Genomic DNA, 72,089 nt, shown 5'->3' with positions numbered 1-72,089 from the left:
GCCTCCCAACGTGGAAGTGGTGCCCATCGCACCATGACCCCCCCTGATTTACCAGATCCTGGCGGTGGCCTATCGGAGTTGGATGGGCGCTTGAGGGCATCACACCAGCCACAAGGGGGTGAGTACACTCTCATTCAGCTGACTCAACACGCATTACGAGGTGTCTGGGTGGGGGAGGTCAGCAGTGGGTTCCCCTAGGCCATGGCGAACTTGGTAGGCAAGGTCCCTTGTGAGGCAGGTTCTGTGGCACCCCAACCCCACTAGTGGTAATAGTCATCTACACCTAATCAGGCTCCTGTGACTTCCAGGTGTGCAGCAATTGGGCTTAGGCCTTGTATCCCATGGGCATGTGAATTTGCTAGGAACTGTTAGTACATGGCATAGTGCAGAGGGCTGCTCCCTGTGTGTTGTGTCCGCCAATGGTAGTGGTGTTGCATGCACTGAACATGTTTTTCTTCTGTCTCCCCCCCCTTTTCTGTTTTGTCTCCCTGTTCTTGTGTGCAATAGCATCATCTGGCAGAGGAGCTTTGGCACCGGAGCAGGAGGGAGCTGCAACCCACTTGGCCCTTGAGGGTGGAGCAACAGAGTCTGAAGCCACCAGTACGATGGAGGGCGAGGGGAGCTCCACAACGGGGACAGGAGCATACACCAGTGACAGCGTCTCCTCCTCTGATGGGAGCTCCCTTGCGGTGGCGGGCACCTCTGTGCCCACCGCATCACCAGGTACAGCCGCCACCCCCCCTACCAGCACCAACCTCCCATCAGCCCCTCAGCGTGTATCCCGTGCCCGCTCACCCAGGAGGGTGGGCATCTCCTTCACCCCAGGCACCTCAGGCCCTGCCCCAGTCAGCCCTGCTGCCTTCAGTGACCTCCTGAGATCCCTCACTGTTGGGCAATCTACCATTTTGAATGCCATCCAGGGTGTTGAGAGGCATTTGCAACAAACAAATGCATAGCTGGAGGGCATTCATTCTGGGCAGGTGGCCCAACAGAGAGCATTTCAGGCTCTTGCCTCAGCACTGATGGCAGCCATTGTCCCTATGTCCAGCCTCCCCTCTTCAACTTCCTCCACCCTGACCCAATCCCCTGTACCTCAGCCTATCCCAAGCACACAATCAGACCAGCATGCATACTCATCAACACACAAGAGTGAACATGGCAAACATAAGCACCACACATCCCACAAGCACTCACACAAGCACCATCCCCATGCAGACACAGCAACATCCACTGCCTCCACTGTGTCCCCCTCCTTCACGTCCTCCTCCTCCCTCCCTGTCTCGTCTCCATTCACACCTGCATGCACTACATCCTCAGCCACTACCTCCATCACCAGCACGCCCATCACAACATACCCCTCACATGCAATCACCACCCCCACTACCATGCACACATCCCCAGTGTCCTCTCCCAGTGTGTCTGTGAGCCCTCCTCCCAAAGTACACAAACGCAGGCACACAACCACCCAACAGCCATCCACTTCACAACAGCCTCCGGCCCATCACCCATATTCAGCAAACGTACACCTCCTACAACCACTACCTCTTCCTCCACTCCCAAACCCACTCCATCTTCCCATCCCAGTGTGTCTAAAAAACTTTTCCTGGCAAACCTTGACCTCTTCCCTTCACCTCCCCCCACCGTCCTTCCCCTAGGGCCAGATCCCAGGTCCCAGCCCAGAACCTCAGCCACCAAATCCCCAGGCACAGTGGTGCCAGCAACTGCGGGGTCATCGAGTGCGCCACCCATCAGGGCTGCCAGTGTGCCACGAAGCGAGGGCAAGGACATTCCGCCACCTGCCAAGGTGAATAAGGTGCCCACATCCTGGACGGAGAAGCTGCATCTACCAGCCACCAAGGGCTCTGCCAAAACAAAAGGGGATAGTGGCAAGACACCTGCAGCACCATCAAGGTGGGGAAGGGACAAAAGCAGAAGAGCAGGTCAGGACAGGGCACGGTGGCACCGACTGAGGGACTAGTGTCACCCCTTCTTTCCACGACTACACCAACCTATACGGCGGCGAACACCGCAAGCTGCCCCGCCACCAGCACCGCCACCTGCACCGCTACCAGCACCGCCACCTGCACCGCCACCGGCACGTCTGCAGCCTCAGCGACAGTCCCCAGCATCTTCCCCAGTGGGCAGCCATCCGAGGCTGCAGGAGACATCCTGCTGTGTCCCTCAACAGGTGCTCACCAATGCACCACCGCCAGAACCGCCGCCACAGACACTGCCGCAAGCACCGCTACCAGCTCCGCGACGTGCATAACCGCTGACATGCCTACCATCCCAAGTGGTCAGTCATCCGAGGATGGAGGAGACTTCCTGGACCCTGCCCAGCTTCCATGAGGCATGACTTCCATCACTGTTTGCACCTGCAAGTGGAAGGCGAAGCCGCAGCAGTGTGGGGTATGTCTCTGCCTCCATGGCGTATCATGCTACCTGTTCCTAGGCAATCGCGTGGCACACACACCCAGGTGAGGGAATGGGACTGGCCACACTGCATGTGGAGCACTCTGGGAACAATGCCCCCTCCAGAACCAGTGGAGAAAGGCATCCACTACCTCAGTCCTTGGCAGGATGAAGCACTCTGGGCACCAGGCCCCCTCCAGAACCAGTGGAAAATCACATCCACTACCTCAGTCCTTGGCAGGATGAAGCACTCTGGGCACAATGCCCCCCCAGAACCAGTGGAGAATCACATCCACTACCTCAGTCCTTGGCAGGATGAAGCACTCTGGGCTCCAGGCCCCCTCCAGAGCCAGTGGAGAATCACATCCATTACCTCAGTCCTTGGCAGGATGAAGCACTCTGGGCACCAGGCCCCCTCCAGAACCAGTGGAGAATCACATCCACTACCTCAGTCCGTGGCAGGATGAAGCACTCTGGGCACCAGGCCCCCTCCAGAACCAGTGGATACTGTTATCCACTTGAGAGACTGTGGCTTTGCACTCCCCAGGATAAAGCAGTGGGCAAACCACCCACTGGAGAGACTTGAGAGACTGTGGCTTTGCACTCCCCAGGATAAAGCAGTGGGCAAACCACCCACTGGAGAGACTTGAATGTCTGTGGCTTTGCACTCCCCAGGATAAAGCAGTGGGCAAACCACCCACTGTAAAGACTTGAGAGACTGAGGCTTTGCACTCCCCAGGATAACGCAGTGGGCAAACCACCCACTGTAAAGACTTGAGAGACTGTGGCTTTGCACTCCCCAGGATAAAGCAGTGGGCAAACCACCCACTGGAACGACTTGAGAGACTGTGGCTTTGCACTCCCCAGGATAAAGCAGTGGGCATAGAGCCCCCTCGTGCAGCAGTGGCGTTGTGCGTTCATCCGGCTGAGGTGCCCCCCCCCCTTCCATTCCCCCTGAGGTGCCTGTTTATTTTCGATCTGATGCCCCTGCAGTGTTCTTTCTGTTTCAAGTCAGGTATCTTGTGTGGGCTTCGCCCATGCATTTTGGGACCACTGGTCCATGGACAATGATTGGTACACTATCCGGACTTGTGTAGTTGGTGTACATATTTGTATACCCTGAATTTTGAACTTTCACAATCTGATTTTTCATTATTACAATCATTTAATTTTGTCCCTGCGTTTTTCCAGGGGGTGGGGGGTGCATATGTAATTTTGCTGCATGTATTTGTGTGTATGTTGTTGTGGGTGAGGGTGGGGGTGTTGCGTGTTGCGCGTTTGTGTCACTCTCTTTTCCCTCCCCTGTGTTGTAGGTGCAGTACTCACCGTGTTCGTCGACGGCGTCTGTCCTGCTCCTGATAGAGCAGGAGGAAGACCAGCATAGGCAGTACGTGTAGTTCGGGCTCCATGGTGTCCTGGTTCCTCGTTGGGTGTCGAGAGGTGAGTGGCGGTGTGGCGGTCGGAGTGTTAAAGAGGCTGTATATGTTGCCGGTTTCCGCCATGATCGTGATTCAATTTTTTTCCGCCGGCCTGTTGGCGGTATTACCGTCGCTTTAACACCGACCGCCAGGGTTGTAATGCGGGCCTTTGTCTCTTGCAATGGGGGGGCCTGTATTTGGAATTGGACTGCACTCTCCCTTTTACAAGTGTAAAGTATTTAGGGTCCTTTTTACATGCTGCATTGTCTGGTGACTTGATAACTACCTGGTGTGCATCTTTGAAGCTACCTGGTGTGCATCTTTGAAGGCTTCATTTTGCACCCTGTAACTGAGTTTACAATGGCTGTTGGCACTCAGATCATTCTAAAAAGAATCAGCTTGAAAACCTTCTTGAGGGGATCATTTTGGCTGCGACCAATTTTTCTGGGATATGCAGCATTTTTGAAGGACATAGGCTCCATATTAGTGGGTCAATATCTCAGCATATGAAGGCATTAGAATAATGAGGTGTAGCTGGTAGACTGAACTGCAGTTCAAGATATAGCCCAATTCTGTTCTTAATGCTTCGGGGTACTTAAGTCTGGATCACTGTATTGAGGCCCAAGATGAGTGAGATTTTTAAATTAAGTATGTTATGAGCAGTATTTCCTGCTAACAGGAGGTTGTCAGCATATGTTTGATGGGACCAGATAAGGTGTTAACCCACAGTCAAGAGTAAAAGAGTGGCTAACCTGCTGACTGGAACAATCTGTGAGTGTTACAAAAGTTAGCATGCTGTCTGCACTATGGATAGTACTGGAGCACACTCATTTATATTAGTGTTTTATAATAATAATATTAGTTGCATGCCTCACTCATGATGCTGTTTAGAATGTGACTATTTTGTCTATTTATATTTTAAAAGCCTTTGTGTGCATACCTCACTCGTGCATATCAGAATCACAGTGAGGATCATCTGCTACCTTAAAGGTGTGGCTCATGAACACAGAGTGAAGTAGGAGTGCATGCATCCAGTGAGGACCAACCCAGGCCTGCAGTATTAAGCAAATGAGTTTGAAAGGAAGTCACCAAGTACATTCTAAGATTCACACAATTTCTGTTGGAGATTCATTGGTCTCCTTCTGGTGCCATGGCAGGGTACCAAATTTAACTTTTGGAAAAAGGCAAGATTGTTCTGATGAGTGTAATAAAAGTGTATTCCTGAACGTTCCATATGGTGCAAGTAGATGTCAAGGATGGGTTAACCTCTCTTTTTTACTTTTACAATAGTCCACATAACAAGGCAAAAAATTGAGGGCCCCATGAGTTTGGCAGATGGAAATCTCTGTCCACCAAACTCCCGACAGGGTGGCGGCTGCCTATGCGTCAACCTCCCCACTGGAGCTATTATGGGTTTTCTGCTAGGTCAGCAGGTGGAAATCTAAGTTTCCGCCTGCCGACCTAGCAAGAAACAGGCTACAGCATTGTCTCTGGCCCGTAATCGAGTCGGCAGCAATGCTGTAGCCCACAGGGTGTACCAGAACCCACACAATGTTCACTGTCTGAAAGCAGACATTGAATACTGCGAGGGTGCTGGCCAGGGGGGCCTGCACTGACCATGCCAAGTGCATGGGCAGTGCAGGGGCCCCCATGTGGCCTCCTGCTCCTGTTCTCTGCCAGCCTTTTCATGGCAGTGCTACCGCCATGAAACCGCTAAAGGAGAATGAGACACCATCACTGCCAAACCACTGGGATCCAAGATACTGGCAGAGCTGGCAGTTCTCTGGCAGTCCGACCACCAGGGTTGTAATGTGGCGACCTATAGACCGCCACACTTGTAATAAGGCCCTACGTCTGCATTACCCACCGTGCAAACCCTGTGAAGGTGGTTACTGGTGAGCAGGTTTGAGGTTTAGTTAATTTTTTTAACTCTTTGTGTCCAGTGGGCTCAGTAAGCTATCCTTTCCCTGTACTGTCCATTCTGGAATATGGAGCAGGTTTTAATTTCACTTCTACTTCATCATATGGGCCTTGATCTGGTTAACCTGGGGGATGAACTGCAAAATATATGGTTCCAGGGGTATTCTTTTGGTAGTCTGAAAATGAGATAGACAATTTAATTAGGACTACATTATCAGTCACTTGCTGGGCTGACATTGGGGATGACAGTCAATGCCAGGAAGGGGATTAGGTGCTATCAATCAATCAATCAATCAATCAGGAATTTGTAAAGCGCACTACTCACCCGTGAGGGTCTCAATGCGCTGAGGATGGGAGGGGGAGAAGGAAGGGAGAGGTGCTGCTACTGCTTGAACAGCCAGGTCTTGAGAAGTTTCCTGAAGGTAAGGAGGTCTTTGGTCTGGCGCAGGTGGGTGGGAAGAGTATTCCTCATTTTTGCAGCGAGGTGAGAGAATGATCTATCGCCGGTTGTAGTTCTGCAGATGCTTGGGACGGTTGCGAGGGCGAGGTCAGCGGAGCAGAGATGCCGGGTCGGGGTGTAGAAGGAGAGTCGTCTGTAGAGGTATTCTAGTCCGGTGTTGTGCAGTACTTTGTGAGCGTAGGTGAGGAGTTTGAAGATGATTCTCTTGCTGACTGGGAGCCAGTGCAGGTTTTTCAGGTGGTCTGTGATGGGGCAGTGGCGGGGATGTCCAGGATGAGGCATGTAGAGGTGTTCTGGATGCGTTGCAGCCTCTTCTGGAGTTTGGCCGTGGTTCCTGCATAGAGGGCATTGCCGCAGTCCAGCTTTCAGCTTACAAGGGCTTGGTTGACTGTTCTTCTGGTTTCAGTGGGTATCCATTTGTAGATCTTTTGGAGCATGCAGAGGGTGTTGAAGCAGGAGATGGCGTTGACTTGCTGGGTCATTGATAGTGAGGGGTCCAAGATGAATCCTAGGTTGCGTGCATGGTCGGTGGGAGTAGGAATGGTTCAGAGAGTGACAGGCCATCTGGAGTCATCCCATGCGGAGGGGGTAGAGCAGAAGATGAGGACTTCCGTCTTGTCGGTATTGAATTTGAGGCAGCTGCTTATCATCCATTCGGCAATGGCTTCATTCCTTCGTGGAGGTAGGTCTTGGCGGAGTCCATGGTGAGGGAGAGGATCAGCCGGGTATCGTTGGCGTATGAGATGATGTTGAGGTTCTGGGATTTGGCGATGTTAGTGAGCAGGGCCATGTAGACGTTGAAGGGGGTCGGACTGAGGGACGAACCCTGGGGTATACCGCAGATGATTTCGGTGGCCTCCGAACGGAATGGGGGAGGCGGACTCTCTGGGTTCTGCCGGTGAGAAAGGAGGTGACCCAGTCCAGGGCTCTGTTGTGGATTCTAGCACTGCTGAAGCGCGAGCGTAGGGTGTGGTGGCAGGCAGTGTCGAACGTGGCCGAGAGGTCCAGAAGGATAAGGGCTGCAGTTTTGCCGCTGTCCACAATGTTTCTGATGTCGTCGGTGGCAGCGATGAGGGCGGTTTCGGTGCTGTGGTTGCTGCCGAATCCAGATTGGGAAGGGTCCAGGGTGCGATTCTCCTTGAGGAAGCAGGTTAGTTGTCTGTTGACAGCCTTCTCGATTACTTTTGCCGGGAAGGGGAGCAGGGAGATAGGCCGGAGGTTCTTGAGGTCCTTGGGGTCCGCCTTGAGTTTTTTGAGGAGGGTGTTAATCTCGGCGTGTTTCCAGCTCTCCAGGAAGGTGGCGGACTCGAAGGAGCTGTTGATGATCTTCCGTAGCTGGGGTGTGATGATGGAGCTTGCTTTGTTGAGGATGTGGTGAGAGCAGGGGTCAGATGGAGAGCCGGAGGCCGGAGTGGGTGGTGTTCATGATTTCGATGGTGTCGTTGTCGTTGACGGGGGTCCAGGAGAGCTGGAGGTTGGTCGGAGGTGAATCTGTGGTGTTGGTGGTAGCCGGGGGGTCTGGGTGCTGAAGCTTTCGTGGATGTCTGCAATCTTGCAATGGAAGTAGGAGGCTAGGGATTCGCAGAGGTCTTGGGATGGCAGGATGTCATTGGTGTTGGAGCTGGGGTTGGAGAGTTCCTTCACGACATTGAAGAGCTCCTTGTGGCTGTGTGTGTTGTTGTTGATTCGGTCATTGACGGCAGTTCCCTGGTGGCTCGGATGAGTTGGTGGTGTCTGCGGATGGTGTTTTTGAAGGCTGTGAGGTTGTCCAGAGTCAGATCTTGGAGCCACTTTCTTTCGAGTCTTCGCCAGCTTTGCTTAGATTCGTGGAGGTTGGCGGTAAACCAGAATGCCTTTCTGTTGGTGCATCTGGTGGAGGGATTCTTGATTGGTGCGAGAGTATTGGCACAGGTGTTGACCCATTGCCTCAAGTTGCGAGCAGCTGCATCAGTGTCAGTGGTGTCGGTGGGTGGGTTCTGGGAGAGGGTTGTGATAAGTTGGTCTTCGGTGACCTTGTTCCAACTGCGGTGGGGGATCCGTTGTGGGTAGTGGTGTGTTGTAGGTTTCTTGAAGGAGAAGTGGATGCAGCAGTGGTCTGTCCAGTGGAGTTCGGTGGTGTGGCTGAAAGAGACGTGATGGCTAGCGGAGAAAATAGGGTCGAGTGTGTGTCCTGCAGAGTGGGTTGGTATCGTGACGAGCTGTTTGAGGCCGAGGTTGGAGAGGTTGTCGAGCAGGGTTGAGGTGTTGTTGTCATTGGTGTTCTTGAGGTGGAAGTTTAAGTCTCCGAGGAGTATGTAGTCAGTGGATGCGAGAGCGTGCGTGCTGATGATGTCAGTAATGGAGTCGCTGAACTGCTGTCGTGGGCCAAGGGGCCTGTAGAAGACAGTCCCTCAGAGGGTGGTGTTTGGGTAAGTGTGTATTTGGAAGTGCAGGTGTTCGGCGATGCTGAGGGTGTCTTCGGTGTTGGTTGTAATCCTGAGGGTGTTCTTGTGAATGATGGCGATGCCTCCTCCTGGTTTGTTGGAGCGGTCCCTGCGGGTGATATTGTAGCCGTCCAGGATGGCTATGGCGATGTCAGGTGTTGAGGAGGGGCTCATCCAGTTCTCGGTCAGGAAGGTGACGTCTAGGGAGGCTGAGTCGAGTAGATTCAATAGCTCTACTGCGTGCTTGTGGATGGAGCGCATGTTGAGGAGGATACATCTGAGATGGTTGCGTCCTGCCTTGGTGGGTGAGTTGTTGGCGTGGAGCCTGGTGAAGGTGCAGTTCCGGCAGGAGAAGGGTCCGCGGGTGGTCTGCGGGGAGACTTGAAGATAGGCGGGGGAGCGGTGGTGTTTAGGCTGTAGAGGGTGGTGGCATCATAGTAAAGATCAGTGTGGAGGCGGTGGGAGGGACGGGTGCCAGGGGTTCTTGCGCTGGGCGCGGTCCAGGTGCAGACAGGTACAGCCGGGCTTGGCTTTGGCGTGCCTTCAGCGCAGCAGCTGCCATTAAGTAGGGAGGTGGGGGAAGGAAAGGACAGCTGGGAGGCAGGAGGGGGATGAAAAATGGCGAAAAAAAGGGGGCGGGCGGAAAAAAGGGGGCGGGCTGCGGGGGCAGCAGCGGCAAGGGAGAGAGAGAGGGGAGAGTGAAAGTGAGAAAGAGAGAGCGGAGTGAGAGAGAAACGAGGAAAAGGAGCACTAAGGGACAGTAGTGAAGCAGAGCAGAGAGCAAAGCAAAAGGAGGAGAGAGGCAGAAGGTAGCCTAGTAGGAGAGCAGAGCTCTCCCACTAGACAGCAGAGTGGATGAGGCGCAGGCAGAAGCCTGTGGGCGGAGGAGGGCCTGGAACTCCTGACAGGGGTCAGGAGTTCAGAGGAGCCAGGGAAAGGGCTCTACTTACAGGGTGGAGCCACAGGAGGCAGAGCAATGCACTAACCAGGTCAGTGGTATTGCTCAGCCTACCACACAGTGGCTGCCATTAAGTGGGGAGGTGGGGGGGGGAGGAGAGGACAGCTGGGAGGTGGGACGGGGTGAAAAAAGTCACGAAAAAGGGGGCAGAGACTAAAAAGGGGGGCGGGCCGCAGGTGAATCAGCGGCGGGGGAGAGCGAAAGTGAGAGAGAGAGAGAGTGGAGTGAGGGAGAAACAAGGAAAAGGAGCACTAAGGGACAGTAGTGAAGCAGAGCAGAGAGAAAAGGAAAACAAAAGGAGGAGAGAGGCAGAAGGTAGCCTAGTAGGAGAGCATAGCTCTACCACTAGACACCAGGGATGAGGTGCAGGCAGAAGCCTGCGGGTGGAGAAGGGCCTTGAACTCATGACAGGGGAAGGGCTTACAGGGTGGAGCCATGGGAGGCAGAGCAATGCACTGACCAGGTGCTATGCTGAGCATGTGCAGTTTTTTTACTTGTTTTTATGTGGTCAATTCTGTTGCACAGTTTGGTGATCTGTTGTGCCAGGGCATATTATGTTTAACATGTGTTGGTGTGTATATGAGTGCATGCCCATTTGATTTTCCTGTGGTCTGTGCCTGTGAGTGAGGAGATGCCATGTAGCCAAGTGGATAGATTTGCTTGAACTTTGTGGGGTGGACCATTTAGAAGAGATGTAAATTTAAGATGCTGTTTCACACCTACAACGCCTTTCACAATTAAGGACCAGCATACATTAGCCACTATCTGAACTTCTACCAACCCTCCAGATGCCTGTGCTCTGCTTACCACTCCCTCGCACACACCCCCATCATCCGCCAAAGCAGCAGTGGAGGATGCTTCTTCTTCCATCTTCCAGCGAAATCCAGTACCAACGTCCCCTTCCACCTACAAACCGCATCTTCTCTCAGGACTCAAGACCTGGCTGTTCAACTGAATCTCTTAGCAGCTACATTCTCAGTGCCTGGATACTCATGCAGGTGATTAGCTGCACTGTATAAATATCATTGGCCCACTGGACCCGGTACAGCACAGTGTATGTGGCATTGCTTCAGAGGACACTGAGCTGTAGCGTATAGGGCAATTGGGTCAGCACACCTTCTGTATCATGGTTTTGTGTTTATGGACATTTGTAACCTGAGTTATGTAGTAACATGGAACTGGGTCAGTGGACTCCAGGGTGCATGATGTGTCTATCACTGGGTGAAAGGATGTTAGCATGCTTGATGTCACGGTATTAGATCAGTAGACCAAACATTCTCCTGTACACATCTGGGCAAGACCAGAGGTTGTGTATGATGCAAACACTATTGAGGATTTCTGCATCCTTCGTTCTGTGCATGCATTAGGGATATGATGTGGATGTTCCCACCTCCTGTTACCATGACTACATGGCCTTAAATGCAGAATGTGCTTGGTGCCATATCTTTCCACTTGTTGTCTAAGTGGTGTCTGTTGTTGTATTGTTGACAGATATGTGTGTGGTGTTATCTTGTGTGTGTGTGTGTGGCCATGTGGCTGTATGAGAGAGAGTTGTGTAATGTGTTCTGTTTCTGTGTTTGTCTGTCTGTGTACATACACATGTGAGTGTGGAGGACTATGACACTGTGAAAGTGTAGATGTAAAGGATGGGTGCTTCTTTGAATTGTTTGGTTTTGTTGTGTTCAGTAGTGGGTGTGGTGATGGATGGAAACTGCCGGTGCATAGGTAACGAGGTCAACAGCACTGGCAAAGCCATGCTGCTCAAAAGTGCATTTTACATAGAGGGGCATATTAGAACAGATGCAATGGATGCCTAGAAAAGTTATTTGTGTACTTGAAGTGCGGGTGCTTGTTGTGACAAATAGTGATCGAAGATATGCAGGCACAGAGAAAACACCGATGAGTGGGATATGAAGAAGTGATTCTTTGTTGTGTGTATGAGTGTGCTTGTTGTTGAGGATTGAATTGAGTCTGTATGTTACGCCTAAAGATATGTCTAACTATAAACAAGTGAAGCGCAGCCAGAAATAACTTTCCGGCAAGTGACTTTTTAACTAGTCTGTATGACGAGTTTATTACACTTATTGTGAATGGTTTAGGCACTTGCATCGTGACCTGATCCAAGGAGGGTGTCGAGAGGTAGCTAGAGTTGCAGGCAGGTTTCAAAATGCCATTATCTTTTAAGGTAAAGCATGTAAAAATACTATTTTAATTGGGATTTTATCGGTGTACAACGGCTTACCAGGTTTAATAGGTATAAGGGCTGTCCTTGTCCATACCTTTAAGCTGTGGCACTGCCACAGCTGATTCAGCATTTTTCCTGCTTATCCAAGTATTCGGTGACATGCATGGACATCTGCTTTCAGTTGTCCAGCCTCAGTAATTATTTTGCTTTAAGGCAGCGATTTAGAATTTGCATAAAATTGGATGACTGCCTAATGGCAGAGAAAAGACTGGAAACAAAGACCTTATGGAAGTTATTACCGTACTTTTTCATCCTCCTTATCAAGTATGTGCTCAAGCAAATGTAGGTCCAAAACTGGAAATAGTTTCATCTTGATAGAGGAGCTTTCAGGACAGCAATTTGCACGCAAACGAAAAATGCAAAGTACTCTGGGCATCAAAAACGGCTATTAGTTGGGATCAACAACTCACCATGTTTCAAAGAAACACAGCCATGTCGGGAGCGCAGACAACACGCACGGAAAATAACTAGCAATCTTTTGAAATACATAAATAGGATTTGGAGACAAACATGGACGTCAATTAGGGGTCGCAACTGCGACCTCTAACTTGCCCTTTGTGACCCCTAGCACTGCCTTTGCGATCCCTGGCCCCAGAGGTGGCACAATCAGTGCTAGGGACACCGCAGACATCTGTTGGAGTTCCACTCTCTTTGTTTTCAGACATTTTTCTTATTACACTGATAGTGAAACATACTAGATTATTCCGTATTAGTATAATAAACACGGAGTACAATTAGCTGGAATATGACCTTCTCTGGCAGCTCAGGTAAGTAAAAAAATGCTTCTTAATGTATGCTGTGTGCATGCTTGCGGATAATACTGTTTATGTTAGCGAGAGTGTCGGTATGTGTAAAAAAGCGTGTAGAGTGTAAGCGTGTGTGTGACTGAAAGTGAAGTTGACAGCGTGTGATGTCACTTCCGCTACCCCTGGCATTTTGGCGAATTGACGTTCATAGGGAAAACACCTGTTAGTGGGTAAAAAACATGAAGGCTTGGCCTTACAGTGAGCTAATTCAGACATTTACGTATTATCCAGGTGAGTGATAGGACTGCTCTGGTAGTTAATGACCCTGTTATTTAATAGTTATTTTTCATTGCTCCGAGTTCAGGTCTTCCTCGTCACTGTCCTTACACCTCGAGTCTTGTCTTGAACCATGGACAATCAACAGATACCCGCGTGAATCCGTAAAGGCTAAAAGTAGTTTATAGAACCCCTAAGTTTAGTACTATCCTTTGCTACTCCCACTCAAAAGACGAAGGAACACTAACATTGTTGTTTGGTCTACAAACATTGCTTGTTGACTGCAGACATCTGGGGATTACATTTCTGGTTGATTCGCTATGTTTGCTTTATTTGGGCCCAGCTTCAGTTGTCCTGTAAGAAATATGTTTCTCAGTACTCAGCGATGTTAAGAGTGTGTATATCTGCTCACACAACGGTCTGGAACAGGCTAGGTTCTAGGCCTGGAGTCGAGCTGGGGTTAGATACCAGTATGGCACTATTTTGCATGTTGTTTTGACGCTGGCCACATTGCGGGAAGAGTGTTGGGTTGTATAATAAAAGTCCTCACACTCTTTGTGGGACAATTCCCTACAAAGCTCAGCCTCCCATGTGGACTGGCCTGCTGTTCGGACAGGCAGGACTCCCCTTCCTAGCAAGGCATGTAGCTCAGTGGTGCGGCGTTTGTCATCTTTTTTAAGGAGCACACATTTCTCAAATGGCGTGAGTGGTCGTTCTGTGGTCTAATGGTTGCATCACCCAGTGGCGGACCTGCAGGTATTGCAGGCGGTCAGCTTCAGACAACCTGTAATCTGCTTTCAGTTATTCAAATGAGTTAATCCCTTGAAGACCAAATAAGCAACCCACCTGTTTGCACACACCCCACCCCCCTCCTCCCAGTGGCAAAACTGGTCCTGCTGCATTACTGGGGTGAAATCTGGGTTAAAGAAGATAGGAGTGAGGGTAAGCCTGCTTTGGTCGCTCCTGCATCCCAAACCTGGAAAACCGTGCTAGTGACTGGGGAGGAGTAGAGCCCCCAGGCCCAATACTTGTGGGTGAGCCAAGGTTCTTTCCAAATGTGGGAGCCAGCCACCACATGGTCCATGAAGCACCAGTGTGTCTTGGAGTGCGGGCGGTTCCTGTCCACTAAAAAGCAAAGCTGGAAAACCTGGAAATACTGCAGTAGACAAGGTACTGCCAGCCCTCCCTCCCTTGTTGGGTGATGGAGCAGGCTTTTCGAGAGACGTGGTTACTTCCCATGCCAAATGAATTTATTGAGTGCAGTCTGTAGGGTTTGCAAGTTTATTTCAGAGGGGTCAGCAGAAGGGACTGAAAAAGGTGCAGGATGCAAGTTAATATGGTCATTTTAATGGTCTCCATCCTGTCCAACCAGGAAAGGTGGAGTCAGCGGCAAGTATCCAGATCAGCCAGTGTTGGGGAGGTAAGGGCTGTGTAGTTCACAAAGATGGTATGAGGTATAGATCGTGCAAGCTTGACCGCGATGTAATATATAGATTCTGGGGCCATTTGAAAGGGAATAAAGAACAGAGGTGCTCTTCATGGTGCAAGTTCACCAAGATGTTAAAGATCTGGGACTTTTGCATGTTCACTTTAAGACCCTATAGATTTCTGAAGGCCTGGGGTTCTGTAATGAGGGCCGGTAGAGATGTAATTTGGGCAGAAATAGCTAGGATCATGTCCTCTGCATAGAGACTAAAGAGGTTCCTGATTTTAAAAGCCAAAATCGGCCTGATATTAGCTTTCTCCCATCTAAAATTGCATGTTTCAATGTTAGTCAATAGGTAAAATACATTCCCCCAATTTTTTTTTCATAATCTCCCTCTTTCTTATTTCGAAATGTTGGTGTGTGTGAGCCTCCTCTGATGGAGATGACTTGGAGGCAGACCAGGATATTGGAGGGGACTATATTCTTGGTGCTGTCCTCCAGGATGTGCTACTGCACCTTAGAGTGAATTTAGCCTTCCGAAACCCTAGCATAGGTTAAGGACATGATGATTTTTTCCAATAGCGTTAGAGGAAAGAACTGGAATCCTTACATTTGGACAAAGCTGTTCGGAAACATCTTCTGAGGGGCTAGAATGGGCTTGAAAAAACATAATTCACAAGGTTCCTATCAGAGGTATTCTCTTCAGAGCTTCTATGAACATTTCCACCTGTGGGGAAGGTGGATTCCCATTTAGACATATTCCAGCAATTGGTAAGTGAAATGCTTAGTGAGATGAGTGGATGCTTGGTGCTATAAGACAATATCTGGGTATTTTGGTGGGGATTATGCTGAATATGCTGAGAAGATTTAGTCATTGTTGGGGGTATTTAAGTATAAAGGCCTTAGACTCAGGCAAGTGTGTCTCATGTGTGAGGGAAATTGAGTATTGAAGACCTGTGATTACTGGACAGAGAACAGAAACTGGACCCTAGTATTATCAAAAGAGGCATTGAGGATGTTCAGGCGATAAAGAGCATATGTTATCCTTTCTGGGTATGTGCAAAATGTATAGAAAGTTTATAAAAAAATTGCCACTGTCGGCAAACATCTACACAAACTGGTAAAGAAAGGAATTAAATGTGTTCGGGGTAATGAACAAGAGAAGGCTTTCAAAACTATCAGGGAAAGACTATTGTTAACTTCATTATTTATTTCACTTGCACTGAGGCGTAAAACCAACGTTCCTATAGATGTAAGCAAGTAGATACTGGGAGTTGTGTTGTCCCAGAGGTGAAGTGGACCACAGTACCCAGTTGCACTTGCTGGTGTGGAATATTTCGCAATTCGGGGCCTGATTCACAAAGGTAAATTACACTTCTGAATAACTTTACACTTTGAAGTAAATGTACTACTTTTGCTATTTCCAAGTGTTATTTTTTACAAAAGTGTAAGTTACATATCTCCTCCTCCACAGTAATGCAATTAACTTCCTCTTGTGTGGGTGGGTGGCATTACTCCATAAACCCCTCCCTGGCCACCCTAACCCCTCTTAACTTTCCTTTATCTAATCTCCATTAGCAGTATGTCTGCCACCTTTTCCCACCCACTCCACTGTGTCTCTCCCACAATTACTACTAAAATCGATACCTACATGTGCAGAGATTTTGCAGTCGAGGTGGGGAACTCCACACATATAAGCATAGACAAAAGTTACATTTTGTAGTATGTTTTGTACTATGTTTTCTAGAACAATAAAGCGTATTACAAAGTGCAGATTGAGAAGCAGGTCCTCGTAATTCTGTGAACCCTTATTATTATAGAAGATAAGAAAATCCAATATTTGAACTGTGTTTAAAATACTTAAGTTTTTAAAGTTGACATGAGAGGATCTAGATGAGCTTCAATTACACTTTCAAATGTGTGTGATGTGCAAAGTGGACTATCATGTTTTCTCTTTTTCTGCTTGTGCACCAATGAGCCTCAAGTGGGACCTTCAGTATGTCATTAATTGTACAAAATTGAGTTAGCTTTACAGTCCTGCTTGTACTGTATCAATAAAAGGTTATCTAAGTCGTGTGTAATGTTTCTGAAGGAAGGAAATTACAATTGTATTCATTTAGAGGGGTTGTTTATATTTGAATGTGCTTTTGTTTTCTGTTGTAGGGCATAATGCATGATTATTCAATAGATGTAGAGCAAAAGCCAATAAACCAAGTGATGTGTTTTCTATTTTTTTATTGAATAGCTCAAAATAAATTTTACATCGTGCCACGCTGACTGTAAGATTTCTCTGTCTACAAATATATTAAAACTCTCCATTTGGGAGAGAAGCCAGAATTTTCCTCTGCTCTCCGCAGTCAAGCCTTTTATTGGTCTGCACTTAAAATATTTTTCAAGTTTCTACTCATCTGCTAAACTGAGCAGCCACGATGACAGAATGCTTTTTGACTTAGTATCTGCTTTGTGCTTACCAGTGTTTGGTCTGCCTAGTGACTAAATTAGGACTCAGCTTCCAATGCCAATGCTGGTTTACATTTATTTGCATTTTGAAACATGTTAAATTAATTGACTAACCATTATCTTTTTTACTTCTGCAATGGTTCTTAAATTTTAAATAAACCTTTATGATTTGTATTTTGAAGCTTGTCTTGTGTGGATTTACATAAAAAATTGTATTTGTGCTTGGGGCTCTTGTCTTTAAAGACTCACACATAGCCCCCATTCATCAATCAACTCTTTTAATGCAAAAGCACCAACACCAGTTGCACACCAACATCACAAGAACATCAATACTCTGTGATAGAGAGAGGGATGTTGGCATGCACATTGGCAGTCATAACATTTTAAAGATATATTTTCAGACAGTGTGTAATCTAAACTGATCACAATCCGCTTGAGTTAGTTAGTTAGGGTCGTGGATTCAGCATGGTGCCTGAGTGTCTCTGGCTCAAGCAGGACAAGACAAGGGAGTGGATACATGCATTAACTGCGGCTGCTTGAAAGGATGCCTTTGACATGTTAAATCAATGTTCTCTGACTCTCTTCCTAGAACATAAATATTCTCCTTTTGTTTATTTTCACGATCAGTTAATTGGAGGGACACACACACCACATCAAATTATCTTCATATTAACATTGTAATATAGAGTGCGAGGGCAGGAGGAACTACTAATCCTTAGTGACCCACATAGCTCTTTTTGGAGGATAGAGAGCACAACACAAATGCATAGCAAAACTCCTTGTATATTTATGTTTTTAATTGGGGTGAAGCAGCGACTGCGCATGTCTAGTTTGTAGTCTTACTGAATGCAGCAGCGTACTTCCAATATACTCCTGAGTCCTAACTCCTAATTCAATGAACTGCCTTTATAATTACACATCCAAATGTACTCATTTTACTGATCTTGCAAGGATGAAGTTGAAGTTTGTTTTACCAGGATCCAAAGTTGTGACCTGCACGGCATACACAGATCTTAGCAACATAATATACTGAACTATTTTTACTGTGATTTGAACTTGTGGTCACACACCTATCATCCACTCACCTCTGAGCCCAAAACTGTACTAGATTGATTGCTGTGTGTCACATGCAAAGTAAAGCAGATCATGCAGTCATAATAAACATGTTAACATCTATGAGCTGTTTTGCTGTGATGCTAACATATGACTTGCAGTAATGTAGGAAATTGTTTCTATTTGTGTGAAATCCCCCAATATTTTGGCCCTATTTATTTTGCTGGCTTTAGAACTCTGTGCACTGTACCCTAACCAGTAGAAAAGAGCCCGGACTTTCCCTTAAAACATAGATGAATTGGCATCCTTCTAATTGATATATTCTACATAAACCTTGGATGGGTTGGAACCTGTGACATATATATTTCTTACACATACACTTGCATCCCACTTCTCTCGCTACATCAGGTGCATTACCCTCGAATTTTAATTAATCATATTAGAGTCCAGACTTGCAGGTTCCACAGGGATGTATGATGTAAATGAATAACTTCCGATTTCTGCCCGAAACACATGGAAACCATATCTACTTAAATTTGTCCAACAGGACCTTTTTAGCATGCTCGATACAATATACTCTTCCATCCTTTCATAAGTAATCTGTATGTGCCTGACACCAGCTGTAAATAGCAAGTTTCCTTCCCTCTTCCATTTCTGCAAAATCGCCTCTTGCATTTCTCTATCTTTCTTATTCCTTAAAGATTGTATCTGGAATTCCCAATGCTGGCCTAAGAAAGGGACAGGCCTCACAGTAATGAAAAATGACTTTAGGGTTTTTTTATTAATAGGACATGAAAAACTTAAAGGTACATGCCCTACCTTTTGCTTACATGGCACCCTGCCCTATGGGCTACCTAGAGCCTGCATTAGGGGTGACTTGTATGCAAGGAAAAAGGGAGTTCTGGGCTTGGCAAGAGGTTTTAGATGTTAAGTCGGGGTGTCAGTGAGACTGCACACACAGGCCCTGCAGTGGCAGGCCTGATACATGTTTACAGGACTACTACGTAAGTGGGTGGCACAATCAGTGCTGCAGGCCCACTAGTAGCATTTAAATTACAGGCCAGGGGTATCTGGTATACCACTGTACAAGGGACTTACGGGTAAATTAAATATGCCAATTGTGGATACACCAATGTTACCATGTTTTAGGGGGGAAGCATATGCACTTTAGGACTGATTAGCAGTGGTATAGTGCTCAGAGCCCTATAGTCAACAAAAAGATACAGCAACGAAACAGGAGGTAGAGGCAAAAGGTCTGGGGTAAGACCACACTAAGGATGCCAGGTCTAACATGTGTCCCCCCAACTGAAAGTGGGGAGAGCTACCCAACCTTCACTGAGTTCTCATCACTAAGGCAGAAGAACCTGGATAGACCGTCAGCATTGGCGTGGTGTACCCCAGGTCTGTGTTCCACCCTGAAGACCAAACCCTGTAGGGAAATGGACCACCTCAGCATATTTGCATTAGCCACCTATGGGGCCTGTGATCAGTCTGAATCAGCGAGTGAGTGCCAAACAGGTATGGCCTCAGCTTTTTCAGGGCCCAAACCACGGCAGAGCTTCTCTTTCTATAGCACTCCACCATTGTTCCTGGGGGAGCAACCTCCTAGAGATGAAGACTACAGATTGATTCAGGCCTTCTTCATTGAGCTGTGGCAATACTGCCCCTACGCCATGCTCTGAGGCATCAGTTTGTACAAGGAATTATTTGGAGAAGTCAGAGGCTTGAGCACATGAGCTGTGCACATGGCTTGCTTCAAGAAGTCAAATGTTTTTTGGCATTCCTCTCTCCAAATCACATTCCTGGGCTGCTTCTTAGAAGCCAGATCAGTCAAGCTGGCAACAATGCTGCCATATCCCTTGACAAACTTCCCATAGTACCCAGTGAGGCCCAAGAAGGCTCTGACCCCAGTATGAGTTTTGGAGGGGTTCCAGGCAATGATAGTCTCAACCTTGGCCTGCAGGGGCTGCACCATACCACCACGTGTCCAAAGTACACCACTGACCCTTGCCCTATCTGGCACTTACTTGCCTTGATAGTCTGGCCTGTCTGTTGCAGGGCCTCAAGCAGTTCCCTGAGGTCATAGAGGTGGTCTCTCCAGCTGCTACTGAAGACAGCTATGCCATCCAGGTAGGCAGAAGAGAAGGCCTCCAACCCCCGAGTACCTAGTTTACCAGCCGCTGGAAGGTGGCAGGAGTGTTTTTCAGGCCAAAGGGCATCACCCTGAACTGGTAGTGGTCCTCAGGGGCGGGGAAGGCTGACCTCTCTGTGGGTCTGTCATTTAGGGTGATCTGCCAATACTCAGAGGTGAGATCAGAAGTGCTCAAGTACACAGCAGCTCCTAATCAGTCAATCAGCTCATCAGCCACAGGGATGGGATGAGCATCAGTTTTGGTCACAGAGCTTAGCCCTCTGTAATCCACAGAGAACATTACTTCAGGTGTGATGCCCGATGGGGCTGCTTTTGGAACCAGCACCCCAAGGCTGGACCAGGGGCTTCTGGAGGGTTCTATCTCCCCCAAATCTAGCATCTTAAATACCTCGCTCTTGATGCTGGTCCTCACCTTATCTGACAGCCTCTAGGCTTTGAGCTTGATAGGGAGGTTGTCTCATGTGTCCACATCTTGGGTAATCCCAAGAATGAGGAGGAAAAGGGAGGAGAACTGTTCCAATACTTGGCAGCAGTTCCTCCGCTGTTCAGGAGTCAGAGTGGGGAAAAGGATCACTCCTTCTACAGACCTATCCTTCTCCTGGGAGGCTAAGAGGTCAGGTAGAGGTTCACTCTCCTCCTCATCATCTCTATCAGTCCCCAGCCACACAGTGACCTCCAACCTCTCAAAGTGGGTTTTGAGGTGACTGACATGCAGCACCCTATGGGGTTGCCTAGGAGTCTTAAGGCCCACCACATATGTGACCTTACCCTTTTTCTCAACCACCTCGTAGGGCCCGGTCCACCTAGAGGGCTTCAGGATCCAAGGGTTCCATCACCCACACTTTATATCCGGCTGGAATTCCAAGGTCGTAGAGTTTTGGTCTTAGCACTCCTTCATTACAGCCTGGCTGGCTTCCAAGTTGTCAGAAGCTTGCTTCCACATATTAGCCATTTGGATACGAAAGGCCAGCATGTAGTTCACTACATCCTAGGGAACTTTCTTGGGAGCTTGCTCCCAGTCCTCCTTTACCAAGCTAATAGGACCTCTGACAGGGTGCCCATACAGAACCTCGAAGGGGCTGAAGCCCACTCCATTCTGTGGTACCTCCCTGTAAGCAAATAACAAACAGGGTAAGAGGATATCCCACTTTCTCCTCAGGCATGCTTCTGATCATGTCTTGGAGGGTTTTTTGAATCTTTCAACAAGCCTGTTGGTTTATAGGTAGTAAGGGTTGAATAACTTGTAGGTTACCCCACACTCCTTCCACATGGTAAGCAGACATGAAGTTGGTGCCCTTGTCAGGCACCACTTTGTCGCATAGGTTCTCATTAGCCTAGTGAGGTTACTGGATTTGGGTGGCAGAATCGCATAGATTGTGGGATACTAAGTACAATTTCACACCATGTGACGCCTGTTGTCCTAATCCGGGTTTTCCAGCTAACTAGCAGTGCCTCTTCTCCACCCAAGAGCAGGGATGACTGTGGCAACTGAGCGCATGACAAGAAAAACTCATCAGGGGAATCGTGGTTGATCAGATCTCGTCCCTTTCTCTCGGTTACACTAATCTCACACAGGCAAAGACAACAGAGGCAGAATATAGTTCAATAAGGGTTTATTGAAGTAACTGCATCTTAGATAAAATGGCATGTATTGCAATAACTAGGATGATAGAACAATGTAGGAAGTTGGCTCTGTATATACCATTTCAAAGTAAGAAATAGTGTGCACAGAGTCCAAGGGTTACCCTTAGAGGTAAGATAGTGGCAAAAAGAGATAATTCTAATGCTCTATTTTGTGGTAGTGTGGTCGAGCAGTAGGCTTATCAGAGGGTAGTGTTAAGCATTTGTTGTACACACACAGGCAATAAATGAGGAACACACACTCAAAGACAAATTCCAGGCCAAAAGGTTTTTATATAGAAAAATATATTTTCTTAGTTTATTTTAAAAACCACAGGTTCAAGATTTACAAACAATACTTTAAATGAAAGGTATTTCACTCAGGTATTCTAGGAACTTTGAATAATCACAATAGCATGTACAGTTTTGTCAAAAATGGCAATAAGCTATTTTAAAAGTGGACACTGTGCAAAAATCAACAGTTCCTGGGGGAGGTAAGTAAATGTTAAGTTCACAGGTAAGTAAAACACTTACAGGGTTCAAAGTTGGGTCCAAGGTAGCCCACCGTTGGCGGTTCAAGGCAACCCCAAAGTTACCACACCAGCAGCTTAAGGCCGGTCAGGTGCAGAGGTCAAAGTGGTGCCCAAAACACATAGGCTTCAATGGAAATAGGGGTGCCCCGGTTCCAGTCTGCCAGCAGGTAAGTACCCGCGTCTTCGGAGGGCAGACCAGGGGGGTTTTGTAGGGCACCGGGGGGGACAAAAGCAGGCACAGAAAGTACACCCTCAGCGGCACAGGGGCGGCCGGGTGCAGAGTGCAAACAGGCGTCGGGTTTCTAATAGGAATCAATGGGGAGACCCGGGGGTCTCTTCAACGATGCAGGCAGGCACGGGGGCTCCTCGGGGTAGCCACCACCTGGGCTAGGCAGAGGGTCACCTGGGGGTTGCTCCTGCACTGGAGTTCGGCTCCTTCAGGTCCTGGGGGCTGCGGGTGCAGTGTGGTTTCCAGGTGTCGGGTTCCTTGAAGCAGGCAGTTGCGGTCAGGGGGAGCCTCTGGATTTCCTCTGCATGCGTCGCTGTGGGGGCTGAGGGGGGTCAACTCTGGCTACTCACGGACTCGCAATCACTGGGGAGTCCTCCCTATAGTGTTAGTTTTCCGCAGGTCGAGCCGGGGGATTCGGGTGCAGAGTGGAAAGTCTCACGCTTCCGTGGGAAACGTGTGGTCTTTAAAAGTTGCTTCTTTGTTGCAAAGTGTTGCAGTTTCTTGAACAGGGCCGCTGTCCTCTGGAGCTTCTTGGTCCTTTGGATGCAGGGTAGTCCTCTGAGGCTTCAGAGGTAGCTGGTCCCTGTTGGATGCGTCGCTGGTGCTGTTTTCGTCAAAGTAGGGAGACATGCGGGGGGGCTGGGGCCAAATCAGTTGTCGTCTCCGTCTTCACTGCAGGGCTTCAGGTCAGCAGTCCTCCCTCTTCTTTAGGTTGCAGAAATCTGATTTCCTGGGATCTGGGGAGCCCCTAAATACTGAATGTAGGGGTGTGTTTAGGTATGGGAGGGCAGAAGCCAATGGCTACTGTCCTTGAGGGTGGCTACACCCTCCTTGTGCCTCCTCCCTGTGGGGGGGGGTGGGGCACATCCCTAATCCTATTGGGGGAATCCTCCAAAATCAAGATGGAGGATTTCTAAAGGCAGGGGTTACCTCAGCTCAGGACACCTTAGGGGCTGTCCTGACTGGTGGGTGACTCCTCCTTATTTTTCTCATTATCTCCCCTGGACTTGCTGCCAAAAGTGGGGGCTGCGTGCAGGAGGCGGGCATCTCCGCTAGCTGGAGTGCCCTGCGGCATTGTAACACAAAGCTTGAGCCTTTGAGGCTCACTGCTAGGTGTTACAGATCCTGCAGGGGGGAGGTGTGAAGCATCTCCACCCAGTGTAGGCTTTGTTTCTGACCTCAGAGAGCACAAAGGCTCTCACCCCAGGGGGTCAGAAACTCGTCTCTCAGCAGCAGGCTGGCACAGACCAGTCAGTCCTGCACTGAAGGATTGGGTAAAATACAGGGGGTGTCTCTAAGATGCTCTCTGTGTGTATTTTTTAATAAATCCAACACTGGCATCAGTGTGGGTTTATTATTCTGAGAAGTTTGGTACCAAACTTCCCAGTATTCATTGTAGCCATTATGGAGCTGTGGAGTTCGTTTTTGACAAACTCCCAGACCATATACTTAATACGGCCACACTGTACTTACAATGTCTAAGAATAGACTTAGACACTGTAGGGGCATATTGCTCATGCAGCTATGCCCTCACCCGTGGTATAATGCACACTGCCTTAGGGCTGTAAGGCCTGCTAGAGGGGTGTCTTACCTATGCCACAGGCAGCATTTTGTGTGCATGGCATCCCAAGGGGGTGCCATGTCGACTTTAGCCTTTTTCTCCCCACCAACACACACACAATCTGCAATGGCAGTGGGCATGTGTTAGGTGAGGGGTCCTTTAGGGTGGCACAACATATGCTGCAGCCCTTATAGACCTTCCCTGGTCACAGGGCCCTTGGTACCAATGGTACCTTTTACAAGGGACTTATCTGTGTGCCAGGGGTGTGCCAATTGTGGAAACAATGGTACATTTTAGGTGAAAGAACACTGGTGCTGGGGCCTGGTTAGCAGGGTCCCAGCACACTTCTCAGGCAAGTCAGCATCAGTATCAGGCAAAAAGTGGGGGGTAACTGCAACCGGGAGCGATTTCCTTACAAACAATAAAAGCAGGAGTGTGACCAGGAGAGTGAAACACCAAAAACAGTCCCACCGTACTGTCACTAGGAGTGATATATAGTTCTCCTACCTACGCTATGTTCAAGCACAGCATAATAAGACTAATCCGCCCTTCAGGTTTCCCCCCGGGAAAACATCATCCCTCATACCTGAGTAAGGAATCCTATAGTCTAGAAAGACACCATCCCCATGTAGGCCAGGGGTTCAGCAGTCTAAGCAAACAGCTGTAGCGAGGCAATCAGCAATCGGACTGCAGTAGTGGTCATCTGGCTGGAATCGCCCTTTAACGTGTATGGGGCAAAGGAGTGTTTTTATAATAAAACAGCTGACATTCTAAGAAATGGTCCCCACGTATGAGTATGTATGTTTCTGTGAATGTTGGAGACACGGCGTACCACTTTGCCGGCAACCCTATCTGACTGCAGCCTTGAAGAAAGCACAAAGTGAAATGAATGTCCTACTAAAAACGTAATGCTTTCCTAGGCGAAAGAACAATTAGATAGAGAGAAATAAAACAACACCGCAAATGTGGCGATTGTTAGAAACATAAAGTGATGCTGAATAAAATATAAGTGGGCTAAAGTGCACAACAGCAGGCCTCGTTTGCTTAAAAAAATGTGTCTATAATATGACTAAAATAGCAGTACAACAACTTCCTTGGGGAAACTCACCCGGGTGAAAATCCCCATCAAGGCTCTAGTCACTACAGGTGCATTGGTGGTCCTCAGAGGTATGGCCTCTGGGTACCGGGTGGCATGGTCCACCAGAACTAGGATGAACCTGTGACCAGAAGTGGTATGGGGATCCATAGGCCCAAGAATGTTGATGCCCTCCCTTTCAAATGGGGGGCAGCTAATGACTGGCAGTGGTTCCAAGGGAGCCTTCAGCTTCTGCCCTGTCCTACTACTGGCCTGGCACATCATGCAGAGCCTACAAAACATGTCTGAGGAGGTCCTCATCTTGGGCCAATAAAAGGGATAAGCCTTGCAAAGGTCTTGTCTTGGCCCAAGTGTCCTGCCACAGGTATCTTGTGAGCCTTCTCCAGTAGGAAGGCCCTGTAGCATGGGGGGACCATCAATGCCCTTATTGTCCCATGCACAGGAGCCTTAGGCTCACTATACAGGAGGTCATCCTCACAGTAAATGTGATAGCTCCCAGAGACATCACCTGCCGGTTGGAGTTCGGCCTCATGCCCTCATGAGTCTTACACTCCTTGACCTGCAAGAAAGTCTGCTGGATTAAAGGCTGTTGTGCTAGAAGGACTACCACTTTCCTTTGCCTGACGGTTCCTAGGACTGCTGCCCAGATTCATGAGCCACCTTGCTTACACCTGGCCTCTACCCTGCACAAGGAACTCTCTGCCTTATTCCAGAGTGACTCAATGGCTTCATTGCTTACCCCTGCCGCATCTGGGGTCTCAGAACCACTGCCAAACTCAGCACCAGGAGACCTGTCTCTCTGCCAGCACCTACAACGCCGAGGACTGAGCGCCTTGAAAGCATGGTAGCAGGGATCCCTGGGGCTGCAGCCCGAACTTTGGATATGCCACAACAGTGCTTGGGGACTTCATGCAGCTGCTCAAAGGGCATGGGGTCTACTGCGCACTTCAGGAGGTGAACTGTGCCGGCCTAAACTCTGCAGACCAAGGCTCGGCGCAAATTTCACTTCCCCAGCCCCTCCTGCCACTGTGTAGCATGGCTGCACTGTCTGTACTGAGGACCCCGTGGGAGAAGCCACTGATGTCCCATAGACAGGTAATACCGCCCTGTTGGCAGCCGGTCGCCCTCCTTCTGGCTGCAGAAGGGGTGCGACAGACTTGTGTGGTCCCCACTGTTCATCTGATGCTCCTCGCTGGAGAGGAAGCATTGCCACATTCTGTCTAAGACGCCCACCCTGCGAGGCCTGATCTGAACACCAGCCACAGCTTCGCTTGTACAACCATTGATCTCAGTACGTCTGCTGACATTACTGTAAAGGCCCTAATAGCCCTAATAGAAGCCCCGCAGACTTGAAAATGCTGGGTCACTTGTCTTGGTTCATTGGTCTTTTAACCCTTGCATAGACTGCTCATGGCTCATAATCCTGGCCTGGGCCCGATACTGTTCCAACCAAATCTATCATATAATATAATCCCTACACTATTTATTGAATTCTTGTCATTTTGGTATTACAATTGCCATATAAAGAATCATTATATTTTCTTTAACTGTGTGTGGAATCTTTTTGGGTGATGTTCTACTGTGTTACTGTGAGTTAGTTGCACAAATACTTTACACATTGCCTCTTAAGTCAAGCCTGACTGCTCTGCACAAAGCATCCAGAGGGTGAGCACAGGTTAATTTAGGGTGTGTATTTGACTTACCCTGACTAGAAGGGTGGGTTCTTCCTCGCTTAGGTGTATACCCTAGCCAACCAGAAACCACACTTCCAACAGTCCCTATTAGCGAATCAGATAGCTAAAAAAGTGACCAATGTTTGCAAACTACGGACATTTTGAACTAGTAAAGACACGCTGTATAAGTGTTTCACAAAGGTATGTGAGACTGTGTGGAGTTGAGCTTTCTGCAGGCCAAGTTTGTTTTGCTATCATGGAAATCAAAAGTAAAAACTGGCCCAGCAGACCATAAAGCAGGCCCAAACACTGACCTTTCAAACTAGCCTGTCAGGCATGCACCGCCTGATTGCCCTACAGGCCAGTCTGACCCTCCACTAGTCGTCTCTATATGCAGAATGGATTTCTCTACAAGCAGTGTGCAGTGTGGGGTTTGATAGGAATTAAACCTCAAATTGGGGCATTCAGCAAGTTGAGGGGGCTGGAGGGCAATTCTGCGATTCCTGGACGCCCTGTCAGGAAAACCTACAGACAACTTGCAAGGTGAAATAGAGAAACTACTAGCAACTGTAAGTAAAGACAATTATTGCCTACTAATGAAGCAGGAAAGAGTTGAAAATTAAGAGGACGACAAGGGCTGTGAGGAAACAGCCCATTAGTTGTGTGGCCTGCACAAGTAATGGGTCTACACTCACCTTCTACTGGGAACCAAACACCCCATTGTAGTGCTGGACTTTCTCAGGGTAGCTGAGAAGAGAAGTCCAAAGCCTATTCAAGCGAGGTGGTGTGGGCTAGTAATCACTATTCGCTTGCATGCAGTAATAACACCCAATAAATAATTGCCCAGTCTGTGCTTTCTCTTTAGAAAAGTAAAGGTACATTTATTGCACTCAAGCTACTCAACATGGCGCAGTAAGTTACAAAGATACATAAGGCTGGTGGAAATACCTGTGGCAACATTACATTAGCATTGCAGTTGGGTACTAACATCATCACTAATAAACCATGGCAGTCTTTAAAGGAATATAAATTACTGTCAGCATTAACAACCCTTTATGTAAAGCAATGTTGACATCTTTGAATAAAGCATTGCATAAGGCCATGGAAAATACTTTTACATAAAGCATTTTCAATACACCATGTCTCTGTGTCCTTCTTAACAACCTTTAGGCCACAGAACCCGCAGCCATAAAGTAGCCTCTAAAGGGTGCTGCACTCTCAGCTATCACGCTCTAGTTCTAGCCTGTGGAGTGTTTAGAAAAGCTTAGGCCAGGCTTGGGGTGGTTCTCCTTTTGAAGACCCTCCAGACTTAGGTCAGCACCTTTTAAAGATGCCTTTATGCTTCCTTAGGGGGAGTTGCGACTCTCCAGCGACTCCCCCACACCCAGTAGCAGCTCACGGGCCACAAAAGAGGCAACGTGGTGTGGGGAGGCACGGGAGAAGGGGGGGGAGGGAATAAACATTCATTTTAATTTTTTTAAAACCACTTACCTCCTGCGCCGTACCACTGTCCCTCGACGCTCCTCGCTGCAGGCACAGGCTCCCAGCCTGCCCTGCGCCAATCCTGACGCTGCTCAGAGCAACGTCAGGATTGGCTGGGAGTGCCCAGCCAGAGTGCTCCCAGGCAGACTGGGAGCTTGTGTAGGCTCTCTCCAACCCAGAAACTATGTTGCACATGTGTGTTTGGCTTCCCCTCAGTGCACATCACCCACTGTGGCACCGCCCTTTTCAAAGAAAACCATAATAAATATAGTTTATTATCATTTTCTTTAAAAGGTTTTGCAGCTCCCGCTGATAGCAGGGGGTGACGCTCCTCCGCCCAAAGGGAGGAGCCGCCACTGCCCACACCCCTTTTCTTTTCTTGGTGGTTGTCCCTCCATCCTGGGGCCACCGTAAGCATGGAAAACGTGTTCTGTCCATTCCTGCCCTGCAGGGCATTATGAGGCACTCCCTTCAAGAATGGGAACACTAATGAGCAGCTTCTGCCACTTGTTTGTTGAGCCATGTGGATTTTCTTTTTCTTTCTTTTTCATTTCTGGGAGTGCCACCAAGGCACCCTGCATGATGCCAATGGTAGGGGCAGTCAAAGAAGCCCACATCTGGCTGCCCTGCTGGCTTCTCGTGCTGGCAGCACTTCCCCGTGTTGCTATGGGAGCCAGTATTTCTTCTCTCCTGCCTTCTCCTGCAGGCAGTGGGGGCCGCCTGGTCACTCCAGACATGGACAAGGAAAGCAGGGGAGGCCAAACATAGATGGGGAGAGTGCAGCAGCACTTCCATGTCTTCCTTGGCTGCCGGGGACTAGGGGTTTGGATCCTGGCCTCTCCTCTCTCCATCTCCATCGGGGAATGCAATGGCACTCCCCTGTCCTTTCTGAGCATCAGGGACTCAGAGTTGGGGTCCCAGGCACCCTAATTCAGGAACTGGCCTGAAAGTTGAGATCCCCAAGCCTGCTTAACTCTGGGGAGGAGGCCCCCTCTGCGCATCCCCTCCCAGCATAAAAAAATTAGAATTACTCCTTGGTGCAACCCCCACCCTGGGGAGGTTTGAGCAGCCGGGCAGCAGAACACCACCCCCTCCATGACCGTGCAGGGGGAGATAGGAGGCAAAGGTCAAATCCTTCTCATCTCTCTGGACCTATTGGGCTGTTCTGCTCCATCCTGGGCCCATTTCCTCCTGGTTGCAAGCCCTAGCCACCTGGAGTGAATTCCTTAGGCCTTTAAGGTGGCTAACTTTGCAGGGAGCTGGTTCCACTGGCTCCCTGCCAGCCTTTCTACTTTTTTTCTCCTCTGGAGCTTCTGTCCTCCTATGGTGCAGATGTCCAGTTCTTCCCCCAACTAGTCTTTAAAGGGCATAAGGGGGGCAGATATTCTGGCCCTGGGGAGATCCTCACTGGTCCTGAGGACAACTGTAGTCAGAGTCCTTAATCTAGAAAGATATCAGGGGATTCCTCCTTCCAGTTGTCCATGCCTACCATGTCCAATCTCTGGGTCCAGCAGAAAACACAACCAACAGAAAGCTCTTCATCCTTGCCCAAGACCTTTTAAGAGGGTGTGGAAGGTTCTAGAAGCGAAGCCCCTCTGGCCTATCCTGGGGTGCCACATCACCTCTCTGCCCCTGTCCCAACCCTCCAGTGAAGCATGCTAGGACAATTCAAAATGGTGTCATTCAGGGATCACTAATCACATCTCCTCTGGGGGCCTCAGCTCCACCCCTTGCTGACATCACTGTTAAGGCCTTTACCACCAAATCTTCAAAGGGGAGTCCCCTCCTGTGTTGAACCCAGAGGTCTAGGCTCCAGCCTTTGTTCAGTGGGCTTGAGCTGGTCCATTCCTGGTACACTGTGACAACTGACTGATTGATGTAGATCATTTATCCCTTTCCTCCCCAGGAGCTGTGTGAGGCACTGCTAATTGCTCCCTTTGTGTAGGAAGGTCTTTTTTCCTGCTGCTGGAGAAAAATGTAATTAATTTGGCATTGCAGGGTGACAAAAGGCCTGGGTTCTGATCCTGAGTTGGGCCAGAGAAATATGACAATCCTAGATAACCCATAAACTGTAGAGATATCTTCTTGGAACTCTCATATTTTTGTTTGGCATACAGATTCCAACCCAGTTTGATATGTCACAGGTCTCTGCAGGCAAAAGGTTAGCAAAACTGCATTCTACAGTGGTCTTCCCCATAGGTGTATATTTGAATTTCACTGCAGACAAGAAAGTAAACTACACTGACTTTCCTATGAGTATACCCTAACACTATGAGGCCTACCACAGGTCAATATCCAATCATGAAGAGTCCCCTATGTACCAGGCTACTTGTGTGCAGTTACCGGGCTGCGCACAACAGTATCACATGCGCATCCCTTACACGAGTGCACATGTGTGTGCACACGTTTGTTTTGCTGAGAGGAGACAAAATGAAAGGAATGCCAAGGATGCAGCACTCTTAGCCTGAGTGATGAATTTATTAAGGCACTTCAAGGTTCGTACAGGGAAAGCATAATGTGAGCATTTAGGTCAAATGCAGCAACACAAGTTCACTTCTGAAAATAATCACAGCAGTAGAAAAATAATGATCATAGAAACAAACAAAGGAAATACACAACTTCAACCATGGATAATATATTTAGTTTCTATGATCATATATATATATCATGATTATATATTCATACACAGCGCAAAGCTAAAAATAAGAATTAAAAATGCATCACCATGGGGCTTGACATAGACATCATCTCTTTGCCAGCTTCAAGTCGTGAACCCAAACGACCGCGAAAAGAGAGAACTACCTACATTGGGATCCGAGCAAGGTGTCCCCTCCCAGAAATTAGTTCTGTCTAACCCGGTCATCAAGATTCCCTTTTATATACTTTAACCAAGCTGGAGAGGAGAATTCCAGAAACTCCCCCTCCCATATATTAAGTTGTTGTTCAAACACTGGCTGTACCAGGTCAGTTTGAACGAGCATGTTTAGAGATTGGTCACATCCCAAGGTGCGCTCCCAAGACCGAACTGTTCCCTGTCGTACCATAAACATTCTCTGGTACTTCCTTATATCTCCCTCACTATGCCATATTATGTCCCTGCCTTGGTGAGAAAGAGCAAGAGGAGCGAAAAACATGTAGCATAAGTTTGAGTGGAAAAATATTTGCACCACCAGTATGACTGTGTTTAAAGCTAAGCTAAGCACAAAATGGAGTCAGTGGTCAAAATGGAGCTGGGGTAAAATACAGATAGCATTACAATGTTCTTGTGTAACCAGCCAAGTGCCCCTTACCCTTGCTGCATCACAGTGGCCCTGCAATCTGCTATAAGGCAACCACATATGCGGACAGCCATATCCTCCTCTTTGTGGACTTGAACCCTGAAGCTTTGGTAAAGAAAAATGTCTTACTGTCTATCAAAAGAGAACTCAGTAGGAATATAAAAGCATCTTTCAGTTTCTATTCAGCTTGAAAATGGAGCACTGGGGGAATGTGTGCATTGTCTGAAGATAGGGGAAGCCACTACATTCCTATTGAAAAGGGAGGCCATGATTCAGTGGATATCTATGAGTGTAAACTGAGTGGGCATCATTAGAGTAAGGTATCACGCATGACTTAAACACTGCTAGCTGACTCTGTTTCTCCAAGGGAAGAGGTGGATTATTTGATATGCGGCTATAGTTAGTGGTGATACACTGTTTATATTGAATTCTCTCCTTCTCTTTTCTTCCTGTTGTGCGATAGTAGATCCATCAAGAATTGTTCCACTGACTTTGCACCTCATAGACATATTGTGTAGGTGACTAACAAGAGGAAATCACTCTTATGCTCAATCACAATGGAGTTCAGCATGCACTGTTTTACATAGACAAGAGCAACGCATGTGATAAATTCTTCAAATGTACACAGTCGCACTATTATGTGTAATGTCGTGATAAGAGCAGCGACATAAGGGCGCTAGAACCTCGGGGGACCTGATTTTAGGTCGGGTTTCACTCCTCACGCCGCGCAGCTCCTCCTGACTGCCTCCTTGCCCTCTACCCCGCCCTTGCTGCGAGTTCAAGGCCCTCCACAACCCGCCTGCACCTCATCCCTGGTGTCTAGTGGTTGCTGTAAGTATTGTGTGTCTGTCCTGTTATTGTATTTTGTATTTGTGCCTTTTTGCCTTTTTGTGCCTTCTTGCCTGTGTTTTTTTGCCTTTTACTGCCTTTTTCCTTCTTTTCTCTTGCCTCGCATGTTTTTTCGGCGTCTGCCGCTCTCTCCTTTCCCGCCGCTGCGTGCCCTGTGGCCCCGCCCCCCTCACGCTGCCATTTGCCCACCACTCCAGCTTCCCGTCTCCCAGCTGCTCCTCCCTCCCACCTCCCTTTCTTAATGGTGGCCGATGTGCGGCCGCGCCGCAGGTGCTCCAGCGGCAGGCTCGTCTACGCCTGTCCATGCCTGTACCGTGCCCAGCACCAAAGCCCCTGCCCCACCCACTCCCCACGACGCCAGACGCCACTACAGTGCCAACGAACTCCACGCCCTCAACTGAGGCCGCTCCACCAGCTGGTTTCAAGTGACCCCAAGGCACACCCACGGACCCTTCTCCTGTCTGATCTACAGCTTCACCTGTCCCCAAGCCACCAAGCACCAAGCCAGAACCACACACAACCACCTCAGCTGCATCCTCCTCAACATCCGCTCCGTCCACAAGCATGCCGTCGGACTTTGGGACCTACTCACCTCATCTTCCCCAGACGTCGCCTTCCTCACTGAAACCTGCATGACTCCCTCCTCGAAACCTAGCATCACCATAGCCATCCCCGAAGGCTATAAGATCACCCGCAGAGACCGCACCAACAGACCGGGACGAGGAATCGCAAAAGTCCACAAGAACACCATCAGAATCTCAACAAACACCGATGACACCCTCAATGCTGCCAAACACTTACACTTCAAGATCCACATCAACGCCAACACCACCCTCAGAGGAACCCTTGTCTACAGGCCCCCAAGCTCAGTTCAGCAACTCCATTGCTGACAGTAGCAGCACCCAGACCCTTGCCTCCACAGACTACATTCTCCTCGGCGACTTGAATTTTTACCTAGAGAACGCCAACGACAGCAACTCCACTGCTCTGATCGCAAACCTCGCCAACCTCGGTCTCAAACAACTGGTCACGACGCCCACCCACTCCGCCGGCCACACACTCGACCCCGTCTTCTCCAGCAGCAGCCACATCACCTTCAGCCATACCACCGAACTCCACTGGACTGACCACCGCTGCGTCCACTTCACCTTCCAGAAACCCACCACTCACCACCACCCACAACAGATCTCCCGCCGCAGCTGGAACATGATCTTGGAGGACCAACTGATCTCCATCCTCGCCCGGGCCCCAGCACCACCGACCCCAACACAGCTGCCCTCAACCTCAGACACTGATTAGATGACTGCACCAACACCCCCGTCCCGCTCAGGAAATCCTCCAACAACTGCACTAGCACCCAGGCCATCTGGTTCAGATAAGCGGGAGTGCCAGAAAATCGAGAAGTGGGGCCGCGAACCAACAGAGAGCAACCACACAGCCCTCAAGACAGCCATCCGCAAGCACCACCAGCTCATAATAACCACCAAAAGATCCTTCTACAAAGATTGCATTGTCAACAATGCCCACAACAGCAAAGAGCTCTTCAACATCGTCAAGGAACTCACCAACCCCAGGTCATGCTCCATCGACCCCCCTCCATCGCAAGACCTCTGCGACTCTCTCGCCACCTTCTTCCATCACAAGATCACAGAAATCAGTGACAGATTCAACTCCTCGACTACCACCAACCCCAACGCCACAAACTCTACAAAAGGTATGAGAACTATTAAGGCCAGACTACTAGTCAACTGCAAAAGCCAAAGAAAACATGACCTCCTCTCCCCCTTTGCCCTTGTAAAATCTCCTATTATAAAGTATTACCTTCCACACTGTTTTCTTGCTATAAGCAGTATAACATTTGCCTTTCCACAAACTTATCATAGGGCACATACCAATTCCACATATTCATCATAGGGTCAATTATCCTTCTGTACTATTTGCTCATAAGGGCTTCACACCCTTACTGTTAATGTACACCACTCCCTTGCTACACATATACGTTCACACTAAATAAATTAGAATGAATATTCCTCTCACCACCATTCCAGACCCTCCTCTCTACTCCCTCAACTCAGGCTCTGTACCCCTTGCACCTTTTGCTACAGGTTCTCCTTCCCTCTCAGAAGAGGTTTTATGCCCCCTCCAGAATTGCCATAGGCTTCATCCAACACCCTCTCTTGTCAACTGCTGCTCCCTTGCCGTCCACTCTTTCATCACAGACTGCTCAGCCTTTCTAAACCCCCTCTGTGATCTGTACTCATCTAAGGCCTTTGAGCAACCTGTTTGCCTCCTGCCTTCCAGCAGCCCTGCCATCTGCCCTCACAGTAACCCTAGTAGTGAAGACATGTTGTAAAGAGCAGCCCAGGTCAAGGCATGTACATGTAGACACTTTTTGTGGCCAGAGCATTGATGGCAAAGCAGTGATGGCAAAGCAAATGTATCTGTTCCAAACTTGTGCAGGAAGGGCAGTAGAAGGGAGCGGCTAATTACACAAAGGAGCAAAATGACTGGCCACGGAAGAAGGAGTCAAAATTAAGCAGCTTGGACAGTACAGGTCTGAGTGGATATTTCAATAGTATAATACCTGCCTCAGTGAAGGAAATGTCATGAGATTCACAGATGGCACTCAGACAGACATCAGGGAGCCATGCTAGATTGAGGTGGACAGACCAGGCACTCAAGCTCTGTATTGTTGAAAAAACGCACTAGGCAAAATTCAAGAGAGGCAGGATGGCCAAGTATTAGGATAGGGACAGCTGGAGAGGCCTGCAACAAGATCCAAGGAATAAATTGATGACCAACTGAGACAGCAGTGGTCTAGTATTAGGAAACGGCACACAGCTTCTGGAAAAAGCCTTGGTAAATTCAAGGGCAAAAACACCGCAGGATGTTGGAGAGAAACACGGCTGGCAAGAGAAATATAAAGGCACACAAACCATGGAGTCCAGGAAATAGAAGTCAGATCATCTTAGGACAGAGGGGTGAGCAGGAGATGGGACAACACCACAAAAAGAAACCAGAGTTGTTAAGGCAGAATCAGCAAATTGGCTAAATGGCTCAGTGGGTTAAAATTAACTCCAGGGAACTGCTGTAGTCTGCACACTACAAGTTCCAATTCTGGCAATTAATGTTTTGCTTTCCCTCCGAATGAGGATAGCAAATTGAGTACTATTGTATGTGCGATAATAAGCTATCAATTATAGTGCTAAAAACAGAAGATTATTAAGCACTGTAAATAAAACCAAATTATAGTCGGGATGGATTGCAGAAGTAGAGGAATAGGTATATTAAAGGGTACAGTGGTACAAAATAAACTGGAAACTTTGTTGAAAGAAGAAGAGCTGTGTCAATATCAGGAGGGGGAGAAGAACCAGAGGACATAGGTCAGATAAGCACTCGGAAATCACTACAGGTGATTAGCAGCAGTGTAAAAACAAACCCTAAATAATCTTAGCCAGAGGAAGAGCAAACAAGTAGCCCAAAGGACAAAGGGAGTGATGAGAGCTTGTGTTTGTGGTTCAGTGATTAAATGTAGGATATAGAAGAGGCAAGGTCAGCAAAGCAATATGGCTTGGTGAGCCCAGACTCACTGCTCATAACTTGTAGGGTCATGAGCAATTCTGGAATTGGAAAAAAACTTTTCTTTGGGGGACCAATAAATTGGGGAATCAAGATGGGCAGCAAAAAGGGGGTGAAGTCACATGGGTTGAGTCCTGAAAAGCAGCCTGACAGTCAGCGTTTACATTAATTTTTTTAAACCCCTGTCACAAAGAAATTGGCACCAAGGAGAATGTTCCAGAAATTCTGTTCTGGCTTAATTTGTTGTAAGGTCTGCATTTTAAAATATTTTATGGAGGTTAGAGCCCCTGCTGCAGTGAGCCTTGTGTGCCTAGTAAGTATCAGAGAATAATATTAATAATAATAATGGTAAAAAAAACTCTAGTGGTTAAAGCAGTTGCTGGGGAGATCTGTGTTTTGTTTAGTCACAGTTTTGAAGCAAAACGTAGCCTAAAGGGTTAATATGTCTCCTGTTAAGCACATAGGGTAACATGCAGATGACAGATTGTTATTTTCTGTAGATAGGTGTGTGGGTCACTGTTTTTGATATAGATCATTTTATTATTTGAAGTTCATAATTTGCATTCCTTCTACTATAGCAGAATCAGCTATGAACTGGCATCAAAGACCTGCATACAAACTGCAAGACAATGGTTTAGAACCTTGTTTTTTTCCTCAATCCGTTATTATGAGGCTGCTAAAACGTTTTTTGAGTATTATAAAAAAGACCATCCCAGGCAATGTTACGTTTTAAATCCCAACTTTGTTTCTCCCAGCTATACAATCTTAGCATATAATCTCTACCAATAAAGATGTGACTACTACACCTTGAAACCCTCTTTGTCTTCTGCACCATCTTGTACATTGATTTACACTACACATTTGTATGATTCATTGTCAATGTATAATGAGTGTGTGATGTAAAACACTCTGACACCCTACAGTGGGATGAGCAGCCTGTAGCATTTGTATTTTATTATTTATTTGCTATTTATTTGCATTCAGGTATTATTTGTATTTGCCTGTGCTTATTGCCTCTTTTCTATTTTACCTTTTGTTAGTATTTAACTCTGTTAGTTCCATTCCGTTCCTTTAACAGAACTCCTATGTTAAGGTTCTGTATTCTGTTGTGGGGCAGTTGGAGGCTGACTTTCATCTTGTTCAGTCGCTTCCTTGCCTGCCGTGGATCCTTCATTAAGCCTTGCACTGGAATGATTTATCATGCTCCGCCTGTGAAGAATTTGTTCTCTATTACTCTACATATTTTGGTACCAGGAGTGGGGTGGAGAAACCCTGCATTTCAAGATAATTTGCGGAGCAGTTTCACAATGGATTTGGTGCCTTTCCAGGGATCCACCGACCGGCATATGTAAAGGCTTTACCCACAACCATTGGGATCGGTAACGTGTGCGCTTCGCTTTTTGTTAAATCTGCTTCTTATGCGTATTATAAGACTTACTTGTGTACATTTTTACACGCGCCGTCTGTCGCGAGCTCTAACGGCCGTGCTCGCGCAGCGCCTGTCTTCAGCATCTTCGCTTTCTTCTGACGTCGTGTCGTGTTGTCACGCGCTGTTTCCCAGGATACTAGCGCGTTCACCCTGCTGACGTCGTAGCATTGTGGTGGTTTCCTAGGATACTGATGCGTCCATACCCAGTGAGGATTTTAAAAGGAAAAGCGTCCCGATTATACGGACGGGTCGGTGCATTTCTAGGAAGTTGATTTGCCAAAATACATGCACCACGTATATATTTGATTTAAGGAGGCCGGAAAATTGAAAGTGTCATTTAATTGATACACGATCCCATATTTTAACAATATAACCTGAAGTAAAGTAAATTTAAAAAAAAAAAAAAAAAACTTGGGCATTTTCACAACAGTACAAGCATCTTAACTGCATTATTCTGCTGTCTCATCATGGCATCCAATAATTTGGCAGTACAACCTCCACCGTTTTTAACCAAGAGTGGTAAACCGGACCTTAAGTGGAGAGAATGGATTAGAATTTTCGAGAATTACTTAGTGGCAATTGATGCCAATGACTTTCCTCCCTCAAGAAAATTAGCTCTACTTTTTAATCACCTTGGTGTGGCCGGACAATGTGTTTTTGACAACCTACCCATGATCTCTCCACCTGATGAAAGTGGTGGTGATAATGTAACATGGAAGGCATATATTGAGGCGAAAGAAAGGATTGGGAAGCAGTTCTCGGATGAACACAATGTTCTTTTGGAGAGATTCAATTTTGCAATGTACAAGCAATCTGTGGATGAGACAGTGGATGAATATGTGGCTAATTTACGTGTGTTAGCTGCCAGATGTGATTTTGGCAATCAAGTAGACTTACATATTAGAGACCAGTTTGTGTTTCATTGTTCTTCAAAAAACATTTAAGAACGGTTGTTAGCATGTCGTAATCCCTCATTAGAGGAGACATTAGACATAGCTAAAGCCCTTGAGAGATCCATTGTTACTTCCAAAGTAGTTTCTGGATACATTGAAGGCATAGCGGTTAACCAAATGACAGCAGATTCTGAGATTAATTATATAAAGGAGAGAACTACAAAATTTAGTAAGATTGTACCGATATGTTTCCGCTGTGGGTCACACAATCATTTAACCAACAATCAATCGTGTCCAGCATTGGGAAAAAAATGCTTGAAATGTCAGAAAATTGGCCACTTTCAAGTTGTCTGTAGGCAACCTAACCGTAATTACAAACCTGTTAACTATAATGCGAGAGTTAAAGTCAGTAATGTATATTCCAAATGTGATCAGGTGGAGGATGGTGTAAATGACTGTACAAATATTCTATCTAATGTTGTGCTAACTGTGGATGTTACTACGGTTAGAAATATTAAGGGGCCCATTTGTCAGGTATTTATTGATTCTATTGAAATTTCTGCCATGGCTGATTCTGGTTCACCCATCACTATCATTGCAGAAACCACTTACCGCAGAGATTGGCCCTCAAAGAAAACACTAGTTGATGCTGATATTAGTCCCAAGGCTTCTGGGAACCATGACATTAATCTTCTAGGATATTTTTCATCTACATTATCTATCTTGGGTAGGAGCACAGTGACTAAGATTTACGTAGCTGTGGATGGTAGAAATATCATAGGGTGGAAAGATCTTGCTAAATTAGGCATAACTTTACGTCCTGGATTTGACAATCCTATAGTCTTGGGAGAAATGCCTTTAGAAGTATCAGAAATCAGCCTACCTATTACCAACATTTCAGAATCTTTTACAATGAAATACCCTGAAGTATTTGCTGACGTAATTGGGGTAGTAAAAGGTTTTGAACATTGCATTAGGCTTAAGCATGGAGCCATTTCTGTTGCTCATAAAGTGAGACCTGTCCCTATCTCTGTCAGAGGGCAACTCAAAGATCTTTTAGAGAAACTAGTCAAAGATGGCATCATTACCCCCAAGGATTCCTCAGAGTGGGTTTCGCCCATTGTTCTCACTAAAAAAAAAATGGGGACTTAAGGTTATGTGTGGACTTAAGATCATTAAACAAAAACATAATTGTAGATTGTCATCCCCTTCCTCGTATACAAGAGATGATTGCTAGTTTGGGGACTTCTAAATTTTTCTCCACTATTGACTTGCATTCAGCATATTATCAGATTGCTCTTAGTGTAGACTCTCAGGAACTCACTACTTTCGTGACTCCTTTTGGAGCTTATAAGTATCTCAGACTTCCTTTCGGATTAGCCTCTGCAGCGAGCGTTTTCCAGAAATTAATGGATTCTTTATTTAGTGATTTTGATAATGTATGTGCCTTTCAGGACGACATTCTAATACACACCAAGAACATAGTAGAACACATTATTATGTTAGACAAAGTGTTTACTATACTCAGAGACCACGGGATTACAATTAAAAAGGCCAAATGTAAATTTTTGGTCCAGAACGTAGAATACTTAGGCCATTCAATTTCTGCTGATGGTATTAAGCCTAAACAGGGAAACCTAGATGCTATCTTAAATGCACCTTACCGATCAAACAAAGATGAGCTTCGCTCATTTTTGGGCCTTTGCGAATACTACTCAAGATTCGTACATGGCTATGCTATGTTAGTGCAACCCCTTAGAAACCTGTTAAAAAAAGGCAGCAAGTTTGAATGGAGTGATCAAGTTATGGAAGCCTTTAACGCTGTTAAGAAACTTGTACTATCTGCTCCGGCCTTAAAGCCATTTATATCGTCAGCCAAATCCTTTATAGCGGTGGATGCCAGCATGAAAGGTTTGGGGGCAGTTTTTAGCCAGTGGGTGGATGGTCGTGAACACACTATCGCATTTGCATCTAGATCTCTAGATCTCTCTCAGATACTGAAGTCAATTACAGCACCATTGAGAGGGAGGCTCTAGCCTGTGTCTGGGCTGTACATAAGTTCAAGACTTACATTTGGGGTATGGCTTGTACCCTCTACACTGATCACAAGCCACTTGTTTTCTTAATGGAAGGGAATGGGCTAGGTAAAGCCTCTTCAAGGTTAGTAAGACTGTTGTCCAAGTTGCAAGAGTTCAATCTAGATGTAAAATACATCCCTGGTGGGAAAAATGTGAGGGCGGATTGCCTTTCTAGGTTGCCCTTACCTTTGATTGATACTGAGTATGAGGACACTGAATGCGTCATTGGCGCATTGGAGGTAGCTTCATCCTCTGAAGGTCTTTTTTCTGAACAGGATTGGAATTCTGCAATGTCTAGAGATTCAATTTTGTCTAAAGTGAAATTTCATATTACTCATGCTTGGCCCAAACATCAGAAACTTTGTGGGGAACTTAACACCTATCATCAATTGGCTGCTGAGTTATCGTATGAGAACGGGGTGTGTATGAGAGGTCCTCTTTGCATTCCTCCCTATGATTTAAGACCGTTGCTTATAAAGGCTGCTCATGAAGGGCATTTAGGCATTTCAGCCACTTGCAGAAGGTTAAAAGAAAAATACTGGTGGCCATGTATTGACAAACAAGTGTCGGATTTTGTTGATGAGTGCAACTCGTGTGTGGTGTCTGACAAGCACTGGAAATGCCAGACTAAACCCTTGCATAGTATCCCGTTTCCCAATGGTGCTTGGGAGAGTATCGCAGTAGATTTTTCTGGTCCTTTTAACATTTTACCTAGGAACATGAGATACATAATTGTTGCCATTGATTATTTTTCCAAATGGATATATTATGACTTTGTGGAACATACTGACACAGAATCTGTTATTGCATTCCTATCATCTATGTTTTATTTAGAAGGTCCACCGTCCAACATTGTCACTGACAATGGGGTGCAATTCATTTCTAGTGAAATAGAAGGTTTCTTGGTCAAATACAACATAAAACATTCATGCGTAGCTTTATACAGTCCTTCTTCTAATGGATTGGTGGAGAGAGCTAATCGTATTCTTAAAGAGGGGATTCAAACAGCCATCGCCACCAACTGGAATGTAAAAGAATTTTTGAATGAAAAATTGTGGGCATATCTCAATACACCACATTCCACCACAGGCCTTTCACCGTTTGTATTACTTCGAGGGAGGGAATCTAGATCTAAATTAACACCATCATGGATGACCATCCCTCACAAGGAGGTGAAGGTTGATATTAATGAGTTGAAAAAGAAAGTCTCTGAGAAACAACTTATTCAAAAACGTAATTATGATTCTCGTAGAAACGTGTGTGAGATAATAGTTAATGTGAATGAATATGTCCTGATTAAAAAACCTTGCAAAGTGCCCAAAGGAACTTCCAAATATTCTTTACCTGTAAAAGTTTTAAGAGTTTCTAAAACTGCTGTACTTTTAGAGGGGAAGGGGTGGTGGAATAAAAACTCTATTATCCCAATTTCTTCTTCACAAGCTGACATTTTTAAACAAGTCTATGCTGTACATGAGGAGGAGGCTACTTCTAGCACCACATTTATAGACAGACCTATCAACAAAGAAGACAAGACGAATCCCATGCAAAGTAATTCCAAGGATAAAGTTCTTATTTCCCGTCATCAGGAAGGACTGGATGTTCCTGATTTATCCTCGTTTGGTCCAGCTGTAGAACCTCTGCATACACGCTGCCATAGAATTGTTAAACTTCCGTCTAAGTACAGTGATTGTTGCTTATATTCGTATATATTTTCAACATTTATATTTTTACATTTTGTATGTATTACTTGTATTTAGGTATTTATTTATTTATTATGCATTCAGGTATTATTTGTATTTGCCTCTGTTTAGGTATTATTTGCATGTACCTTTGCTTAGGTGTTATTTACTTTTCATTGCTAATTTGTTTTTTCTTTTGCATTGTGAAGGAGGAAGATGATGTAGCATTTGTATTTATTATTTATTTGCTATTTATTTGCATTCAGGTATTATTTGTATTTGCCTGTGCTTATTGCCTCTTTTCTCTTTTACCTTTTGTTAGTATTTAACTCTGTTAGTTCCATTCCGTTCCTTTAACAGAACTCCTATGTTAAGGTTCTGTATTCTGTTGTGGGGCAGTTGGAGGCTGACTTTCATCTTGTTCAGTCGCTTCCTTGCCTGCAGTGGATCCTTCATTAAACCTTGCACTGGAATGATTTATCATGCTCCGCCTGTGAAGAATTTGTTCTCTATTACTCTACACAGCCCTATAAAAGTATTAAAAGAAATTAGCACTTGCTATTTAAATTGTTATTCCTGTAAATACTCGGACATACTGATATAGCTGACATTTTTTACAGTGCATGCATATCTGTTGCACATAGGAGTTGAGCAAAATCAAAAACCTGCGTCCAAATTGTATTTTTCCTTAAGCATGTGATAACAAGCGGTGTGCCTTTGTTACTCCATTACATTTCCCTCTAGGTGTTAGGCTCCAGATAACATCCAAATATGATTATACTCGAACAAAAAGAGGGCTGATAGCACTTTAAATGCTCTCTGTGTTTTAGGCCCAAGCTGGAAGAGAAAATTAAAACTCTTGGCAGGGAAGACTCCGCCATCCATCCGTATAAGGCAGTTGAATAGCATCAGATCGAGTAGTGGTAATGTCTGTTTTAATAGTGCTTGAAAATAGCACAAGTGACGCGTGAAGAACTAAAGCACTCTAGTAGCAAGTATTGGCTAATAGAGAAGAACTCGGGAACGGCTAGGACACAGCACTGTAGAATGTTGAGGTGCTAAAAGTTCAGTGAGTAGTGGGAGGAAAAGACGGGACTGGGCACAAGCAACTGAAGGTTATGAAACGGATCTGGGGGCATCAGACAAGAGCCTCAGGCAGGCATTTATGATCGCGGTGTGGCATTAACTAAAGGAGGTATTTAGAGGGAAGGATCCAAATACTTGAGCTAAGTGGGGGAGAAAGAGAGAGCGCAGGTCAGACTACTAGCGATTGGCCAGGGGAGCCTGACAGTCCCCATGGGAGACTAGGCTCGGGCTCATGGTAAGCGAGTCATGCATGGTGAAACACAAAGTGTAATAGCTGATCGGTTAGGTTATTTGAGCAGGAATAGAATACAGTGAGGTATAGCAAACTGGGGAAGACAGGGAGAAGAAGGTCTGGGCAGCTTGGGGGAAACATTGGGTGCACTTAATATCACCAGCGAGCTCGCAGTGAAGAAGGAATGGAATGGGACTCTTACAGTGCGACTTCCACTCAGAAACAAATGCCTTTGAGACAATATAGTAAAAGAAGCCTTGAGCATTTTGAAACACGTCCCATGTCCCACTATGTTGCTTGCTGCCTGCCTCTCGGTTGACAACGTGGGGTGGAGGCTTGGTTCCCACTCGTAAGATCTAGTTGGTTTTTGCCCTCCTAGCAAGTGCTTCCTGGGAGCTCCCGCCGTGCATTGGGCTTGTCACTTAACCTGGACACTGTTAATCTCTAGCTGCCTGATTTAGAGCCCCTCATCCTCACACATCACTTTGTACCTGCTGCTTTGTATGAGCCAATCTGGACGCCTTTGAAAACTGTTGGAGCCATAGATGCTAACAGACCCAATTCAGAGGGGAGACTTCCGGTTTTCGACGCCAAAAGCAGCTTTATTTTAGCTCTCCCGCCTGAAAATGCCTCTGCTTCAATGAAAGTATATTGGAAAATACAGTCCCCCGATTTTGGTTTTCTTTTTAAATCACCCTCTTTATAATTTGAAACTGTTGGCATGTATGATTGAAGCCATGTTGTGAATTTCACATATTAACAGACATTTTCACTGAATTATGCGTTGCAATCGGGGGAAGAGTTCATGGGCCTCTTGCTCTCCTTATTATTTTCCCTTGAATGTTTTTGGCCTACACTGCATGGGCCAGGTGTTCTGCTAGATTTATCCAACTATTCCACACAAACAAGGGTCAGTCTCACCATCAGGGCCATGACCTGACCCGTGACCCATCTCTCTTATCTTGCCACATATTTACAACAAGCCCTTTATTTTTGGTCTTCAGAGCCTGCTACACAAATTAACAGATCTATTCCTCTGGACAGTCCCTTGGAAAGTGACGAGTTACATGAGCCAAACCCAGAGGACAATGTTAATTTGTCAAAAACATATTTTTGCTTTCATTTGATTAAATTAAATGTTTTTGCAGTCCAGAGTTTAAAAGAAAATCCAACTTCTAGTTTGAAAGTCCTTTTTTCGTTTCTGAGTTATTCGGTGATGACAGGAAGCAGAATAACTGTTCTGATGTATACTTTTGTTCAGGTATTGCACAAACATGCTGGCTAGTTGAGTGATGTTTTGTTTGGGTGCGTGACCCTGCAGCTGATAAACTGATGACTTGCTTTCTGCAGCTCTGCTGTGCTAACGATTCTTGCAAGCTTTATTTTTTCCATTAGCTCCAGGCTCCGTAATCAAGACTCCTGGTACAATGGTTTTATAGGCATTTAGAAGTTCTGTCACATCTTGCGTGATTTTGTCCCGCTCTTCTATGCAATTTGTGGATGAAAGTGGTTGTATTTGGGTGGACTGGGAGGGAGGATGGGCTTTCCTTTGAAAAGTGGCATCACAGATGTCTTCAAATGGCAGTCTTTCTGCATAGTGTATAAAGGACTGCCCAGCGGTTCCTTAAATCAGGGGCTTCGAAACGCTGTGCAAGTGCATCAGATATTTCCTGCAAGTACTGATTTCCAGGCTCTTTGGTGTTATTCCACGGGATGCTGATTTCAGGCAGTTAATCAAGCTGTGAGGTTTCTGTGTATTTTTTTTCCAAACAGCACAACTCGTATCTGTAACATTTTATGTAGTTAAGGGAGCACATGTTCACCACATCCTCCTTGTTCATCAGCTTCCTTTCAACTTTAGTTCGCAAGGCTCCTCTGACTTCTTTCTCTTTTTGAAAATCTGCGTACAATGCGTTCCTGTCCACTCCTAAAGACTCATCACCCTTCACATGACCTCCCTTGACCCCGCTTGAGAAAGTAAATCCTGCAACTTCTGCACTAGCTTGATTACCATAATTACCTATGAAAAGGCGTATTTACGAAGATTTCAGATTCCTATTTGAAATACGTGGCTTGTGACTGTATTAAGTGCAAAAGGGCAAAATAGAATGTCTACTTGCCCAGAGGGCAAAGAAGACAATAAAACTTCTTGTCCGCAACAAGAATCCTCATGTCCAGGGCATTGGGCGATACAAATCCCCCACCCAGTGAGAGAAAAAAGAATCATCATTCCGAAAAAGATACGCCAAGGGGTGGTCAACCTAGCTCATGAGGGATACTGGGGCACAGTAGCCACCAAAAGAGCCTTACGGGATCGTGTCTGGTTCCCCTCCCTACATGTGATGGTTGAAGTCACGCTAAAGGACCGTCCTCAATGCCAACTCGTCAGCCGAGAAGAATCTCCCTTGCCGATTCAAATGTCCGAATTACTGGAAGGAGTCTGGCAGCAAGTGGCTGTAGACTTCTTTGGCCCACTACAGTCTGGCAAATACATCCTCGTCCTAATGCACAAATATTTCCGATTCCCAATTGGCAAGTATCATCCACTAGGGCTGCCAGCACTGTATCTGTGCTGGGTGAAGTATTTGCCGCATGGAGAATTCATCGAATTTGCCAGTCACCTCAACTTCAGACATCAAAAGATCACTCCCATGGGGCTGCAAGGGAGTGGCCATGAAGAGGTTCATGGCCACCTTGAAGAAAACCATACAACAAGCTGAACTAGCCAGAAAGGATGTCCAGGCAGCACTGAATGAAGTGCTGAGAGCATAGAGGATCATGCTGCACAGCACCATAAACCAAGTTCCAGACACCCTAATGCTAAGCCGCACCGTGCGCACAAGAATACCCACCTGGGAGAAATGAGCCTGCGGTGTCCAGCAGGCCACCGATCATGAGGAGCTGGCAGAGCTGGACAGAGCTGGACAGAGCCAAGAAATACGCAGACAGGCATTGGATGGCCCAGCCATCGATATTCCAGGAAGGAGACTCGGTACTCGTCCGGCAAGAACAAAAGAGAAAAACTGATAGTCGATACCATGAACATCCACTGCAAGTAATGAACGTATAAGGCACCATGGCAATGGCACTTTGGATGATAAGAGAATAACTCAAGACCTCAAACACTTCAGGAAGTGCAAACCACCGCTCAAAGAGGCACCTTGAGTGGTGGACTGTGATGTCACTGAGGGCAGAATTGTCACCACAAACTCAACCCAGTCCACATGTTATGTTATGATTGCTTGTATAGCGCTTAAACTGCCGAAAGGCCTCGTAGCGCTTATATTGCAGGCAAAATTGAAGAAACACACAACACCACTTAAGTTCAGGTTCTGAATAACCATGTTTTCAGAGTTTTTCGGAATGTAATTTCCTTAGAGCTTGCTCGCATATTAATAGGCAGACTGTTCCAGAGTTTCGCTTCTTGATGGGACAAGGATCTTCCTCCCCATCTCGCTTTCCTCACTAAAAGAACATTCGCTAGGATGGCAGAGGAGGATCTAAGTTGTCTACTTGGTGCATAAAAAGTGGCTAAAGATCTAAGCATCTCAGGACCAAGGTTATGTAATGCTCTATACATATAACATAGGGTCTTGAATTGAATTCTCTTGGCAACAGGGAGCCAGTGTAATGAGGAAATTCCATTACGTATAGACTGATGTTTTGGGATTTTTAAGAGCATTCGTACCGCTGCGTTTTGTACCCTCTGAAGTCTATCTATAACATATTTCAATGACCGTACAAATAAGGCATTACCGTAGTCAATCCGGGACCCTATCAGGGCCTGAATGATCAATCTTTTTGCGGCAAAAGGCAAAATTGCCAGTACCTTCCTAAAAGTCCTGAGAAGAGCAAAGGAGGTTCCAGCTATTCTGTTGGCGTGTTGGGACATTGATAGAAGGGGATCTAGCCAAACTACTAAACTTCTTACAAGATCTTTAGGTGGCGGGAGAGTGCCCACCCCTTCTATTATTGTTGAAGCTGGTGATAAACTTTTTGAGGGCCCAAAAAACATCACCTCCGTTTTTCCGTCATTCAGCTTCAATTTACTCTCCATCATCCAGGCAGCAACTGCTTGTAAGCAAGGTCCAAGTGCTGTCCCAAGATCCGGTTGCTTGCTAGAGAAGGAGAAATTAAGTTGTGTATTGTCTGCGTAGGATACAAGTTTTAGACCAAACACTTGAACAATCTCTTCAAGTGGCAGCATGTAGATATTAAATAGCAGCGGACTCAGGGAAGAACCCTGAGGTACCCTGCAGCCACTCGTAATGCGTTTAGATAAACAGGATCTCTCTAGTACCTGATAGGATCTTCCATTAATAAAAGAGGAGACCAATCAAGAGCAGTCCCGGAGATTCCAATCTCTTGCATCCTCTTTTTTAGAATATCCAAATTTACCGTATCAAACACCGCACTGAAATCTAGGAGAATAATGGCTGTTTCAATCCCGTTGTCAAGTTGCATTTTTGCTTCTTCCGTGATCGCGACTAATGCTGTTTCTGTGCCATGCCGTGGCCTGAAACCCATCTGAGTAGGGTAAAAAATCTTATTTTCTTCCAGGAGAATGGAGAGTTGGGCCTGCACGTGCTTTTCGGCTATTTTAGCTGTAATGGGTAGCAATGAAATGGGGCGATAATTATTCATCACCTCTGGGTCCAGATTAGATTTTTTTAAGAGAGGTTTAACAATGGCCTGCTTCCATAGGTCTGGCACTATTCCAGAGAAAAGTGAGACATTGATGAGATTAGCAATTACTGGATTTACCACTAGCGCTCCCAACAGGGAGCCTGATTTGATGGAACCCAAAATTCGAATTATTATCAGAGTAAAATTCGAGAGGATTACTGCTTCCTTGGCCTTGTAACTGATGCCTTTGTGTTCTCCTTTTTGAGTAGTAGCGAAGATGAATAAATATCCTGTACTTTTTGATGGAAGAAGACCGCTAGGTTATTAACATGAACCTGCGGAGCATCAATAGGGCCGGATTCGTTAGGGGGGTAAATAAGGTCTTTGAGAGCCTTAAAGATTTATTTTGGAGAGTTAGCCGCTGCTTCTATTTTTTTGGAATAGTAGTTTGTCTGTGCAATTTTAATTTCAGTATGATAAAGTCGAATCAGTTTCCTATATTCCTCTTTCAATCGTTCATCTTGAGTGTGTCTCCATTTCCTTTCTCCCCTTCTATACTCCCCTTTTAGTTCAAGTAAGTTAGGGGTATACCAGGGAGACAGCCTTCTCTGAGGTCTATCACTTGGATCAGAGGGGGGTATAAGCAATTAATGGACTATTAAGGTATCCTTTAATTGCTTAAGGTATCCAACGCACTTATTACCATCAGCTACTTACCACATATATACATATGCCAGGCAGGCACAGCACAGAAACTAACTGAGGAAATATAAGCAATATGTACAGCCCCTCCATCTAACCCAACAAAAACGTGCACCTCAATAAAACTGACTTATTCCTGCATAACTTCACACCGCCCTGGTGTAATATTACGCAAGAGTAAAATCGTAAATAAATTGACGAGTAGAAATACACCTTTTGCGAATAACATACATGAATTCGTAAGTGATGCCTTTTGCATTAGTAGATTGAATCTGCAAATGGTTTTATAAATGGGGTCCTAAATGGCGAACGGTTTCATTTGATGCTGAGCTTTCTGAAGTGGCCTGTAATGAAGGGCTCCTCGAACAGGATAAATGTGGCCAAAATCCAAACATCTGTTCCTTGAGATAAACAATGTTCATGCAGTTGAAAAGGCGACAGTGTCTTGCATTCCCCGCAGTGATTTGGATTTATGACTGTGGCAACCTTTAAATACAATTACAAACAAGCAGACTCCTGGAAATGTGAAGCAAATTTCTAAATTAATCAAAAGGTCAAAAGTATAATGTGCCCTAATTGCGCTAATAATGGACAATTTTACTGCGTGCACAGCTATAAACCTCCAGTGCCCGAGTCCTCATTTAACCTCAGTGGCTATTCTGGCGGCTGCCTTCTGTGCTCCACCGGCCACATCCACCCTACTACCACAACTAGCATTCTCTCTCCACTTACCCGGAAATCCTTATTTCATTCCATTTTCAAATAAAAGAGTAAACTTGCACGAACTGCCTTCTAAATGCTGCAAATCTCGCACCAGAGCTATCAGCAAGGGAGTACCCGGAAAATTAAAAATCCTCTACTTTGCACCACACACCTCTAATGACCCCGAGGAAGCAAAGAAAGTAAACGGGCCCTCCATAAAATAAATCCCTTCTCCCTTACATATATCCATTCATCCTCCTACCATTTCCTCCACTAATCCATCCTTTCACCTTGCCATCCATCTTTCACCATCCTATCCATCGTGCACACATTTATCTATACACACTTCACATTTTCATCATTCCATCTTCTAACCTTCCATCGATTCATCGATCCATCCATCAACCCACTCATCCATCCTTTCACTTTTCCAGCCAAGCATTTGTTCACCCTTCCATCCAGTATACCATGCATTCTTTCGGCATTCCTTCTATCCATCCTTTCACCAATGGATCCTGTCACCCTTCCAACCACCCATCCTTTTATCCACCTATCCCTACACCATTCCTTCCTTTGTTCTTTTCATCTTTCATTTCACCCTTCTTTGCTGCTTTTCAATTCCCTTTTCATCTTCCCTTTCTTTCATTTTCCCCACCTCCTTTCCAATTTCTACGTCGGCCAAAGAGGGTATTCACTAACTGAAGGTGGAACATAAATTCAAAGCAGTTCCAAACAGCACCCCCCCCCCAAAAAAAAATACGTTTGGCCCAGGGCCCCCAAAATCCTTAAGATGTCTTCTGGACACAGATATTGGAAACAGATGCAGTAACAAATGAAACTTAAGACAACGGAGTATGGGTGTGTCTTGCTAGGATACATTTTAGGATTCAATATATCACTTTAAAAGAGTTGTTAGAAAGAGATGCATTATTTGTGATTCTTCAAGAATTTGAGTTGTAAGGACTTTGGTACAAAGATGTCACTTCTATTTGGATACAATTGGTTTTCATAGGCATATTGCTCCTCATAGTCCTCGACATCTGTGTTTGGTAGACAAGATTTTGCTGTCTGGCGCATTGGACTGAATGACGCTTGTCGTCCACGTCAGGGAGCGGGACTTCCGGGTTATCAAGGACAGAGCAGGAATTAGGATGTCAACCAGCAAAATGCAATGCGTTGCAATTCTTCTCTACCCGATTTTCTGTTCGTCAGCAGAGAGTGGGTCAGGTACTTGGTAGTAGGGTGAATACAATTTTTTCTAGCATTTGCATCAAGAATTGTTCAATGTAAAATTTCCTAGCTATCGGGAAGGAAACTTTAAATTCTATTAAGGACAGGGAGGCGAGGATTATGCGGTCCTTTCTTCACTTTATTTACAACAGCAGGTTCAAAGTTCAAACAAGGTCGGAACAAAATAAACTTCAAGCCCCATGATGCCCAAGTAACCATGACAACCCATAGCCAATCCATTGTCCATAACGATGAGTATATATATAACTGACGGGCACAGTCCTTCCTCTTCTTCACTGAAGAAAGTTAAGGAGCTCGCGACTTCATTCTCCTTTGGAATCACCTCCTACAAAATAAGGAAAAGATCAGACACTGGAACAAACATACTTCAAAAGCAATGCACCTGCAAGAATATTCAACATGTTAATGAACAGAATAATAACATTAGAAGCATAATAAAGAACAAGGTCGTCACCAAATTGAGACGTCAATAGTATGCATAAAACCAATAACATTCACAGATAAGAAAAATTACCACTGACCTATAAGAAAAAGGTCTCCCACAAATGGTATATAACTTAACTCGGGTGGGAAATACTGCTATAGTATGAGAGAGGGATAATCCTCACCTCCGTATCCTTAATAGAATTGAAAGTTTCGTTTACGATAGCTAGGAAATTTTACATTCTATATCAGGACCGGAGGCGAGGATTATGCAAATTCAAAGCTTACTCACCACTAACGATGCAGCTTCATGGAGCGGTTTAAAATAGAATTTCTTAAAAAACGACTCTGAGAACCAATCCGCTGAATTCATAATATCCTCCAATCTCCCACCGACCATAACTGCCTTGGAAGCCATTGCACCTCTAGTGGAATGAGCTCCAAAATGCCAAATGTCAATCCCAGATTCTGACATGACCCAACAAACCCACCTAGCAATGGTAGGGGAAGACACAGCCTAAACAGTTTCTTGATAGCAATCAAGAGTTGCCTTTCCCCCAGAGGTCTATCCTCCTCCGTGACAGCTTCATAAGTCTGTAAACATCTAACCACACATAACTTAGGGTGAGAATCAAAACTGGGATAGAAAACAAACCTGGTACCTGTTTTGGTCTGCCTAGAAATAGTGAAAGTAACCCCCTCCGGGGTGAAAACCCGGGCTAACACATCCAAAGCATGCACGTCTGAAACACGCTTACAAGGCACAAAAGCATCGCCAACTTAGCAGAAATCTGTTTCCTGGATAGATAACGATTCTCTGGCCAAGAGGAAAGGAAATTAAGAACCTTGTTAACATCCCATAACCCAGAGTACCGAGGTTCAGGTGGTCGGGATAAACGAGCCCCGTTCAAGAGCTTACTTACCCAGGGGTGTTCCCCAACCGGGACGTAATTGATCGTATTATGCCCTGCTAAAATCGCAGAACGAAAAGAGTTAATGGCACAATAACTCAAACCTGAGGTAAAACTTTCCACCAAAAAAATGACTATGAACTCAACGGGGGCCCCCACGGGATCCACTTCCCTCTCCAGACACCAACGAGCCCATCTCTTCCAGGCCGATCTATATCGTTTGATGGTACCTGGAGCCCACAACTGTTTGATAAGGGCTGTAGCGCCCTATGAAAGGCAGACGTTTTCCCAACATCCCCTGAAATCCTCCAAGCCATGAGATTGAGATGTCCTTGAAGCACCAAAGGATGAGGGCGACCCAGCGGGTCCCCGAGCACTCCCAAGGCACACAGTAGTCTGAGAGGGGCCATCCATGACAACTCTAGAAGAGTGAGGAACCACGCTTGAGCCTTCCAAATTGGAGATATCAGGATCATTGATGCCCACTGACGTCGGACATGAGCCACCACTCCGGGAATGAGAAGAAACGGAGGGAAAGCATAACATTAGTCACTCGACCAATCCTGCAAGAACCCATCCACTGCGCTCGCCCCCGGATCGGGCTTCCAACTGAAGTAAGTCGGAAGCTGGGCATTCCAACGAGAGGCAAATAGGTCCAAAGGACAAGGACCCCAACGATCCATCAGAGACCGAAAGATCTCTGGATCCAGTCGCCAATCGCTGGTATCCCTGAGATAACGTGAATTCCAATCCGCCACCTGGTTCTGAATCCCCGGGAGATATTCAGCTGTAACCGAAATCTGTCTCATGGAGGCAGAAATGTCAAAAATCATTCGCCGGGTCCGCCAAGACTCTGGACCGAGTGCCCCCCACTCTGTTTATGTACTGAAAATGCCGAGATATTGTCCATCCGAAGAAGGACACAACAGGAAATCTTGTCACGTGTCAAGGACCGAATCGCAAACGAGCCCGCAAGAAGCTCTACACAATTGATGTGAAGGTTCAGCTCCTCCGAAGTCCACTGACCACCCATGGAGATCTGACCACACCTGGCTCCCCAACCCAGTCTGCTGCATCCGATTCTATCACCAGGTCAGAGAGACAGCCAAATATGGCCTTCCCATTCCATGCATCCATGTGGCTCAACCACCATTGCATCTCCGAACGAGCCTCCGAAGAGAGCTCCACCAGAGCCGTATAGGTATGTCCTTTCCGAAGATGAGAGGCTTTCAGACGTTGCAGGGCCCTGTAATGCAGGGGACCTGGAAAGATGGCCTGGATAGAGGACGACAGAAGACCCACAATCCTGGCAATCTGCCGGAAGGAGGTCCTGTCCCTGCAAAGCACCTTGGAAATCTCCTTCTTGATCTTGGAGACATTGTGCTCTGGAACTTTCAGCATTGCGGACCTCGTGTCCACCACGAAACCCAAAAACTTTGTGGATTGAGATGGCCAAAGGGAGGACTTCTCCGTGTTGATCACGAAACCCAGGTCCTGCAACAGTGCAATAGTCATGTTCGTGTAACACAACAGTTGCAACCTGGACTGATCCATCAAAAGGATGTCGTCCAAGTAAATAATCAGTCTGACACCCTGAGTCCTCAGAAATTCGACCACCGGCTTCAGCAACTTCGTGAAGCACCACGGTGCTGAAGAAAGGCCGAATGGGAGACACCTGAACTCGTAGATCTGACTCCTCCATTGAAACTGCAGAAATTGTCAGTGAGGAGAATAAATGGGGACCGTAAGGTAAGCGTCCTTGAGATCCAAATGGATCATCCAGTCCCCTTGACACAAAAGATCCCTCAGAAGATGGATTCCCTCCATCTTGAAATGACGCTAACCACCCATTCGTTGAACGCCTTGAGGTTTATCACCGGACGGAAATCCTTGTCTTTCCTCTCGACCAGGAAGATGTTGCCCAAGAACCCACTCGGATGAAGAGGTGCCGGGACAACAGCCCCCTTGCCCAGGAGAAGTTGGACCTCTGAGTCTATCAATTGGGAGTCCTGAATGCTGAACCGAATGGGAGGAGGGCGAACCGGTTGAACAAGGGTCCCATAGAACTCTATGCAGAAACCCAACACTCTTTCCAAATCCCAAGGGTCGGACGTAAGTCGCGCCCAATTCTCTGCAAAGAGAGCATTTCTGCCTCCTAGCTCTTGATGAGAAAAAAGGGTAGTGCTCACCTGTGCTTCCTCCCAGAGAGTTGGAGTTGCCTCTGTGGAAACGGGAGGAACGTCCTCGACCAGAGCCTCTGTTGGGAAAGAAGGTCCCCTGACAGCCATCGTTCCAACCGTTATCCCACTTTCCTTGGGCTCTGGAGGAGCCTGACTGCTGGGAGCGGCCGGAGGAGCAACCCCTTCCTCGCCCAGCCCCAGCAAAAACCTTCCCCGGGAAGATCTTGTGCATGGAAGACATCGCTTTATCCAAGGCGGAGATTGTGGACACAAATCTCCCAAGCTCCTTCACAAAGGGGTCGCCAATGAGATTGCCCTGGGCTACTGCACCAGCCTCAGACGTCGCCAGTTCCCCCAATTTAGGGTCAATCTTAATCAGGAAAGAGCGCCGTCTCTCCGTAGATATAGCACAATTGGTGTTGCCCAAAAGACAAACCACCCTTTGCGCCCATCCTGCGACCAAGTCCGACTGTAACGGCTCTCCTGAGGTCTTAGCCGAATCAGCTAATTCAATGATCTTTGTCAATGGACCTAACACATTTAAACGTTTATCTTGACAAGACCGCCAAGAACGATCGATCCCTTTCTTAGGATCAAGCATGTACTTAGAAAAGAAAGTACATAGCTTTGGATCCAATAAAGGCGTAGCCGCCACCTTGTCCCCAAGCACCGGCATGAGGCATTCCGCCCGCAAACGGGCCCAAACCTCTTGCTCCAAAGGATGGCGGATAGCCTTAGCCACATAAGCCACCACCTTGGGATTAGGGACCCACTCAGAGGACCGAGGATGGTAGATGTCCTCCGGGTCAAACATATCGGAGTCCCAACCTTCTTCCTCAACACTAGAGGTGTTGGCAGATGGGCGTCAAGGTCTACCCAAAATGCGACCCTCTTCCGATGAGCCCTCGTCATCGAAATCACCCCCCCGAATGGGGTGATCCCACTAAAGGATCCAGTGCCAGGGCAGCAGTGCTTTCCGGGCAAAACATCCTCCCGGCAGGGTACAGGGTCCAGCGTTCGCGCACTCTTGCAGAAGGCCTCCCTTAACCAGGCGAAACCTTCCAGGTGCCCCGCGTCATGCTTCCTGGAGGAAGAAGGAGTCCTAGAGGTACTAGCCCGAGGATCCATATCTCCCAAAACACCAGACGAGTTGGACACCTTATCCATAAGCTTGTCCACTCTATCCTGCAGGGGTGGCAGGGCTTTCGCCACCGCCTGCGAAACCAACCTGTCCATGCCCTCAGGAAGATGGCGCTGAGGAGGCCAGACTTTCTCCATCCCAAAGATGGGGCATAGGCATGATCCAGGAAAGAGTCCATGGAAGGGGTGGACGAAGACATCTCACAAGGAAAATATCAACAAACCCCAAACACTAAAAATACCACAGGAGAAGGACCCAGGCCAGACCAGATCAAATACGTCACTTACCCCACCAAGGGGCGTCAATGAAAGGGGTGAGAGCACCCAACCTAAATCAACTGGGCAGCCCCCTTGCTGTGCTCAAAATGCTGAAAATGTCAGAAATATCTATATAAAAATCCCAAAAGGGTTCCCCCAAGGGAAGAAAGATTTGCAGGAAAACCTGCTCTTACAGCCACGCGGTGTAGGCAGGGGTTGGGAGCCGTAAAAAATTAGGAAACCCCGAGGGCGGGCTCCTGACAGGCTCAAAACGATTAGAGAACGCAGTGCGCGAAGCGCTGAATTCTCCGATCGTCAAGCGCGATACGTGCCCCTAGTGGTGACATGGCGTCACCGCACCACGTGCTCGGGCAAACGCCTACCGCGCAAAGAACAAATATGTTTGGAATGCGAGGAATGTTCCTCGCACAAGCAAAGCAAATAGAAATGTCACGGCCAACAGGACAATAACACAAGGCAATCCCCGATCCCCCGAAAGCACGAGAAGGAGCAAGGACTTAACTGACGGGCAGCAGTGAAGAAAGAGGAAGGACTATGCCCATCAGTTATATATATACTCCTCGTTATACTCCTCGTTGTGTACATTGGATTGGCTATGGGTTGTCATGGTTACTTGGGCATCATGGGGCTTGAAGTTTATTTTGTTCCGATCTTGTTTGAACTTTGGACCTGCTGTTGTAAATAAAGTGAAGAAAGGAATGCATATTCCTCGCCTCCGGTCCTGATATAGAATTCTATTAAGGACAGGAAGGTGAGGATTATGCTTCTCTTTCCTTACTTTTTATTTTCCAGTAGCCAATCAGAAGTAAAGAAACGAAACACTACAATACCCATGAATCATAGTAATCATGTGACAACCTTAGAGACCCCCACACTATATAATACGATAAAGGACTGAACAACCCCTCTTTCTTCGCGTGAGGATAATTGAAAAGTGTCTTTAACAATGCCCTATCAAAATCCCCAATCGAAAAAAACCTCAAGGCCAAACAGGAAACTCCAGCCCGGAACTTCGGGGAACCTGATAACTCCATGACCACTCGAGGGCGACTTTCAGGAAGGGACTCAGGAACCCAGATGTGAGACTCCATCGACAGAGGAAATCCTAATTTTTCATTGTTTCCTTAGAGAAAAATCAAAAACATAGCCATAAAATATGTCCTAATCCCCAGAATAAATAATTCTACCAAACCAACCATAGGTGAGGGAGCACTCAAATACAAATCACTAAACAACTGGTAATAGCATAAATTAGTAACAAGAGAATAACTATATATATTTGAAGCAGAAAAAAACCCTATTCATCTCAGTGTGGGTGGGATAATCCTCGCCTCTGTGTCTGTAATAGAATTGAAAAATTCTTGACGCGAATACTAGAAATCTTTTTTATTCTATTTCAGGACCGGAGGCTCGGATTATGCTTGTTCAAAGCTGATTCACCACCACAAATGTAATGTCATCAATAGGTTTACAGTAAAAGGTCTTAAAATTGGAATCTGAAGACCAATCGGCCGCTCCTAAAATGTCCTCTAAACGAGAACCCAAGGCCAATGACTTAGACGCCAATATCAGTAGGAAATTCAGCCGTATTTACCGCATAATCTTTTAAGCACTGCACCACACACATTTTAGGATTATTGGGAAAAACAGGATAGGACATTGATCTAGAATTACATTTCATTCTTCGAGTCGTAGGAAAGGTTACTCCCTTGGGAGAAAAAAAAAACCTACCAGACAGATCCAGAGCCCTGACATCTGAAACTCCCTTACACGAACTAAGACATAATAGCATAGCAGGCTTGGCTGATAGCTGCTTCTTGGATAAGTACTTGTTAGCCGGCCAGGACTCCAAAAAATGGAAGACCACAATCACATCCCAAAAAGAGGAGTACCTCGGACGAGGAGGATTAGCCATCCGAATGCCCCTAAAGAGCTTACATACATTCGGAAGCTCACCCACCGGTTTACCATCCACTGGCAAATTACACGCTGAGATGGCTGATCTGAAGTCATTAATGGACCTATAGGCCAAACCAGAGGAAGCTAGGAAAGCCCAAAAATGTATGACCAGACTGCAATCTGCAGAAGCGGGATCTGCATTCTGTGACCTGCACCAATGACACCATCTTCTCCACGCGGAGGCATAGCATTTGTGGGTTCCAGGAGCCCAGGCCTTTGCGATAAAGTCCTCAGAATCTTGCGAAAGTCCTGGGAGACTCAATTGTTTCCTAAAAGTTTCCACGCCACCAGGGAGAGGTTCCCCGACAGGATCAATGGATGAGGAAGACCCGCTGGGTCCAGCAACAGGTTCTCTCTGTGAGGGATCAATACTGGAGGGGTGCAAGTCATCTCCAGAAGAACTGGGAACCATGCCTGCGCCCTCCAAAGCGGCGTCATCAGAATTAGATACGCCCCCTGCCGACAGGATTGCGTCCGAACCGTGGGGATCATCATGAAAATGGGAAAGGCGTAACACCAGAACGGGGACCAATCCTGCAGAAAGGCATCGCCCACCAAGGCCTCCGGATCCAGATGCCAAGTGAAAAATCTGATCATCTGGCGATTCAGACAGGACACAAATAAATCTATTTCGAGGGGACCCCATCGAGCCAGAAAGCACCCAGAGCACTTTCGGATGCAACCTCCAGTAGCTGTGATCCAGCAGATGACGAGACTGCCATTCCACTACTGAGCTGTCTTGACCCGGCAGGTATTCTGCTATCACCGACATCCAGTGTCGCAGACAAAAGTGGCAAAAAGGTTTGGCGATCTTCGCAAGGATCCGAGATCTCGTCCCACCTAACTTGTTGACATACCACACTGAAACATTGTCCATATGCAGGAGTATGCAACAGTCCAACTTGACTGGGGAAAGGCTCCGGATTGCAAAGGAGCCCGTCAGCAATTCCAGACAATTGAACCAGTTATGTACAAGCCATGTGGAAAACCAAACGGCTAAACCATTGGCAGTGAACCAAGAATCAGTGTAAAAATGACACATCTCAAGCAACTCTTGCTTTAAAGTCTGACACACATGTTACAACTCCGTTCCTTCTCCTGTGGTAGACAACAACTTTTCAGTCAATGAATCATTAGTCAAACAAACATGCTGTTTATTCTCAGGGGACACAAATTCAAATGGTGCACTCAATTTCACTGGTGACTCTTTTACCCGTGGTACTCCCTGCACCCTCTCCTCATCCTGAAAAGGGGCTTGTGACACTTGTTCATGTAGGGCTGCGGTGACTCTAGCCCTGTCTTGCATGTACCAGATCCAGTGTATGATACTAGCCTCCTGTGCCTGTCCTAAACTGTGAGATTTAGGTGAACTCATCACCCACTGCATGCTTGATATTTCAGGTTTCAGAATTACATTATCATTTAATGTAATTTGCTCAGTATTCACTAGAGCCCAATAACAAGTCAAAAGCTTATTTCAAAGTTCCAGGGGCACTCTTGTCCTCCCCTGTTCCTGATTTACATGTAAATCAGTGTTTTCCTCTTGCACTGCGCAGAAACCTAAAGTCTGAATTATTTTATTTGCCAAATCAAAAGCGCGCAGCTGCTCATGTTTTTTCCTAGTTACTTTGTACCAAAGTGTTAAGATTTCACTCAGATGAGGGCTATACTTTTTCCAAAAATCAAACAAGCTCATGAAACTCGGTGTCCCTTGCTTAGTGCAAATAGTAATACATTCTCAAATCTTTTGTTTTACTTGTGACAACATCTGTCTATTTTCTGGATTCCACTGAATTCCCAGTAACTGCACATTTTGCGACAGTACTGCTGCCTTGTCTGAATTAATTTTAAACATCGTACTTTGCAAAAGTGGTCTGAAAATAACATTCCTAACTCTGTTCTCAGTGTTATCTGTTAAGGATTGCACTTCAACTGCCAAACACTGAGGGCTGTTCTGCACATCTATGCTCTGCTCAAGAGGCTCAAACTGGCCCACACCTGTTTTAACCTCCTCATTACTGGAATGGGAAAAGTCAGATTCTTCTAAAACAGCAGCTTTATAGATTTTAGCATTATCTTGCAATAATGTGTTCTGGCTAATTTGCTCACGTAAATTCTTATTTTCATGTTCTAAATGCCTACATCTCTCCTGCATTTTCTGTAAGCAGACAAAAGTATCCAAACCGTTCTGTCAAGAACAAAAGGAACATCATTTCTTTCAAAAGGCACATTTTCTACAAAGCACTCATCCCAAGACTCACAAAGTCCTGATAAACAAGAAAACATGTTTCTCACAGCACCATAAGGCAGTTTAACTTCACATGCATTTTCAAACATGATCTGCTGTGCTTCTTTAATTCTCTAAACAACAAAAACAATTACACTTTTAAATCGTGCACCTCCAATCTCCAGTTTGACTCCCAGACTGATGACTCACGCCAAAATGTTTTGCTTTCCTTCTCTTATCTTATGACTGAGCTTACAAAACTTCTCTGGAATGCACTTCTTAGTTTAAAGAAGACATTTATTGTTATTATTACTTCACCACGAGGTTCCTGAAAGACGAAATTAGTAGGTTGGAAGCATATGTTTAAAAGTAGTCACAGCAATGAAAGCAAAATATAGCAAAGTACTTCTCAGTTGCAATGTACACAGCAAATACATGAGATTATATTATAGCATAACTTCAAAGCATAAAAGTCAAAATTGCATCAGCGTAGGGCCTATCACTCCGCTTCGACTTTCTGAGCTGCAAGTTGATGACTACGGTTCAACTGCGAGAAAGAGATTTTCTACCAAACAGGAGACAGGCAACTGACGTCCGTTCCTGTCTGAAGTCAAGATCTTTCTCCCCCTCGCTGTTGCCCAGGGCCATTGTTGCAAAAACGTGCCCCCTCCCCTCAGACTCGGGAAAACTAAGCAAGCCTTTGGAGACTGGCCAGATCTCCTAGACCCCTCTTCTTCCCAAGGCTGAGCAGAAAGGAAAACACCAAATGTACTCTTTGTTATCAGCTACGGTTTGGTGTGAATTCAATTTGAAAAACACAGCTTGGTCTATCATGTGGAAAAAAACAGCTCATCTGCAATGTCTCAACTGCAATGTCTAACTCCACGTTAAAGCCAATAGGCAGCTAACCTAAATACCAAATGTAATGTCTAATACCATGTTAAAGCCAATAGGCAGCTAAACTGAATACAGAATGTAATGGCTAATGCCATGTTAAAGCCAATAGGCAGCTAAACTGAATACAACATGTAATGTGCTACTGGTGAACATTGAGCAACTAATATGCGCAGTGGTGAAACACAAAGTCATTGGTCAAACACAATTAATAGCATAACGGAGGCGCCCTGGGAATCCACAGGATTTTGAGAAGGCAAGTTTTCTTTTGCGAGGGGCGAGGAAGCAGGGATCCAATCCTGGTGTTCCGCAAAACCCATTAGATGTTGCTTAATAGGCCTTATGGCTTGGGCCAAGGCTTCGTTAACCAAGTGTTGCACCCCAGAATCAAGTGCGCAGACAAAGTCATACTCTAAAGACCCCTTGGGTTGTCATAAAATAAAGCCTCTGAAGTATCATCTCCATAGTGGGCCATGATGGCACTCCAATACAGGATACAATGTAGAACAAAGGAAACAAATATTGCTGGCAGAAGAGTTAAATATCAACTACCATGAATGTTAGAATGTGGAGGGAGATCTGCTTGAAGAGGTTACAGTAGGCAAAGCCTACTAAAAAGTGTTACAACCCTGGAGCTAATGCTGACAGGGCGTGAACGGGGAGAATAAAATAGCTCTGAGGCCAACAGACGAAGAACACACGTCTCTCGCCATCTTCTGCCTCACATAAAACAAGCCGGGAATTTGCCGGCAGGATTACGCGTCAGAGCGCATGGTCATATACATAAAAAGAGGACTGCGCGTGCTAGACGCGTGTCCTCTCTTCCCCGCTCCCACTCCTCAAATGAACAGTGCGGCGACTAGCGCCACGCAGGGGAGGTGAAAACACGCTCCCAAGTAAAGCATGAACCCGCTCAGCCGCCGGACATCCGATGTACAAGGCGGGCACGGTTAGCGGGCCAAACGGCAAGCGCAATAAAGAGCGACACATACAGTATTACATACAAAATAATGGAAAGTGAACTTAACTGGCTGTGAAGCAGCAAATAAAGAAGGGTTGTTCAGTTCTTTATCGTATTATATAGTGTGGGGATTTTTATGGTTGTCACATGATTACTTTGGGTCATGGGTATTGTAGTGTTTTGTTTCTTTACTTCTGATTCGCTACTGGAAAATAAAAAGTAAAGAAAGATAAGCATAATCCGAGCCTCCAGTCCTGACACAGAATTAGAGTTGTGATGATTTGTGCCGGGCCAGCGTGCTGAGCCTAAGGGGATACAGAGCGGCACGTAATGAAGAAAGCACACTTGCAGATGTCTGTTTGGGACCTGCCACATAAGCCCATTGTCCCCCTTTATTTTTCCCTTAGTTGCACCTGGCCTCGGGCATGTATGCAACATGTCCTATGTGGTTGGTACTGGCGTGGTGGCACACAAACTCCTCCTCAGTTTCGTTTACACTTTGTCCCAACCTGGTCAGTGGCATTAGCTGTGAAATGTCTGTTCAGGTACCACATACAGTCTTTGTGTCTGTGACTCTGTAAGGCATGTGGGCTCAGGTTGTATCTTTGGCTTTTGCCTCATCCTTGGCCCCTTAGTGTGGTTGTGACCTACAGGTATCTCCTCAGAGTACTTCCTTGTCAGTTGTTCATTCAAACTCAGTGATGGGATCGGGTCCCATCCACATTCTTTTCAATTGGTGCTTTCATCCCAGGATTGTGTTTCCCTGCATGATAGGGCTGCTGGATTTTGGGGTGTTGTGATGCTCTTGAACAGCGAGAGATTCTAGGTGACTGTCCCTGTTCCTTTACTGGCCCTTATCACCATTGCCTTAACAGTGACAACAGTCCACAGACCTTCCTTGAAGTCGTTTTGAACTTCTGCCATGAGTGACAATATCTGATCAGGTCTTCCTCTCCTACAAGTCTTTTGGACAGCGTGGCCCACCTTTGGCAAGTGGCTTGGTTATTGGTATTGCCATTCTCCTTTCTTCTTAGGCAGAGCTCAGCACTTAGAGGGGGTCGAACTGCATTGGGGAGATGCTGCAGCTGTCTCTCTAGGGGCCTCCCAAAAAGCAGGGTGGCTGGCACACATTGGGTGGTTCAGTTCATGGGTAATTCCTCAGAAAGAGTTGTGAAGAGACAACTTGCTGTCTTCATTTGCAGCAGGTTTTATTTAGACTACACAGGAATCACTCTACTTCTCTGTAAAGTTAGGGCAAGCTGGTGTGATCTCCCAAAGGTGGGTTTAAATGTTGTGAAGGTAATTTTGAATTTTGATCCCTTGAGATGGTGGACAATTTTTAGTGGTGTGTTATATATAGAGTTAATTTGTTCTAACTTGGGCCTTAAATGTTCCAAGTCTGGGTACGCCAAGGTCTCCACAACTGGGAATTTTGTACACAAGTCAATGACGACTAGCAACTGCTGGGAAAAGCACAGAAGTCTGCTCTGATTTCACCTATGGTAACTCACACCAATCTTTTGGTGGTGACTAGGGCAGGCGTTCAGCTTTACTGGTTAGTTGTCAAGGTTAATATTCAACTATAATAGCCTCAACAAGGCAGTCCATGCTCAGGAACCATAGATTTTCCCATAGTCTTGCTTTGGTCTTGGCTGTTTTGTGGTGCCCCTGGTGGGCCAATCTGGTTATTTTCATTTGGAAGGTCATCAATGCAACCATTCTATACCCTCTTTTGATGGTGCACTGTTCATCTCATCCACCACAGTGTGGAGAGGGTAAGGCTGCTGGGGCATCACAGTCTTAGGATTAGTTAAGGACAATTTCCATGTCTCTTTTTGTAGTATTTGGTCACCTTGTGAAGGCATTCATCCTATAATGTTGCTTGAATGATGTCTTTCATTGTTGCTGTCTAGGGCCATGCTGTTTGTGCTACAGTCAAATTTGTTCTTCAGTCTCACTGGCATGTCAGTGTGCACTGCTGTCACAGGTCACTGGCTACCTTGAAAGGCAAACTGTAGGGTTGTTGATGCCTGGCAAGTACTTTTGAAGTTACATCACCCACTTATTTATGCTTGGGGCGGGGTGTTTAGATGTTACAACAAAGTGGGGGATTAAGGTATTGGGGTCTGTGGCCACTCTGAATGAACTCCCATAAATTTGCAAATGGAAATGGGTGCATCCCAACTTGATAGCCAGAGTTTTTTTTCTCTTTAAGAGTATCAGGCTTCTGTGTCAGTGAGCAACCTATTCGCGAGGGTGATGGGTGCCCCTGAGCCTTTGTTTCTGCAGCAGGACAGTTACTAACCCCACTGGGGATGCTTTTACAAGCGCTGACCCTATTCTATGAGAAGACATATCTGCAGAACTGCAACTGGATCTTGAAAAACTCGCACTTGGCTCTGACAAACAGCCATGGGGGGAATTCAGGGAGGGGGTCACTGGATTTCTGATGAGGTTCTCCTGGCACGCCTTTTCCTAGATGGTGCTCTGCTGGTTATGCTGGGGCAGAGTAGTCAACATCTTATGAGTGGCCTGCATGACAGTTGCACCTTTGAGTTATAGTGGACCATTTCTCATAGACCTGAGATCACCAAAAGAGGATTTGGGTGCATTATATGATATGGTTGTGCGGCCTTACACTTACAAAAACTGTCTTGGGTCTAGTCAGGCCCGTTTGTGGAACCTTTAGCTCAACCCTGGGTAGCTGTGGCTTTGAGCAAGTGTTACGCATTTAACAGTACCAAAACAACGAAATAAGAAAGTCACACAGTGCGAAAGAAACACAACACCAATTTATAAATACAGAGTGTTGTCACGACCTATTCGTAATCTGTGTCTGTGACCCACAGGAAGTGTGGCAGGCTTCTTGTTCTTGTAAGTTCTGCCTTGGCCCAAATAGGGGCTACTCTTTCTGGTAGCCACGGTGCTGCTGATGGAGGGAAATGCCAAAGGCAGTCCGTACCCTCCAGAAGGAGTCCCCGACGGAAAAAAAACAAAAGCGGAAAAACCTCAACAAGAGGGAACTCCTGAAACAAACAAGAGTAAAAGAAAATCAAAACAAAAGGAATAAATGACCAGGAAAAAAGCTGGAACAAAATCAGAGTTCCAATAGCAGATGCAGAGAAACACGAGCGAAGATCACCACCAAACAGGAAGTGTTGCAGCGCAAAGAGAACAAGAATCACACACCTTATATACCCCAGGAACAGGAAGTAACCAACAGGAAGTAAAAAGGTGCCATCTTGAATTGGGACCCAGTGTTAGAATGCTATAGAAAAAATACCATAGTGAATAGGGAACCAGTGCATGCAGGGAAAAAAGGAAGGATGCTGGGAAAAGAGAAAGAAACATGGGAAAGATAGTAAGTATATAAGGAGCTTTAAACAAGGGCAACAGGAAAGAAAAGAAGAAAGAAAAAAGGTGAGTGGGGGGAGCAGGATCTACTGCGGAAGCGCCACACTGAAGAGAAAACGAGGCCCTATGCCCAATTTGGGTCCTCGACAAACATATGCAGTGCTCGGGGCGCAGCGCGTCCTGCTGTGCGCGCCGTGTCCCGAGCCGAACCTTCGGCTTGTGGAGCAGCACACAGCGCAACAGTAGGTCTCCCCCCCAGAGCCCATGGTTTGTGCGGAAACAACTGGAAAAAATGACGAATCAGAAGAGGGGCGTGAACTGAAGAGGCATCCTCCCAAGAACATTCACTAAGACGATAGCCCTTCAAATGAATCAAATACTGAAGACGGTTCCGGAATATACAAGAGTCACATATGTCCTGCACTTCATATTCCGGTTCATTATCTACCAACAAAGGAGGAGGACAAGTATAATGGCGAGAAAAAGTATCATGGAACATAGGGTTTCAACTGGGAGACATGAAAGACTGGCTGGATTTTCCAAGTTCGAGGTAAACGGAGATGGAAAGTGACAGGATTGATTTTCTGTAGAATGCTAAAGGGTCCATAGTACCGAGGTTTGAACTTGTTTTGGGAGAGATGTAGGGGCAAAAAGTTTGAAGATTTGAAGATAACCAGACTTTATCTTGGATGTGATATACTGGAGCCGTTTCTTATCAGCCAGTCTTTTCATATATCTTTTAGTGCGTAATAAATTAGCTCAAATCAGTCTTTGAATCATTTGTAGTCGTTTGGAAAGAGAGGTGATAGCGGGAAGAGTAGAGGACGCCTTAGGAGTAGTAGGAAAAGAGGTTGGATGGAATCCGTATGAACAGAAAAAAGGAGTGACCTTGGAGGTACTATGGACGGTATTATTGTATGAAAACTCTGCAAGTGGAAGATAAATGCTCCACTTACTTTGAATGGAGTTACAGAAACAACGCAGATATTGCTCAAGTCCCTGGTTGAGACGTTCGGTTTGCCCATTGGTTTGAGGATGAAATCCCGATGATAATGCCACATTGATATTTAGGATCTTACAGAAATGGCTCCAGAACCGTGAAATGTACTGAGGTCCCCTGTCAGACACAATACTTTGGGGAAGACCATGGAGGTAAAATATTTGTTGAATGAATATCTGACTTAATTCTTGTGAGGTGGGTAATTTCTTTAAGGCGGTAAAATGGGCCATCTTAGTAAAGGAATCTACTGTTATCATTATAACCCGGTTTCCAGCTGATGGAGGTAATGAACACATAAAGTCAGTTGATATTGTGTGCCAAGGAGTTGGTGGAACTGGTAACGGTTGAAGTAGTCCTGCCGGCCTTGTATGGGGTACCTTACTTTGAGCACAAATAGGGCAAGATTTCACATATCTTTCAGACGTGTTTCAACGTAGGCCACCAGAAGGAACAAAGAAGTAATTCTTGTGTGGCTTTAATACCTCGATGACCAGCTACTGGGGAATCATGACACATCTGAAGTGCCTTTTCCTGCACTTTCTTAGAAGGGAGAAATAAGGTGTCATTGTGATATTAGTATCCTCTATGTTTACGTATCTTAGAACGCAGATCCTTTAGCTCTTGTTCTGGAAGGGTGGAATATTCAGATTGTACTTCCTCTAGGAATGACTGAACTACACCTATTATCTTGTCAGGTTCAAGTAGATATGGTGACTGGGTATGAACACTTTCGGGATAACGGCGAGATAGAGCATTGGCCAGAATGTTTTGAGATCCTGGGATATAGGTAACATAAAAATCGTACTGACTGAAGAAAAAGGCCCAACGAGCCTGACGACTGTTTCAGCACTGAAAATTACGTAGGCATTGCAGATTTCGATGGTTTGTTCTTACTTCAAAAGGTTCCTTAGAACTCATGATAAATTGTCTCCACTCTTGGCATGCAGTTTTTGGAGCCAATAGTTCCCTTTCCAGCACTGAATAATGCTGTTCGGAATCAGAGAGTACATGGGATAGGTAAAAGATGGGATGTTCTAAACCATCATCATCTTGTTGTTGTAATAACACTGCCCCAATAGCTCTTTCTGAAGCGTCAGTTACAACAATAAATTGTTTACTAGTGTCTGGATGTCTCAATATGGGTGCTTGGGTGAAAGCCAGTTTTAAGTTTTCAAAGGCCGCCTCCACTGTGTCTGTCCAGATGAATCCATTTAGCAGATTCTCTTTTTCAAGAGTTTGTGAAATTTGACTGGTTTGTTTCGCAAAGTCCAGAATAATCTGACTGTAGAAATTGGCCAGTCCTAAGAAACATTGAGTTTCCTTGATTGATGAAGGGGATGGCCAATCTAGAATGGCTTGCACTTTTTCTGGATCCATAGAGATACCTTTAGGGCTGATATGGTAACCCAAATACTTTACTTCGGTTTTATCAAATTCACACTTCTCCGGTTTACAAGAAAGTTGATGCTGCCGGAGTTTCTTTAGGACTTGTTTGACATGTGTAGAATGTAGTTCAGGGCGTCTGGAATATATAAGAATGTCGTCCAGATAGATCACTATTGTGTGGTTCAACAAATCGGAGAAGATGGAATCCATGAATCTTTGAAACACTCAGGGGGCGTTTGTTAAGCCGAAAGGCATGACCTTATAATCATAATGTCCAAAAGGAGTCCGAAAGGCAGTCTTCCACTCTCACCCTCCTTAATACACAAGAGATTATACGCTCTGCGAAGATCTAACTTTGTGAACTTTTGTGCCCCTCTGACAGCCTCCAGGATGTCTTTGATTAGAGGTAGGGGATAACGATCCTTTATGGTGATTTTATTCAATTGGCGGAAGTCTATGCAGGGTCGAAGATCTTTAGTGTTTTTAGGTACGAAGAAAAGGGGACCTCCTGCAGGAGAAGAAGATGGAGTGATAAGACCACTGTGAAGATTTTCTTGTAAATAATCCTTGAGAACCTTTTTTTCTGGTTCAGTGAGGGAATACATTCTCCCAAAAGGAACAATTGCTCAGGGTTCAAGAGGGATGGCAAAATCATAGTCTCTGTGTGGAGGTAATATAGGTAGAGATGGTTTTTGAAATACATCTTGGAATTCCAAATATTGGCTTGGTATCTCTTGGACTGTATTTATGGAAAGCCCTAAACTAGATTCTGAGGTTACGATCTTTTTGGGAGACCAATACGTATCTGAAGCATAACAATGATCGTGACAGAACTGAGAAGACTAAGAGATGAATCTGGTTTCCCAGTTAACATACGGATTGTGTCTTATGAACCATGGAATTCCTAAGATTATGGAATGATTGGGAGAGGAGATTAAATCAAAGGAGATACGTTCTTGATGTTTTCCAAACTGTAAACCTAAACTCGTGGTGGTTGATGTTACAGGGCCGGAGGATAGTAAAGAGCCATCAATGGTATGCACTTGTTCAGGAACTTCTTTAGGCAGTGTTGGAATTTGTAGTGTTTTAGCCCAAGTCATGTCCATATATATGCCACTAGTTCCACAATCTAATAATGCCAGGGTTCTTTCTTGTCGTCCATCAGATAACTGCAGGATAACTGGTAACATAAATAAGACAGTGGCATTTTCTTTGGAAGAACTGATGGAAGGTATAGCAGATGATCCCGTCCCCTCCCTTCTCACAGAGGACGGGAAGCAGCGTTTCCCGAAGATCTCATAGGATGAATTGGATAGGTACGAAGTAAATGACCAGCAGCTCTACAATAAAGACACAATCCTCTTTGTCGTCTTTCTTCCCATTCGCTGTTAGAAAGTGGGCCTTGAGCAGTGTCTACCTGCATAGGTTCTGCTTCAGGTTCTCTGGATATGGGTCAAAGTTCTTCAGGACGATGTACAAAAACTCATGAGGTACTTGACTGGGAAGGTCCACGACTCTTTCTTTTCTCCAAACGACATTCTTGGAGACGATATTCAATAGAAAGGGCTAAATCCATCAGGCCTCGAAGATCTTCTACTCTGGAAGAGTGTACTAATTCGTCCTTGATTTCTTCTCGCAACCCTCTACGAAACAGAGTTACCAGAGTACGCTCAAACCCAAGTTGTCTCAGCCCCTAATTGTGTGATGTATTGTAGAACATCCTGAGTGCCTTGTTGGATATCGCAGAGTGCTTCCTCGTCTGATGCTTCTAATCCCGAGCGTTCAAACATTTGCTTGAATCTGTTTATGAAGGTGGAATAGTCAGACAACACCGGGTCGCTGGAGGCTACTGTTGGGGGTTGCCCAGGCCAAGGCAGGGCCTGATAATACACTGATGAGATAACCCACCTTCGTCTTATCTTGTGAAAATTGTGTGGGTCTGAAAGCAAAGTAGACTGTCAGAGCATCCAGAAATTCCTACAGCTTATGGGGGTCTCCTGAAAACCGAGGAGTAGTGGTAGAGACAGTAGGAACATCAGTACTTCGGGAGGCCAAGGCTTGTCATAAGGCGACATTTTCATTTCTCAATTGTTGCAGTTCTTGGGCCTGTTGCTGAATAGTTATGAGTAGGGACTGGTCAGGATCTGCAGCCGCCGTTGCTGTATCTTCCATTCCACTTGACGAGGTCTGGTTTGTTTGGCGCTGCAATCTGTCACGACCTACTCGTAATCTGTGTCTGTGACCCACAGGAAGTGTGGCAGGCTTCTTGTTCTTGTAAGTTCTGCCTTGGCCCAAATAGGGGCGACCCTTTCTGGTAGCCACGGTGCTGGTGACAGAGGGAAACGCCAAAAGCAGTCCGTGCCCTCCAGAAGGAGTCCCTGAGGGAAAAGACCCCAAAAGGGGAAAAACCTCAACAAGAGGGAACTCCTGAAACAAACAAGAGTAAAAGAAAATCAAAACAAAAGGAAAAAATGACCAGGAAAAAAGCTGGAACAAAATCAGAGTTTCAATAGCAGATGCAGAGAAACAGGAGCGAAGATCACCACCAAACAGGAAGTGTTGCAGTGCAAAGAGAACAAGAATCACACAACTTATATACGCCAGGAACAGGAAGTAACCGACAGGCAGTAAAAAGGTGCCATCTTGAATTGGGACCCAGTGTTAGAATGTTATAGAAAAAATACCATAGTGAATAGGGAACCAGTGCATGCAGGGAAAAAAGGAAGCATGCTGGGAAAAGAGAAAGTAACATGGGAAAGATAGTAAGTATATAAAGAGCTTTAAACAAGGGCGACAGGAAAGAAAAGAAGAAAGAAAAGAGGTGAGTGGGGGAGCAGGATCTAGTGGGGAAGCGCCGCACTGAAGAGAAAACGAGGCCCCATGCCCAATTTGGGGCCTCGACAAACATATGCAAGGCTCGGGGCACGGCGCGTCCTGCTGCCGCGCGCCGCGTCCCGAGCCGAACCTTCGGCTTGCGGAGTGGCACGCATCGCAACAAGTGTATTTTATGACATTTTAGAGTGCCAAATAAGCAAAATCCACAAGAGGGTTCCAGGTATACAGATTTTAAAATGTTTTACTGCTTTTAATTTCAACCGCAAACAAGCATTGATCAACAAAAAGTTTAGAAACTTTTTGAAAGTTTGTAAAATATTTAGTTTGGCTACTCCAGCCTGACTTGGGCGACCAAATCCAACAGGATGGAGATCTGGGGTGGGGGCACTGGGGTAGATTTGGGCAGTTACCTAGCCACCAAAGCATTTTCCTTCCATTTTCAAACTTTACAGTACGACTGCCATAGACTATAATAGGGTGGGCCTGATGCTAAGGACACAGGATGAAAAGATGGTCAATGATGCTCCGGTGCTGTGATTAGACGGGAGTACCTTTGTGGTGATCCCTCAGTCCACGGGTGATGTGGGGGTACTTTGGACTCAGAGGTCAGGGTCCCACAAAGCTCTCTTTGAGACAGTAGAAGGCCAGCCAACGGTGGCCTACCAGTCTCCGAACACAGAGGTTGGGGTGTAATCCTTTGGTGGAGGCTAGTGTCCCTCATAGGTGTCTAATCTACATTCTGATGACAGCCCCAGGTCTGGCTCACTGGGATGCAACTTTTGGCCATTGAGGATCGGTCTTTTGGGGTGCCTAGCAGCAGTCAATGGTGAGGTTTCCAATGTGGGTTTCTTCAGCTCTTTTTTTCTCTGGAGTTGGTTCCAGGGGATCAGCCTACTGATCCTTGGAAACATTGCTTTGGTTTGGGGCATGCCAGGCACAGGCCCACCTTCGCAAGCGCAAGGTTCAGCAGGTGCAAGCCACCAGACAGTGAAGCCTCTCTTTGTGTGGTCCAGGGGTCAGTAGGGCAGCCCTTCGCCACTCCTTATTCCAGTTCTGGTGTGATCTGAGGGCTCAGGTTGCCAGGGGTGCCATTTTTATCCCAGGAAAGTGCCTTGGGCTGACCACGCAGTCACTAGCCAATGGGCTTCCAGGTCCCCTCCCTTGGCGTGAAGAATATCCAGCAGTGTATGGCATATTGCAATCCCAGAGTGCATTAGTCTGTCCACACAAAACATCTGTTCCCCTCCTCAATTGACAAGCTTGGTAGCCCACCCTAGAGGTGTGGCTACCTGGGGGCTACACGCCCACTGGAAAACCGGTTTGGGCACTGGTCTTCCCTTTCTGGCCCTGTCTCAAGCCTGTCTTCCTAAACAAAGGGCAGCCCCTCAGGAGTGTTATCTCCATTTGCCCACCAAAGGTGGTTTCACCTTTTGGGCTAACACCCTGAGTGGCGTCTTGCGTGACAGCTCATCGTGCAGCAGGCTGCTATTGTTTCCAAGCATGAGAGTAATTCACACAGCTCCTTAGGCGGGCAGAAAGCTGTCTGTAGAACAGTGCCCGTTTGGTGCTACGGGTCAAGGTGGGTCACAGATTGTCAACTTTCTAAAAGTTGCTGTACTTTAATTGTGACGTTAAATTCGACCTGGGCATTAGGTCAGCTTTAATGGCACAATTAATGTGATACCTTACAGTACCTAGTTAGGTAGTTCCATAACCAAGTTAGCCAGGCTGGGGTGCCAGCCTGTAACCCTGTATTAGCCAATGGGGATACTAACATTTCCCCAGCAAAACAACAATTTGAGAGGTTTTGCTACTAAAATATATATATACATAAATATCTGTGCTACTTAATATATAGCTCTCTGCCTTCAGGCTCTATAGGCCTTCCTTAGGAGAGACTTACATATATGGTTAAGGGAAGTGGTGGCTTTGCCATTAGTTTAAGTGGAAAGGTTGTACTAGCAGTGTGAGCACTGCTCTTCCAGTCTGCAGTGGCAGGCTGGGAGCCCTTTT

The 72,089-nt window shown here is 46.2% G+C and overlaps 1 pseudogene; it reads right to left on the bottom strand.

Moving 5' to 3' along the window:
* Positions 1–44,402: 44,402 nt before the first annotated feature.
* Positions 44,403–45,260, bottom strand: LOC138254739 (protein KTI12 homolog; annotated as a pseudogene).
* Between the last annotated feature and the right edge of the window lie 26,829 nt (positions 45,261–72,089).

This window comes from Pleurodeles waltl, chromosome 1_2 (genome assembly GCF_031143425.1).
Source record: "Pleurodeles waltl isolate 20211129_DDA chromosome 1_2, aPleWal1.hap1.20221129, whole genome shotgun sequence".
NCBI lineage: Eukaryota > Metazoa > Chordata > Amphibia > Caudata > Salamandridae > Pleurodeles > Pleurodeles waltl.
The sequence above is the reverse complement of the archived record's forward strand: the minus strand, read 5'-3'. Positions and strand labels throughout refer to the sequence as shown.